Source organism: Schistosoma mansoni, chromosome 1 (assembly GCF_000237925.1).
Source record: "Schistosoma mansoni strain Puerto Rico chromosome 1, complete genome".
In the NCBI taxonomy this organism is placed as follows: Eukaryota; Metazoa; Platyhelminthes; class Trematoda; order Strigeidida; family Schistosomatidae; genus Schistosoma; species Schistosoma mansoni.
In genome coordinates, this window is record NC_031495.1 from 1,827,074 (window position 1) to 1,899,162 (window position 72,089).

Consider the following 72,089-nt stretch of genomic DNA (forward strand, 5'->3'; position numbering starts at 1 on the left):
TTTAAGCATAAGGAAAAACATCTTTTGACATGGCGACCCCCGAATTCGTCCCAACGTTGGACCCAATTAGATCACATCGCTATCAGCCACCGATGGAGGGGCTCGATAGAAGACTGTCGCTCATTCTGGAGCACATGTTTAGATTCAGATCATGCTCTAATGCGAGCACGCATCTGTCTGCGTCTTACTGGACGTAGGAAAGACACTGAAGGGTAGCCTCTAAGGGTTCTACTTAATGATAAGCAAGCTAAGAATATATTTCAGGAACAACTGGAAAAACAGTTAGACAGACATGTAAGTTGTGCCCACCCCGAAGCAGCGTGGAATGACATCCGTAAAGCTGTGGAAACAGCAGTGATATCCGCTAGTAAGGTAAACCATAAGGTCAGGGAGAAACAATGGATCTCGGCAGCATCTACCACACTGATAGATGCTCGAAAACCCACCCCACCTGGTTCTGAACATAACGAAGAGCGGAGTCAGCTTAAGCGCAGGCTAATAAGAAGCCTACGCAATGATCGTGAACAGTGGTGGGTAGCGAAAGCGAGAGAGATGAAAAAGGCAGTGGCAATAGGTAACAGCAGACAGCTATTCAGACTTATTAAAGAAACCGGTATTAGGAACCCAACTATTAGCGAAACTATCTCAGACAAAGATGGGCATATCATTCATTCTCAATCCAGGAGATTGGATCGATGGGCAGAACACTTTAGGGATCAGTTCAACTGGCCTTCAGCCACACTTCAGTTACCCATGATCCTCAGTCGTCCTGAATGGCGAATTGAGGTAAGTCCTCCAACTCTGTACGAGGTTGAAAAAGCTATAGGAAATCTGAAGCGAGGGAGAGCAGCAGGCCCTGACAGGTTTACTTCTGAGATTTTTAAGGATGGCGGTCCAGTACTGGCAGCGAGATTGACTGAGGTCTTAGGTAGAATCTGGGAACTGGACGTCAGTCCATCTGATTGGTCCCAATCACTGATTCTGCCAGTCTGTAAGAAAGGACAGAAGTCCTCCTGTGACAATCACAGAGGAATCAGTTTGACTAATATAGTGTCTAAAATATTAGCTTCAATAATACTTGGACGCCTAACCAAAGCTCGTGAAGAGCAGACTAGAGAAAACCAGGCTGGTTTTCGACCTGGACGTGGTTGTATAGACCAGATATTTACTCTACGTCAGGTCCTAGAACATAGACATACATTTAGACGTCCCACAATAGTAGTATTTCTTGACCTTAAGGCGGCATTTGACTCTGTTGATCGTGAGGTTCTATGGCAGTGTTTGTCACTGAAAGGAGTACCAAAGAAGTACATTAACCTCATAAAGGCTCTCTACTCGAACACAACTGGTCGAGTTAGAGCCTATGGCGAACTGTCATCAGAATTGGTTACCTCAAGTGGTGTTCGTCAGGGCTGTCCACTATCCCCATTCTTGTTTAACTTTGTCGTTGACATGCTTTTAGAGATATCACTTTCATCATCTCAATCTCTTGGAAATGAACTTTTACCGGGAGATTCACTTGTTGACTTAGAATACGCCGACGACATAGTTTTATTCGGTGAAGACGCTGACAAAATGCAGAGTCTTCTGACCACTATAAGCAACAATGCAAGCATGTTCGGAATGCGATTCTCCCCCTCGAAATGCAAAATGTTACTTCAGGATTGGGTTGCATCGACACCTGAACTAATGATAGGGAGTGAAGTAGTTGAGCGTGTTGACAGCTTCACATATCTTGGGAGTCTCATCAACCCTTGTGGTCTGGTGTGTGACGAAATCTCAGCACAGATACAGAAGGCTCGTCTAGCTTTCACCAACTTGCGCCATTTATGGCGTAGGCGTGATATCCGTCTAGCAACCAAAGGACGGGTTTACTGTGCAGCAGTTCGTTCCGTCCTACTTTATGGCAGTGAAACATGGCCGATAAGAGTAGAGGATATTCGTAGGCTACTAGTATTCGATCATAGGTGTCTTCGACGCATTGCTCGTATATCCTGGGACCACCGGGTAAGTAATGCCGATGTTAGGAAACGGGTACTAGGTAAGGATGGCGAATCGATTGATGAAGTAGTGAAACTTCATCAGTTGAGATGGCTGAGACATGTGTTATGTATGCCCAACCACCGACTGCCCCGACGTGCAATGCTTTATGGTGTAGGAGTAGGTTGGAAGAAAGCTAGGGGCGGCCAGACCAAAACATGGCACAAATCCATGAAGTCGCTGACAAGTGGACTGAGCCATGTTGTTAGGTGTAGACTACCTGGTTGGGATCCGCGAAATGATAGCAACCGATGGTTAGAGACTGTAGGGTAACTGAATATCGAACAGATCATTGATCCCTGTCAAGGTCAAGGATAGTCAACGCGCATCAATCAATTATATTCCATGGACTGGCCCACGCGGCAGTGGTTGTTCTTTCACTTCTGTACTTCCGTGGTTGTACCTTAACTAATATATTCTTGTAATAACGTCCTTTGTGTTGTACAGTCTCCATAGCGTCCATGATCCTTTGATGCGTCGATGGTTCAAACTACGTAAGGGCCGGTCGCGAGGTGTGACTTCAGCGTTAGTTGGTTCGTCACCATTCTCGTCTAACTATAGTAGGCCCCCAATCATTTCGACATAGACCACCAACGTAGATGGTCTACACTGGTGAGCAAGACTTCGAATAACGCAACCTATCATTATGATCTTTTTTATTGCATTCTATACTTATTATTTTTCATTTTTAATTTCAGCTATCTTTATCAGTTTCTGTGAACATTCGTTGCTTCATATCAATGTTGATTAGTATTTCAACTGAAATAATTAGTTCAATCGATAGAACTAATCAATCAACTACGACTATAATCGACCATCGTGGTTCTTTAACAAGCATCAGCAGCATGTAAATGCTCCTGTGTAATGTCTGTTAAAATATCAACCACTCGTAAGTATAGCCTCAAGGCAACACGAACGCATATGTTTGCAACTTATCCACTTTTATAACCAATACAGGACTAACTGTCGATTATAAATTCATCTTTCTGCTTAATCACTATCAACTAACTATTATCAGAAACTATCTACTAGAATATTTTACTTTCTTGACCACTGCCTGCCTAATTTTCAATTGCTGAGTTCCATGGCGAATCAGAGGATACAAATGCTAGAAATTTACGGTGAGTTTGAACTATAAATTTCCTGCAATGTTAGATCTTGTTTAGACTGTTTCGCCAGGCAATGCTACGTGTTTGGCTCAAATTAAACTTGGACGTATATCAATTCAGTCTACAACGCTTCGTTAATCTACGAATTCGATCAACAAATTTCAATTACTTGGGAGCAAGCGTAACCCAGGCGAGTTTCATAACTGTGTTAAATAATTTCGAATAATGTTTATGATGTCTAATAACATTTCACGACTATTTTCACGTAATGTAGTCATATATTCTGTCACTGCCGTCAAATTTTATTCAAAACTATGTACATTTATGACTCGTAAGTCAACATATTCAGAAAAAACGTATTTCATGTACACGGACAATCTAAGTCCATGTCTTAATGAGACACTTCGTCGTACTTGATGTCACTTAGCGCTAGATAATATGCTTTTTTACGAAATGATCACGTTATCTAAACCTAAACTTTAGTTACATTGGTGGTTACCATTTAAATTAATGTCTACTGTGCTCTTTGTATTTGCTGTTATCTCACACGGTAAATCATGGCTCGATTTCCTTATTGCACGAAAGTCACTTTAATTCTGTCTTCGGCTCATTCACATGCAATACGGGTTTGGAAAATATCTAAACGACCTCTGAAATTCTCCACGAACCCCACGATAGTCTTCGTACATGTTTGCTATTACACATCCAATTGCTATATTAACGATGCCCAAACGAATGTTCACTACAATTGTCAGTATACGAAATGATGTTACTTCGATGTGACGTTACAACACATCCGAACTATTGTAGTTATTCAAATTCGACGTCGTATTTTTTTTCATCTTATGAAGTATTGTTTCCGCGTGGCTGTTACCTAATAGATGTTTCGGTACATCAATCGGCTGTTCAACTACTCGACGATCTAAAGCCTGTCCAGTTCAATTGGTGGTTTGACGACACTCATTCACGCGAATCGTCGGTTTACGCAGTCGAGCGCATCTCCTGCAAACTGACAACGATATTGTCGTCTCGACCCCAACACTGACAGCATTTTTCACCGATATCATTGACATGAGTCCAGAGTGACACTCTTGGTTTCTTATGTTCTTTTCGACATTTTTCGGTTCACTCATCAAACACATGTGTAGCACCCACCGTTTATCATCTTTTAGAGATTTCATCGTGCCACCTTTCGCTCTCGATCTGTATTCTTCGACCCTTATTGATTTCCACAGCAGTTATCAGTTTTTCCAAACTGACTGCAAGTTGATCAGAAGCTTCGCACAAGGAAACCACGACTTATCTTCACGGTTATACTTCTGTACTTACAGTTAGTCTGTTAAATATAGATATGACTAAAAAATGACGCTTACGAACAGTTGTCAACGACACTTACTGACTTTCTACTCTGTACCGAGGGCAGTACAAACATCGGCATCAATTGATAATACACTTATCGTACTATCACTGTGACATCACTACTCTTGCGGCAAACTTAACGTTTCTCATCTGAGGAACTCAACCACTTGTCATAGCTATATTTTTCAACGCAACTTGATAAAACTCCAAAATGTTTCTTTTTCTATTATTTATATGGTTGATCGCTTAACATTCAACCAACGTCCTTGTTACGTGTTATTACTCGTTGTTTCCCGATCAGTTTTTGCAGCCTCCTTTCCATTTCTCTTACAGCTCGGCAATACCCGGAGGATTCATATTAATCGTCTGGCAACCTCCGGCGCGCTACTACTCCCAACATGTTTGGTATCGATTCAAACGGCCGTTGAATCTGGTGGGGGAGTATTGTAGGGTCACTGAATATCGAACAGATCATTGATCCCTGTCAAGGTCAAGGATAGTCAACGCGCATCAATCAATTATATTCCATGGACTGGCCCACGCGGCAGTGGTTGTTCTTTCACTTCTGTACTTCCGTGGTTGTACCTTAACTAATATATTCTTGTAATAACGTCCTTTGTGTTGTACAGTCTCCATAGCGTCCATGATCCTTTGATGCGTCGATGGTTCAAACTACGTAAGGGCCGGTCGCGAGGTGTGACTTCAGCGTTAGTTGGTTCGTCACCATTCTCGTCTAACTATCGTAGGCCCCCAATCATTTCGACATAGAACATCAATTTTGATGTTCTACAAGACCTTGAATGACATGGCTCAAAATCGTTTGCAATGGCGAAGGTGCATACACTCTTTGTGTTCTACCAAATTCTAATCTTCTGAATTCTTCATGTCCGTATCCTTCTTCTCTTTCCAAATTTATTTCACCGTATTATACTCCTTCAATAACATCTTCAAACCCTTATCTTCCACATAATACTTATACTCCTACTACTTCTACCACTATAGGATTTGAATCGAAAACTGCATCTCTGTGCTAATGTGGTATGGCAACTCGAACTGATGTACGTACGTACGAAGTTTTACGTTGTGACTGACTGACTGCTTATCTTGATGACATTTTAATTGTGGCCGTCTAATAAGTTCCATGGTGATATGAAACAGCTGTATCAGCAGCAGCATTCACTGTGTATTATAAACGACTGCGTGATGTTTGATGAAAGTGTGGTTGTGCCAGAATCCCTTCGCGCAAAAGTGCTGAGACAGTTCCACCTTGGTCATCCGGGGGTCTAGACGAATGAAATCCATTACCAGGAGTTATGCATACTGGCCTCTAATGGATCAAGATATCCCTGAGTTAGTTGGAAAATGCATGCGGTGTCAGCAAATGACAAAGGTGAATGCCAAAGTCCCGCCAGTTTCATGGCCACAACCTGATCATTCTTGGTCCAGGATACACGTCGACTTCGCGGGCACAATTAATGGAACTATATATTTAGTTGCGGTCAATGCCCTTTCAAGATAGCCAGAAATCAGCCTTGTAATGCCGTCCACGACAACTAAAACAATTCAGCTGTTCACTGAAATGTTCTCCCGAAACGGCATACCAAATGTGATTGTATCTGATAACACGTGCTAAGTGGGATATCCTATGTTTGCCCGTGACTACAGAGTAACCTATGGTTCATGGACAGAAGCGCGAGTGGTCAGAAGAGTAAGCCGTGTCATGTATGTAGTAGAGGTAAGAGGCGATAGATGGTCATGCCATCGGAATCAGATACGCAAATAGCTAGTGCCAGGAGTAAATCTTCCCCTTGACATCCTGCTTGATACCTTCAAGTTACCGGCAGCCCCATCACAAGAAAAAGCTTAACAGCAAGCTGATCTCCGTTTCAGAAGGTGGTCTTTCCAACAGCGGCGAACAACAGTCAAGGTGCAAGTCAACCTCAGGGAAATGCGCTATTAAAAAGGGGAGGTGTGTTGAGGACGTGAGATACCCAGAGCTCACTTAGAAAAGGTTCTAATTTTGTAATTTTATTCTGAAAATTTGAAATTTATGTTTTCGAGCGAAGAGACGCTTAGTTGACCTACAGCTTACATATCCAACTCGGATAGTCAGTCAGTTACAACGTAGAACTTCGTACGTACGTACATCAGTTCGAGTTTCTATACCACATTAGCACAGAGATGCAGTTTTCGATTCAAATCCTATAGTGGTAGAAGTAGTAGGAGTATAAGTATTATGTGGAAGATAAGGGTTTGAAGATGTTATTGAAGGAGTATAATACGGTGAAATAAATTTGGAAAGAGAAGAAGGATACGGACATGAAGAATTCAGAAGATTAGAATTTGGTAGAACACAAAGAGTGTATGCACCTTCGCCATTGCAAACGATTTTGAGCCATATCATTCAAGGTCTCTAACCATCGGTTGCTATCATTTCGCGGATCCCAACCAGGTAGTCTACACCTAACAACATGGCTCAGTCCACTTGTCAGCGACTTCATGGATTTGTGCCATGTTTTGGTCTGGCCGCCCCTAGCTTTCTTCCAACCTACTCCTACACCATAAAGCATTGCACGTCGGGGCAGTCGGTGGTTGGGCATACATAACACATGTCTCAGCCATCTCAACTGATGAAGTTTCACTACTTCATCAATCGATTCGCCATCCTTACCTAGTACCCCTTTAAGATAAGCAGCAATCCCCGAAATACCTGATAGGATGGTATCCATTATTCACTAGAAGATAGATTGAGCAGTCTTGACACCGAAAGGCTGACGGTTATACTGAAATAACCCACGATGAGTATTGATATTAAGCAGCTCTCTTGATGCTTCATCTACTTCCACTTGCAAGTAAGCATCGGCAAGATCCAGCAAAAAATTTCCCTCCATTCAGCATAGTAAACAAATCTTCAGGAACTGGCAGAGGATAATGATGCTGTTCCAGTGCTGCAATAAGACCTGTGGAAAAGTCAGCAGATATGCCTATCGTGCCGTTGGCGTTGTTGGTAACAACTATAGGTGCTACCCAAGCAGAGTAAGAAACGGGCGTCATAACTCGTTGTTGTTCAAGGCGATTCAATTCTTGATCTACTGTTGGTAACGTTGCATAAGGCACAGGTCTCTTTGGACGGACAACAGGCATAGCCCCAGGTTTCAACCGAAGCGTTGCTTTTATGGCAGGACACTGACCCAATCCAGGTTGGAAAATAGATGAAAACTGTGTCATTAGCTTCCTCGTATATGCTTCAGGGTCATATAGTATTTAACGAGACATCAGCTAATTTTAGCTGGTCTAATCAATCTAAACCAAGTAAATTTAGGTCAGCTGGCGTTGTGTAACATACCTCAGTAAAAGGAAAATTCTAAAGAGCGAAGGTAATTACCACATGAAGTATGAGGCTTTTGTGTTGTCCGCTGCAGGCTTGAGCTACCCATTTTGGTCCAGTTTTTACGTGAGAGGATGGTGACATCTGATGCCGTATCTATCTGCAATCTAAATTAATGTCCTTTAATATTAAAGGTAATGAATTTCTTATCACCTGAGGATGAGCTTTGACAAGAAGATACTAGGCTCAATGAAGTGGTACAGGATTTAAGAACATTCTTTTTGGTACTTCTGGATCGGTTTGCTTCTTCTTAAGGCAAAACCCATCTTTATGACCAACGACCTTACACTTCCTGCGTCGATGTTGTTTAAATGGGCAGTTTCGTACATGGTGCGATGCACCACAGTGCTAGCAAGGAGCAAGGGGATTCGTTTAAGTCTGTTGGGCTGAGCTGCAGTGGGATGGACTGGATGTAGCAGAGGCACATTTATTCTGGTTAAGTGTCTGTTAAACTACTTGCACTTCAGATCGACTAGACCCACCACTCTGAATCATAATCGTGTCTCGTTGCAGATTAATGAGGCGTTGGTATTCATTGACTATGTCACTAAGGGTGAGTCTAAGATCTTGATCCAATCGACACAGTAGCCGTGTCCTTATGTCACTGAAATTTTGGGACTGGGAGTTGCAAATGAGGATGAGGGCTTTAAACTAATCTTCAGACAAAGACTTCAACCAGCAGCGTTCTCATTCACTGTTGACGACGCTTACATGCGTAAGAAAATTATCGTCTTCGTTCATAATTACCACAAAACATCGGTAACAGGTATTAAACAATGATAAGTTTTCGCCGAAATGTTGGCTTATAACTGGACAGTGACTTCAAAAGCAGGATCAAATAACAGTACCTGTCCAGCTCACTCGAAAGCGAAGTAGCAGCCGAACCTTCCAAGCATCATCTTCACCAGCAAAATCAAATTTAAATAGGTCTTCATAACGCCGTTGGCATCACGAACATAATGAATCTCAGCAATGCTATTTGCGATGCCATCTACTAATGGTGCTTTGGTTGCATTAGACGTGCCAGGCTGTATGAGAGGCGAAATCTTGATATCTGTCAACATCTGAATTAGTTTCAGCAGCTGCTAAAGTAATGATTCAAGTTTAGAAGACTTCATGTTTCCGAAACCACCGTCGCCAAATGATATGCTTAATGCTATCAAGAGTTCACCTTACTCGTAACGAAGGTCAAAGACACAGTGATAGAATAAGAACCTACGATGGAGGACAACTAGAATGATGGTAGATTACAATTGGATTAGTAGTATTATTTTATTGTTATATATTATATACGTATATATACTAATGTGGAGTCGTGATAAACAACTAATTGAAAAGAAATTTCTTCAGTCTATTTTATTATCCATTGATTTCCATGTTATTTGTCCTACATCTGACATGGTTAAAATACAATGACCGTAGCTACTTGTTAAAACTTCTAGAATCTCTTTAAGTTAGTTACTAATAACTACATGATTTCTATTAGCATAAAAAGGGTCGTGAAGTCCAACAGTGAGGCAAAAGATCTGGTCAGAGTTAGCTAAATTTTCCTTAATGCAAACTGTAGATGATAATTTTCACACAAAATAACAGTTTACAATAGATTTACATACATATATGCGTTCACAACATAACTGAGAGCTTGTTAGGAAAGCGAATAACAATGAAAAATATTTTCAAAGCATATAAATAACGTTTACTTCGGGTAAATAATCAATTAAAATGTGATTGAGATCATGAACCGATCAATGTTAGACCACCACTGGAAACCTGGGAGCACTGAAAAGCCGATTTGTCCCAGTGTGGGACTCCTCAGCAGTACGCATGCACGATTCCGCACTCGGGATTCCAATCCAGGATCTTATGTCTCGCACGCGAATGCCTATCCTCTAGATTACTAAACCAGCATCCAACGGTTTTTTTAATGTCTAACTTCAACCAATTCACGATATTGCAACCATCTTCCATTGTCTTCAGCGGGTAGCTGCCTCACCCCCGACACGTTTGAACTCCACTGGTCATGGCTTCTCACTAAAACTCTGAGAGTTATCTCTCGAAGCTAGTCAATGGTGAGCACATAAAACGAAACTTCAGTCCACTGATTCCAGGTTTTCAATGGTGGTCCAACATTCTACAGTTCATGATCTTAATTGAAACTCAAGAATCTTCAGAACCCTTTACTGATAATCGAATAATTAATGAGTTAATAGTTATTTTGTGACACCTGAGTATAGACTGTAATTATTAGTAAGGTTTGATCGAATCCATTTAAAGAGCCATATCATGCACCAATAAGACGTACAGATAAAATATGACTTGATGTTTTTAACATATTTGCATTGATTACGTTCACCAAATAGAATGAAAATCAGCTTCCATTAGATCAATAAAAGAATATTGTAGAAAAGTCTGTGTAAATACAGCTGCTTATAAGTAGCATCAAAAGTATCAGGCCAATCACCTTTCAATAATCAGAAATCAATCGCGTGTTGCAACTACCTAGTCCTGATCGAATTACGCCAAATTACCGTAATGCTAAGAAGTATCTGTTACTTTTGTATATGATTACATTAAAATTGTTCATTTCATCTACTTTATTGTGTGTGCGTTTTAAATTAACTGTTCTTATAGTGTCATGCATGTACGTGCATATAAGTGTATTTCTAAGTGGTATTTAAGCAGTTTTACTGCATATCTTATACCACTTTAACGTGAGAAATAATTGTGACAAAACGAAAATGTTAATTCATTTCAAGATTTGATTATGAGCTAAAACCTATTGAACGATTATTGAAATTAATAAGTTAATCAATTATTAGAGTCAGTTAAAAGAGAGTACCACAGAATTATGGCTAGCAGTGGGATCCAAGACGCGCGTTTCGTCCCAATCGGGACTCGTCAGCTGGATGTACCTGCACTTCAGAGTTGATGTTCACTCAGGGACTCGAACCCAGTACCGTTCGCTTCAAACGCCATCGCATTATCCAATCAGCTACTGAGTCCTGTAGCTCTTCCAGAGTTACTGCCTGTCCCAAGCCCGGTTAAAGGAGGAGGGTTGGACATGGGGTCGACAACCGCATCCCGTAGAAAAAAATCTTGCTAAAAAGTCACCAAGTAGATTAAACAAATTAAACCACTTAAATTCTGCCTTGAGAGTTGAAGGGAGAATTATGACGCCTCGGGATGAAAGCCGAAATCCTTCGGATGTCACGAGGCCGATGCCTCTTCTAACAACCACAGCAACAATAATATAGGCAAATGGAATGTCCGGACAATATAGGAGATCGGGAAGACCAGTCAAATAACAACGGAAATGAGGAAGTACAAATTGGTAGTACTTGGGATCAGCGAAACCCATTGGACCCAAGCTGGACAACAAAGGCTAGATACAGGGAAGATGCTGCTGTACCCCGGTCACGAAAAAGGAAATGCTCCACACACTCATATAGTTGCTCTAATGCTGTCCAGAGAAGCACGAAATGCACTTGTAAAGTCAGAAACTTACGGATCAAGAATCATCAGAGCATCCTTCAAAACAAAAAATGAAGGAATCACAATGAGTGTTATCCAATGTTAGGCACTCACCAATGATGACAACAATGACGATAAAGGTCAGTTTTACAAGAGGCTCCAGTTAATCTTAGATAAGTGCACAGGAAAGGACTTGAAAATCCTGTTGGGAGGGGATCATAATGAATGCTGTCCAATGTTATGCACCTACTAATGATAGCAACGACGACACTAAAGCTCAGTTCTATAAGAGGCTGCAATCAATCATAGCAAAGTGCCCAAGAAAGGACCTCACCATCCTGATAGGAGATCTAAACGCCAAAGTCGGAATGGACAACACCGGATATGAAGATATCAATGGAAGACATGGACTGACTGGGAGAAAGGAACAAGAATAGTGACAGATTTGCAAGCCTTACGAGATCTACTCAAAGAATAAGAACCTACGATAGAGGACAACTGGAAAGGGATGAAAAAAGCATTAACTCCAACGTGTCAGGAGGTTTGGTTCTGGGTCGCAAGAAGCATCATCATAAGGAATGGATCTCTATTGGAACCCTGGACAAGATTCAAGAAAGGAAGAACAAGAAGACAGCAATTAACAACAGTCGAACACGAGCAAAGAAAGTCGAGGCACAAGCTGAGTACACAAAAGCAAACAAGCAAGTGAAGAAGAGCATTAAAGATGACGAACAGAAATACATGGAAGGACTAGCAACGATTATGGAAAATGCTGCAAGGGAAGGGAATAGGAAACAACTACAACTGCAACGAAGAAACTAGTAGTGAGATATAGTAAACCAGAGAAACCGGTCAAGGACAAAGAAGGGAAGACAATCACGGAGATTCAAGAACAGAGAAAAAGATGGGCAGATTACTTCGAGGGACTGCTGAATAGACCAGCTCCATTGAATCCATCGGACATCGAGGCAGCACACACAGACCTTCCTACACATGTCACTCCACCAACGATCAATGAAATCAAGATGGTCAGCAGACAAAACAAAAGTGGGATAGCAGAAGGACCTGACAATATACCAGCCGAAGTACTGAAGTCAGACATTGAAGTAACTGTAAACATGCTTCACCTTCTATTCAAGATTTGGGAGGAAGAACTCATCAAGATACAAATGAAAGGAGATCTGAGCAAATGTGAGAATTACAGAGGCGTCACACTGTTGTCAGTACCAAGAAAAGTCTTCAACAGAGTTTTGCTGAGCCGGATGAAAGACGCAGTAGACGCTCAACTTCGAGATCAACAGACTGGATTCCGTAATGATCGGTCGTGCACAGTCCGAATTGCGACGCTACGGATCATCGTTGAACAATCAGTTGAGTGGAACTCATCACTATACGTCAACTTCATTGATTTTGAGAAGGCGTTTGACAGCGTGGACAGGAGAACATTATGGAAACTTCTTCGACACTATGGAGTTCCTCAGAAGATCGTCAACATTATCCAAAACTCATACGATGGACTACAGTGCAAAGTCGTGCATGGAGGACAGCTGACAGATGCATTTCCAGTAAGAACCGGAGTCAGACAAGGCTGTCTACTCTCCCCATTCCTCTTCCTTCTAGTGATTGACTGGATTATGAAGAATTCGGCATCTGACGGGAAATACGGAATACAATGGACAGCTCAGAATCAATTAGATGATTTGAACTTCGCAGATGACCTAGCCCTCCTCTCTCATACACACGAACAAATGCACATGAAGACCGCAAATGTAGCAGCAGCCTCCGCATCGATAGGCCTCCACATTCACAAAGGAAGCGAATAAGATATGTATTGAGGAAATCACTAAAATACATCACGAGGCAAGCCCTAATTTGGAATCCTGAAGGGAAGAGAAAAAGAGGAAGGTCAAAGAACACATTACGTCGGCAAATAGAAGTAGATGTAGAAAGGATGGGCAGCAACTAGAAAGAACTGCAAATGATTGCGCAGGACAGGATTGGATGGAGAATGCTGGTGGGCGGTACATGTTCCTCCACGAGGAGTAGCAGTCCTAAATAAGTAGTGCGTTCAGGCATTTTGTTTTTAGTTTCTGCCAATCAATAGGTCGGTGACGATTGTAGTATGTTTACTCAATTTATAACTATATTATAAGAAGCTTCTTGCCGATTTATAACGACTGCTAATTCTATTTACTATCATACTGGTATAATGTAAGTAGCAAAGAGAGTACACACGCGTACACACAGTGTAAGAGAGTCCAGTTATAAAGTCGGTACATCGCACAAGAATATAATCGCACAAACTTGTTTTAAATAACTAAAAGACGATATATATATATATATATATATATGGTTTGAAAATATATTTGGTCCAATATAAATCGCATTGTTAAACAAGTAGCTTATTAGTGTGGCTGAGATTAATATTAATAATAATAGTAACAGTAATAATAATAACAATATTACTATTATTCATCATCAATGTACAATATATTTTAAACGTGATGATTACGTCGAGATGCGGAGCGGGACGGTAATCAAATAAAAAGAGAGTGTGCATGAATGTGTGGGACAAAATGTATTATATATACGACAAGAAAGAGAACTCAACAACTGTATACAATTTTGTGTTTGTTTATTAAGGAGCACAGAATTGATAACAAAGAGTTTTAATAAGAGAAGAGCACAAGATATAGGTGTAATAAGAAATAGTGTAAATAAGTAAAGAGAGAGTGAATCAGAGAGGATATGATAGGTAAGAAACAGTTAAGTACATACATGCGTCTACACACAAGCATAAAAACTGAGAAACAAACATACATACAAACCATTAAAGGAAATGAGATAATCACTGTTTTAACTTAAGCTTTTTACAAGAATTCGAAAATAATTTAGTTGGAGGAAGTGAACGTTTACGGGAGGATGAAATTAAAGTAGAATGATCACATATAGTAGTTATTGCAGAAGAAGATATGGATGATGATTGTTGTTGTCGGGACGTGGAAGATGAGGAAAAATTCGAAGTGGAAGATGGGGTAAATTTTGTTGAACGATTATCAGACGTTGAAAATGATTTATTCATAATGACATTTGACAAATGGGATAAAGAATTTTGTTTAGATAAAGGTTTAATATTATTAGGGAATGATGCTAAGCTTGATGATTTGTCACGATTCACAAATTCAGCACTAAATATTTCTTCTTGTGATAGTAATAAACGTTCCCAAGGTAAAAATTCAACATTATTATCATCTTTAATTATTGTTGCTTGTGAACAATTGTCTGAAGACATATTCTGAACAAAAGATGGGCGGTTTTCTTTTAAGATATTCTTCATTGCATTGAGATCATCAGAAGGATAGGTAGAAAGTAAATTATTTTCAGAATATGGCCAGTTAATATAAGAAGTAGGTTTACGCTGTAAGAAATAATTTAAGCTATCATTGTCTATCATACTCGACGAATCATTATTACACATATCAATGTGCGAGTGAACATTTCGAAATTGCACATGATAATGTATACCATGTCGTTGAATTTTCAAATTTTCTGATGCTGCTTGATATTCCGACAGTAATTCATAAAGTTGATCAGCTTGATCAGATCGATGTAGTTCACTATTTTTAAGAAGAGAACAACATACTTCATGAACCCATGGTATATCTGTAATAAAATCCCACTCAAAACCTGGAGGGAAAGGTAGAAAAAGTTAAACAAAATGAAGAGTGAACAAAACACAAAAAGCAATAAAACAATTCGAAAAAACAGTCACAGGCTACTAAGGTAAATAGTGACTAGCTGTAACACTGGGTGATGAGGATTCGAAACTCACAGGGACTACTGGTTATCGCATCTATGTCATGTTGACGAATGCTAACCAGCACAAAATCCTGTCACAGAAAATCGTACCGATTGCTTCCAACCACCTCCCACAACAAGGAAAACTGAAATTTGTTAATATGAAGGTTAATGAATGCATCTTATTTATGGGGTAAATGTTTGTGTTTTGCCTGGTTTACCGTGATAATATTCAGTTGCTTACACCGAGGTGGATACAGCAGGGTCTGAACATTTGACCTGCTGACTTAATGTCAAATGTTTTAGCTAATAAGTCACCTACCTCTCTACAAATACAAAGTATAGAATTATATAATCCATACACGTTCTTTAACGATTGAATAGGAGTGAAATAATCGAAAAATACATAAGACCTCTCCATTGTGTAGCGGCTTACTAGCTAGAATATTTCACAACTGTATTACAGGTGGAAACTCCGTTCAGCCTATTTCAGGGTTTGAACGACCAGAAATGGCTATTACTCTGTAGTGAACAGAACACGACTGGGGACAATCGAATGTATTTAAGCAAAGATTACAGACTATCTCAGTAAATTCTGATAACCAAACAATGAACAGTCAATTTGCAAATTAACAACCAATTGTTTCAATCTTCTCTGTTTCTTCTCTAATTTCATTGCTCATGCATTTTCCAAACGATTGCGCTTCATTTCAGTTCTTTCCTCATCGGTCTTCTGGCAAAATACATTCTATGTCTGACCAACACCATATACTACTTATATAGATATAAGTAGACCACACCACACTCTTAACAGGAAAAAGTATTGCTCAAAGCACAGAATTATATCTAGCTACCGATTCGATGAATAAGTTGTTGATGTGAGCAAAGTAGAGCGTTAGTGTTGTCTTTCTTCACTAAATAAGTAAGCCGATGATGAAAAAACACATCGAGAGAACTAATCATAAAGATTTGTGAATACATTTTTTCAAGATTCTGAGTTTGATAAACAGAAAACTAACAAGGAATCAGTGAAGATTTACAGATAAGAGGAATATTTGTTAAGAGCTGTTTTCGAACCCACTATATGCACCCAATCATGGGTACTTTTCGCGATTTCAATTTAACAACCAAACATCGGAAATAGTCTATGGAACTTTGAACGCTCGAAAAATGATGAACCGACAGAGGAGTATGTTATTGCGATCCTGAGTATTGAATCAATTTAGACAAACACTAAAACTAGAGAAGGCCGAATAGCTGTTTTTGTTTCAGAACGAGACTTCTTAGCAGAGTACATCCACGACCTCAGTAGGGACCGAACCCAAGATCTTCAGGTTTCGCGCCGAAAGCCAAAAATTTAAATAATTGGACCGGAAATCAATGGCACATATGTCAAACTACGTATGTATCCATGTTTGGCTTAATTATACATTTCACAGAAAATGTGATAGAATCACTAGGATTCGATATCAAGACCATAACAATTTGACAAAATAAAAGTAAACAGCAATTCAACAACAACGAAGTAGTGTTGCTTACCAAGTTCACAGCGTTTATAAAATGAATTTTGTATGTATTCCATGGGATGAGGATACACAGGTAGGAGGTCTCGACGAATAACCATACTACATGACAGTGTAAAATAAAAAAAATGCATTATATACTAAACTTTGAAGTTACAACACACAAACAGATGCCTCGGTTCAGTAATTAATAGATTTACATATATTATTCTCTTCTGTTAGATGAGGAAAAATTATTAAAAATATTAATAATAGAAGTAAGGTCCTAGAATGCATTGTTATAGTCGAAAGTGAGTCAACTTATCCTCTCAAAACGTTTCCACAAAGTCATAAGTTTAGAGCTTCAGAATCAAGAGAGGGGAAGCGGAAGGACCTGACGATATACCAGCCGAAGTACTGAAGTCAGACAGATACCAAAGAATGGAGAATGCTGGTGGGCGGTACATGTTCCTCCACGAAGAGTAACAGGCCAAAGTAAGTAAGTATACTATTTTTGGTTCCCAGTTGTACAAGACGTTTTATGAATTACATAAATAAAATGAAAGACAATTTAGTGATAGTTAATACAACTGAAAATTTAAGTAAATAATTTGTATGCGAACTCTAGATTACCAACCACATATAGATTCAGACAATGAAACCAGGATTATCGCTAAACTAATTAAAGATGAATTGCATATCTAACTTTTTCCAACTTCTGTCTATTGATAATCAAAAGTTATAAACTAATATTAAATAAGAATGCTAGATTTTAAATGCATCACGTCTATTTAAAAGTAAATGCATAACTGTTAAGCATTGAAGCATGTGAGATCAGATGCAACACATAATCCTACTGGATGATGAACAGTTTTTCTAAGCATCAAAACATCTAACTTCATTTTCATTCAAGAAATCTTCCAGACTAGCCGGACTGAAGAACCAAAAAGAATATGGAAAAATTAAAATCGATGTCTGACAAGTCTTAAATACCTTGTGGGATCATACCATAAAACAGAATTGAGTGGATTACATCACTAGAAAAGTGAGGCTATTCAGAACGATAATTCAAACATAATTGGAGGAAGGTCGGATAAGTACCCAAGGACAAAAATTTCAACAAATGAGCTTTGAGTTAATTGACGATAGTGTTATAGGTTATTTACTTAATGTCTAGAAAATTGTAGTATCCACAAGCCCACTAGTTATACTTGGAAACGAGAACCACCGCAGTTCTCAGAAAACGAATTTAAAAAAAGCAAAGATCGGTGCACTGAAGACTCGAAAAAACGTCCCCAATCGATTCATCCATGAACGCCATCATGAAATCAAACACATTTATTTACATACTGTTCTATTACACAATCCACGATCAATTACTACCATATAAGTTATTGTAAAAGCACGTGTGGTTTCACAAAATCCACCTTGAGTTGAAAAACCATGATTTCAAACCAATGATCTACATAGGCTTCAGGATTCTGAGGGGACAAAGAGAGTATGAACTTATTCTTGATCAACAGCTATCATAGGATCGCATTTCCTAACACTGTTCCACTGCCATGTGGATTATATCTCTATGTCAAAGGCCCAAGGATTCGCTTCCTAAAAAAGCCACCTGCTTCGCTTCGGTCTGGGCATCCGGGCAGTATCCCAGCCCATACACAAACGAAATGATGAATACAAATAGGAAAACTATTTGCGCTTTAATTCCTATTCTCTCAAGTCATAATCGAAACTACTTGTTAATACTCGGTTTCGTTTTACATTAAGCAACTTGTTTATTTCTTCACTCCCATATTGTACATTCTATAATTCTTCAACTCGTACAGCAGCTGGTCTACTACGGAAATCCTGTTCCATCTAAACGATCTCGAGTCACAGATTAGTCGGAAGTTGAATGCTATATATACTCGATCTATTGCTTACTGTTATAGGATTTACCATTCTTAACTTATTCCCAATCTATCAGTTACAGTAACCCACGCTCATAACCACTTTTGGCTTGATCTTGTATAACTTTTTTTGTTATATGGTGTGATGCAGTCTGGTCTGCTTGTATATAAAATACGTATGTATAAAATATACGATGCATGTAGCGGAGGCTGATATTTGTATTCTGGACCGAACCGGGGTGGGGTTAGGCGAAAAGCTACTATACAGAGGACCAATAAGGACACAGAGCTGACTCGTTGGGCTGGTTGCTAACATTCAATGGTAGCACCATGTTATTACAGCAGAGGCTCGTCAACGTGTGTTCAGGCACAGCGATGATAATTCAATTTATATTAATATCTTGAAACACCGACTTCGGTGACTTGGACATGTACTAAGATTGTCATCCCAGTGAATCCCATATTGTGCATTATTAGTAGACGCTGGGACTAATTGAAAAAAGCGGAGAAGTGATCAGTCTGTGAAATGGTTTTGCGGTCTGCAACAAAGCTGCACAGGAATGCTATCTGTCGGCCCTTCATGACTAACTGGTTAGGGTCCCATAGAAAGTCATAAAATATGACACAGAGATACGAAAAAACGTCAACTCGCCTTCTTATCTCGACTTATCAGATATATATATTTTTAAAATTTAAAAGTAGGATTTAAGATTATCGTTTCAATGAAGGTTTTCCAAACAGTTAGAGTCATCTACAGTAGATCATTTCAGCAAACATTTTCACTGGATTGCACACACGCTAAATATAAACTTACTCTGAGAAATTGATCACTTCTCTAAACAACTGATCAAACGTAGAATGAAAATCTTCCATGGCACGTTCACTTTCCCAAACTTTGTAGTCATGTGAAATAAGTATGTGAGCATGCTGACAATAATCCCATAATGCTCGCTCTACCTGAGTATTATATTGTCCAAATGGTCTATAAAAAAGATTAATTTTTAACCAAAAAAAGAACAAGGTTAAAATAAAACAGGACTTTTTATCAAAACACAACCGATTAACACAAAAATTGACTATTTGAAGGTGTTTATAAACGTTGACAGTAGTTACTGTTTTGTTTTATATCACAAATTGACTAATGGTGATGGAGTAGTATAGAAAGCCGTATTAATTTATCATGCTTCTAAGTGATTTATTCTAGCTTCAGGCCACGTAAACTATCATTAACGCTACTCCAGTTATACCAATTACTAACCCTTAACCTCGACCATTTTTTATGCAAATGTATGCATAAATGATACATATGTATCCAGCCACTCCTTGGATTCCCTTATAAAAACTGAGTCACTACCTCATTACTCTTTTAAATAGGTTTTCCCCCCAAAATTGAGTGTTTTGAATATTCGCAGCATCCATTGTTGTCGATCTGACGTTTAATACTAGCATGCCTGGGATATATAGGCATCCGAAATGCCATTTATACTCGACTTTTATGCTCAACTTCGTAGCAACACGATTTGTTGATAAAATATGTACACGAAGTAAATACTAACTACATTTCATCATACCACATTGGTATCAAATGGAACACAACAATTGACATCAAAGTGCTGCAATCATATTGTCAACATTGGAGTGCTAAGCCTATTAAGTCATCTATTTTTAAAACTATGCATTTATTGAAATGAAATTTCTGGTTTTAAATTTATTTTGACGAAGCTTGGTATCATTTCGTTGATACTAAGGAAAGCAATTGATCAGTCACTTTTTAGAATATGTACATCCCATGCGAACTACCTTCGACTATTGCCAGATATTCACAAATTTTCAGTAAAGTTGTAATCCAGGAGGCAGAAAACGCGTTGAGCGTTTGAAGCAAATGGTATTGGCTTCGACTGCAGGTGCAAACACTAACACAGTGATCCACGTAGACCCAGTCTAGTGAGTTCCGAGACGACCAAAACGCTCATCCTGGAGTGAACTGCTAGACGGTGTTTACCTTTACTGAAAATTATGCATATATATTGTATGATATGGTTGTGAGGTTTTGTAAAAGGTCTACAACTTATTGTGAATGTAAATAGCATGAAATAATAAAGAGGAAATGATGTAGTTGGTTGGTATATTTACACTCTGTTTATTTTACTAGAAAAATGAGAGAGTATTTCGGAATTCACACACCAGACATAATATGAAATATGAGAATTGTCGAAAACCGTTATTGCTGAACGGTAATGGGAAATAAACACCATTGTAATACATTTGAGTCTATATTTTTGAACAGATGCATATAAGACATACGTTAGTGTGGTCGACAGCATAATTAGTGAGAGAATTTATTACTGTGATCAGATTTGTAATAATAAGTTAAGTTATAACGATGATCAATAAGTTCGGAAATATGAATAATTGAGTTTCAAACTTAATTAATTAAAATTGGTATCATGTTCACTGTGAGATCGGAAGCCTCTGGAGTTCGATCATGTAGATACATATAAGTTTTGGACAGTAAAATTTATTCTATCAATAATACGGGTTTACATATTTTACCCAAACAACCAGTGATAACATCTTATACGGAAAAATTGACGACTGTAATGAAATTGAAAAGAAGAGGAACCAAAGTATATAGATATTCACTGTGTGAAGAAGGAAAATATAGATGTTTATTTATGGATTTGATTGAAAAGATGGACAACTGAGTACAATATGTGGTAAACATATGGTTTAAGAGGGATTTATTTGAATCATTGTTGAAAAATTGATGAAATCATCAGTCGAACAATAGTGGAATGAATTCAAATGAAAATCACCTAAACATTTATCAAATACACTGATTTCATTAAAATGTGCAGGTGAATATTTGTGTGTAGACCACTTAATAATGATAGATGTGTTATTTCGAACACAAGAATAATGAAATCAGCTAAGCACATAAAAAACAGAAGGAACAAGACAGGGAAGTCATAAATTTTAAACTAGTAAAAGTGCTATCACGGCATAAACTTCAGTTTACATCCTACACTTTCATTTATCATAAACATTTGCTCCTATAATATTATCTGTCTTCATGAATATTTTTTACATTATTACTATAGGAGGTTCGTGCAGATTATTTAAGTTCCATAGTTTATGTCATATCTAGAGCTTTTGGTTCTTACTATGCCGCGTACTACTAGACTACTTGAACGATAGAACCCGCAACGTCGCAAAGAGAGAAGACAAAGACTAGTAAGTAGGAAGTTTATTCCCCAAATCAGTGTCAAAATATAGTACAGAAATCTCGTGTATTTATAGTTTTTTGGCTGAATGTAAATCATCATTTCGGTCAACCAATAGGCACATAGGGGGTCATTCTAATCCATCCGATGGGGAAGCTACACGTCGACATTCTAGAACATTCCCCTAGCAGTGATTGGATGGGATGTCTGTGGCTCTTCCTGGGCTTCTTAAGGCTTCCTAGAGTCTACCGACGAGCCGTCCTTACAGTTTACATCACAGATTGGTCTTAGGCAACCACTGAAAATCAAGAAGTATCAAACAACCATTTCGTCCTAGAATGAGACTCCTAAGCAGTTGAAATCTAAGATCCTTCCAGGCATGAGACCCAAGACGTTCAGGCCACAAGGAAAGCGCCTAAACTTGAAACTGATGAGTCAGCATGCAAAACGCTCCTAGAAGTGTCTATTTTTGGATGTAACAATGATTTTGTTTTATATAAAGCAAATGCTTATATATTATACTATGAATAATTTGATGGGAAAAAATACTTGCCTGTATGTTATAGATATATTTTCATTGTGTGTAGGGTAAAGTTTACCAACACTGGATAAGAAATTATAGATCGCAAACTTTGGACAATCAATAATTCGAATACGCCGAAGTGCTGGAAATCGATCGATAACTTTGCAGTTGACATTATTCTGATGATTAGAACAATCAACTAGTGAAGAATGATTGTCGAATATGATAGCTTTTAGTTCAGTACAATTTTCTAAAGTGATATTTTTCAAGTGTGGAGATTCGCACAAATTTATATGAGAAATCCCAACCTATAAACAACGAAAATAAAAATAAAAAGTAACGTACGTGGCAAAACGGGGAAGAAGTTAGATAGGAACAGAGTCAAAACATTGTGCACGGTTTGAATACCCTAGTTATTTTTATTATTTATTATTAAAACACATAAATATTGGTACAAGGAAGCACCAGATAAATATGCGCCTCACAAATCTCATTTGATTTGTATGAGGACTATAATACTGCCCAGGTGCCCAGACTGAAGCAGGTGGTTTTCTTAGGGGGCTACACCCGGAGCCTTTGAACTGAAGGTCTAGTCTACAAGGCAGTGGAGCATCGTAAGGAGATGCAGTCCCATGGTAGCCGGTGACCAACACTAGGTTCATACGCCATTTTTTCCCTCAGGATGCTGGAGCCCATGTGCACCATTGGTTTGGAATCAGGGTTTTCCAACTCCCCTAGGTGGACCAGCCGTGTCCACCAACCCGGTTAAAGCGCCGGACATTCGCTTTTTGTCCTCTCAATTTCGTAAACAACACCCCCGCCACGAGAAGGCAGTGAGTAGGACTATATATTCGCGTGGCCATGTGAGAGCATTTGGAGAGGGAGAGCGGACTCTCCCCACTCTCGGCCGTACCAGGGCATTTGGGGGCACCTTAGTTATACCCCGGTCTCAACTTGAGAAGATAATTTATTCGAGTTCGAATATTTCGGACTATGTTAGGAAAGCTTTACTGTTGAGTACTGTGAGTAGTATCAACATATATCAAGGGTTTCTTGGAAAACTGCTACTAAACACCAAAGGTAGGTTAAAAATATTTAAGCATGATTTCCTTAGAAGTGTCACTTTTAAATAGAAAAATTACTATGAGAACAGTAGTGGTGTAAAGTGGTTGTGAACCTTAGTTGATTAATGTGGTTGAAAAATATGCTTATATATATATATATATATATACTGTAAAGGCACTGACTATTTGTTCAAATAATGTAGACAGATGTAGACTGTCTAGATGAATTTCACAAGGCAAATGTCATCTAAGAATGGAATTTAAATGTTACATCTGATGAGTCTGAAACTAGTACGAAAAAATTATCTGTTTGTCGAATTTTCTTTTTAAATGATCCCTTAACTGATGTCAAAGTTTTTGATGGGGGAAAAAGCGTCTTAAAACCGTACAGATCCTCCCACGAATTGTCTTAGTAAATAGAAATGTATAGAAATTTAACTTTCCTATTATATAAAAAAGCACAACTAACCTTTAATTCAAATATTATATATATATATATATATATATATATATATAAAGGAAATAATTACTAAATCAATAACAATCAGATGTAGTAAATAAGAGTCTGATCTACTTGCATCCGTACGTGTGAAAAGCATAGTGAATGATTTAAGCATAAATATACCTACAACGGGTCGTTTCGTGTTAGGCGTGTATAACAGAATTGACGATACGAAATATATAAATAAATGGACTTTATTGTTTACACACACATATATACACAATATGTCTATATCTATTTACTATGTACTAAAGCAAAATAGATTTAGATACGAACACGAAGAATGCATGTTTTCAAAACACAATGGAAGAGATAAAAACACGAGGAAAAGAAATCTTGTTTCAAATATTGTATAAACAACTCAACTATAATATATGTAAAGCTGTCGAACGTGTCGGCCATCTCTTTCATCTTGAAACCCCAAGTAAATCGGCAGTGGACCCAGTTTTGGGACAGATTTTGTTAGACTTATGGCAACTCTTCCCATCTGTGGAACGTGTGACATGTTTATACATATGTCAAAGAGCAAATATTCTGCATGACACCTTTTAGAATTATTTTATGTCTATGAAATATGGCCCATCAGAGTAAGACATATGTAGGTGGCTAATATTTGATCACAAAGATCTTCAATAAGTTAATTGTGCATAGTACAGTTACCAAGTGAATAACCCTGAGGTCAGTTATATGAATTTCGACATAAACAATAAACAAATCGATGGGACGGTGATCAAACGTGTAATTACGTGGTTTGATACCCGAGAACTAACTAAATGGTAGTTATATAATATGTATTGAATGATTTCAAATCATTGGTGTTTTTGTCTGAGCCAAAGCAATTTTATTTTCTAGCCAATTTGTTCGAGGGGTAAAACAAACAGTTCGATCTCCCATGCAATCGTCACTTTGACACAATTTGCATCGACCAAGCCAATCGGTTGCACAGTATTTTGCATCTATGACGAGTTGTCATAGACCGAAATAGCCCATATCCATGGTGTTAGTTAAAAGATGAATGGATTTTAAAATGGCTGGAGGTGGTCAAACCAAAATATGAGATTAGTCTACAAGGTCATCAACCATTGAAATGAGCCAAACCAGAAGGTGTAGACCATCTTGTTACAATTTATGAGATAGTCGTACTCCATTATTAATCCTGTACTTGGTTTGGTGATAAATGGCTACCGAAATCGAAGTGGAAGGAGAGGGATTCGAATCGGTAACTTAGTGATTGAAAGTAAAATGACTCACAACCAATAAACCACCTCATCATAACTCTATGATTGGGAACCATAGATGAAAAGGTCCGAAATCGACAGTATATATTCTTAATTTTTGTCGAGAATTTGAGCCTAGTAGGATTAAATGGCTCAGAATCTGTCACAGTGGTACAGAGATATTTAGTCTTTCTCTCCTTTGAGATCCAAAGCTTCATTACTATTGTTTGTTATTTCACTAATATATATTCTCTCGTTTAGTCTTTGTTACAAACATAGCTACTACTATTACTCCAACTTTTTTTCCTGATACAAATCTAGTCAATTTTATCTCAATGTTCCATTGATTTGACAAGGAAACTAGGGAGGATCAATAGTTATTCCAGGTTCTACGTTGATGATAGTTATGACTAACTTGATGTGTGGGCAAGAATGATAATGATTGGTTGTTTGCTTAGCCAGAATTGTAGATAGTGTGACAGGCGTTAAATGAGTTATATATTCCCCTATCTTTATATTATTATTGATTGTTGTTAAATTGTGTCGGTTTTTGGTGCGCAAATATATTTACGTTTCAGTCAGGCTAATCACGTATTCTGGATCTGAGTTGTGTTGAAGCCCTGTAGAATAGACACTGGAAGGGAATCTAGTGTAGATATTCGTCTAAGGCAAATTAGCGTCCCATTCGTGTAGACGAAGAAAAGCCGAGCGTTATAACACAATACTATTCCATACTTTATATTATCTGACCAAACTTATTTTTGTAACAAAATAACATTGATGAAAACAACATTTGATGCATTGAAACAACATAATTTATGCTATACACACACACTGATTGTGATTTGACTTACTTTTTCAAAGTGTAATGAAGTTAAACAACTATGAATAGCATTCAATGGTTGTAAAACATTGAGGATTTGTGGTTTTGGCAATGTAAAACATCTTAATTCACTGGTATCTATGCATGCATCACGAGCTAACCATTTTGTAGCAGTGTGACTAGACTGTTTAACTAATTTACAAGGAGCAGATATCTAAATATAAAGAAAGAATAACAAATAATTTAGGTTTGAGAAATAAGATAATACTTTGATAACCGTAAATAGATATAGTAATTATTCCTTAGTTGTAGAATAAAACAATGAATGAATGGAGATGAATAGTACTCGTTAACAAGACAGTCTGATTTAAGGAAAACGGCCAAAGTAGGTTTTACCCACTTGAAAGGTGAATTTTACTTTTGTGAAGAATGTACAAGGAGAACTACCACAAGATTCTCGCTGGCTTTTATTCTGACCAATATATGCGATAACGTTCCAAGTTATATAATCTTTATGACTACATACCCAGGAATTCGTTTTGGACTTTGATGTAGTCTTATTATTAACTCATTGACCAGATACAGATTTGTGGATTTATCTTTGAGTCACACCCTGAGTTTGAGGGGTCAGTCAGTCAGCTACAACGTAGGAGCAGGCACACATATGCTTCGGTCCAAGTTGTCATACCTCATCAGCACAATAAGATGAACAGCGAATTCATAGAAGTAGTTAATTTAGTGGTGGTAATATATGAAAGAAAGGTTGTATATAAGGATATAGTACAGAAAGAAAGATATGAAGTAATTTTAATCTCAAGGTTTAAGGGAAGATAAAAAGTGTATACACCTACGCCATTGTGATCGATTCTGAACAATGTCACCTAGAGTCTCCAACCACTGGATACGATGGTCACGTGGACCCCGGCCAAGTAGTCTGCATCTACCAACATGGCTCAGACCAGCAATTACTAACTTCAAACACTGATGCCGTTTTAGTTTGGCCGCCCCTAACTCTCTTTCGACCATCGCCAATACTAGTCAGCGTAGCGCGTCGTGGTTTAGGCATACGTAACACGTGGCCCAACCATCTCAGTCGATGAAGATTTATGACCTTATTAACTGATTTACCATCGTTCCTTAATGCCCTGCGTCTAACCTCACTATTACTTACCCGGTGATCCAAGCAGATGCGAGCAATATTTCTAAGGCATCTGTGGTCAAATACTAGTAACTTATGAGTATCTTCTACTCTTAATGACCATGTTTCACAGCCGTAAAGTAGAACAGAGCGAACTGCTGCATAGTATACTCGTCCCCTAATTGATAGACAGACATCTCGTCTTCGCCATAGGTGACGTATGTTGTCAAAAGCCAAACGAGTTTTTTGAATCCTAAGCAGAAGCATAAACGTCCTCGACACGTGGTGAAGTCAGCCGAATCTAAATCACTCTTTCTGGTAGCAGCCTTCCAAACAGACTATGACATTCGGAGAAAGTATGTTACTATCCAGATTAATGGCATAGCAGCTCGTCTCCACATCGACACAGCATTCGATATTACCCTAGTGTCTAGAGAAACGTATAACCTGCTTGGAAAACCACCAATAAAGCCATCAAAGAAAACTGCTAAAAATGCATCAGGAGGAGTTCTGAAACTAATTGGCGAATTACAGTGTAAATTTTCCTCCAATGGAAATAGCTGTAAAGGGGTATGCTATCTAACAGAACGACCAAACCTTGATCTTCTTGGTCTATATATATTAGAAAAACTTGGAATAATGGATATACCCATCAACATGCAAAAAAGATAGATGAAAAGGTACTAGAAAAACTGAAGAGAAAATTCGCTTCTGCTTTCCAGAATAGCCTTGGTCACCGCACTAAAGTGAAAGCTCATTTATCCCTGAAACCAGATGCCAAACCCATTTTTCGTCCGAGACATCCTGGGCTATATGCTGCTCTTGAACTAGTCGATCAGGAACTTAATCTTTTGTAGCACGCTGGTGTAATCCAACCGGTTAATTACTCTGCATGGGCCGCGCCGATTGTAGTGATTAGAAAGTTCAATGGAACTATCCGCATATGTGCTGATTTCTCAACGGGTTTAAATGCTGCATCGGATAAATATCAATATCCGTTATCAGTTCCTGAAGACCTGTTTGCTAAACTAAATGGTGGTATGTTTCGCGAAAATAGACTTTCCGGATGCCTATCTGCAAGTGGACGTAGATGACGATAGTAGAGGGCTTCTGACTATCAACATTCATCGAGGGTTATTTCAATACACCCTCCTACCATTCAGTATCAAGACTGCACCTGCCATCTTTCATCAAATAATGGATACAATGCTAACTGGCATACTGTTAGGGATGTCAAATCCCCAGAACTTACTTGGTAAATGGCTTAGTTTTGTAATTTTATTTTGAAAATTTGAATTTAGCTGTTTTTGCGCCAAACGCGCTCGTTTTACCTTCACGTCATATTTCCCACTTGTAAACTATCTTAGACGCTATTGTTTTTTTGTGTGTGCTATTTACTAATGATGCTCAAGGACAAATTGTTGCTGTATAAATGCGCTTGACTTTTTCCCTTATTCGATTGCTTGTACTCGGCTGCTTACGGAATACATATATATTCCCCTACTTGCCTTGGACTTCTTCATCTAGTTAGCGGGGCCTGGGACAACAGATTAGAATAGCTTATCGTGTCATTGTGTCATTGGCTTTCGTTCGTTACCGTGGAATCGATTTAGCTTCAAGCATATCAATTGGCGACGGTGGTTTGGAAACATGGATACTTCTAAACTCGAATCATTACTTGAACAGCAGCTGAAGCTCATACAAATGCTGACAGATATGAAAGTTTCGCCCCCCACACAGCCTAGCACATCTAATGCAACCACAGCACCATCAGTAGACGGCATCGCAAATAGTATTGCTGAGTTTCATTATGATCCTGATGCCAACGTTACTTTTGACATGTGGTTCCGGCGTTATGAAGACCTATTTAAATTTGATTTTGCTAATCAAGATGATGCTTGGAAGGTGCGACTGCTACTTCGGAAGTTGGGCGCAAGTGAGCTGGACAGGTACTGCAACTTGATCCTGCCTTTGAATCCACGTGATCGCTCTTTCGCAGACACAGTCCAGACACTAAGCCAACATTTTGGGGACAATTCATCATTGTTTAACACCTGTTATCGATGTTTGAAGCTAGTTATGAACGAGGACGATGACTTACTTACGCATGTGGGCATCGTTAACCTTGAATGCGAACGGTTCCGGTTGAAGTCTTTATCTGAAGACCAGTTCAAAGCCCTCATCCTCATTTGCAGCCTCCAGTCCCAGAAGTTCAGTGACATAAGAACGAGACTACTATGTCGATTGGATCAAGATCCAAAACTCACACTAAATGACATGGCTAATGAATACCAACACCTAGTAAATCTGCAACGAGACACGACGATGGTTGAGAGTGGTGGGTCTAGTCGATCGGAAGTACGAGTAGTCCAAAAGACAACTAACCAGAATAAGTGCGCTCCCGCTACATTCAGTCCAACTCATTTCAGCCCAATTCGACAGACCAGAATAAATCCCTCCACTCCTTGCTGGCACTGTGGTGCATGGCACTACGTACGAAATTGCCCATTTAGGCAACATCGATGCAGGAAGTGCAAGGTCGTTGGTCACAAGGACGGGTTTTGCCTTAAGAGCACACCAAATCGATCCAGTAATACCAAAAAGACTGTTCCGAAGCCCTGTACCTCTTCTTTGAGCTTAGTATCTTCTTGTCAGAGCTCATCACCAGGTGAGAGGAAATTCATTAACATTAATATTAATGGACATTTTTTTAGATTGCAAATAGATACAGCATCAGACGTCACCATCCTCTCACACAAAAATTGGATCAAAATGGGTAGCCCAAGCCTGCAGCGAACAACTCAAAAGCCTCGTACTGCATGTGGTAATTTCCTACACTTATCAGGACAATTGGAATGTAGAGTGACCTCCCGGGATTCGTCGTTTACCGGGGTATGTCATATAACTCCAGCTGATCTAAATTTACTTGGTTTAGACTGGTTTGATCAACTGAAATTGGCTGATGTCCCACTAAATACCATATGCCACATGGTATCACAACCTCATGATACTGAATCGTATACCAGGAAGCTAATGGCGCAGTTTTCATCGATTTTCCAGCCTGGTTTGGGACAGTGTTCTGCCATAAAAGCAACGCTTCGTTTGAAACCTGGAGCTAAGCCTGTCTTTCGTCCCAAAAGACCCGTGCCTTATGCGACGTTGCCAACAGTAGATGAAGAATTAAACCGCCTCCAACAATAAGGAGTAATTACTCCCGTTTCTTACTCCGCCTGGGCAGCACCGATAGTGGTCATCAAGAAGGCAAACGGCACCATACGAATATGTGCTGATTTTTCTACAGGTCTAAATGCAGCCCTTGAACAACATCACTACCCCTTACCAGTTCCTGCAGATTTGTTTACGATGCTGAATGGGGGAAAATTCTTCGCAAAACTGGATCTTGCTGATGCTTATTTGCAAGTTGAAGTAGATGAAGCATCGAGGGAGCTGCTTACTATCAACACACCGTGGGTTATTTCAGTAAAACCGTTTACCATTCGGTGTCAAGACTGCACCATCTATTTTCCAACAATTAATGGATACTATCTTATCGGGCATCCCGGGAGTCGCGGCTTACCTTGACGACATTCTTATTGTTGCGGCAACGTTAGAACAGCTACAGGAACGAACGACATCGGTACTGAAACGCATCAGTGAAAACGGGTTCCGGTTACGACCTGAGAAATGCCAGTTTTTATTACGGTCCGTAAAGTATTTGGGGTTTATTTTTGATGCTGACGGCTGCAGACCGGATCCTGAAAACGTCCAAGCGATAAGACAAATGCCCACGCCCACGAACATCTCCGCACTGCGTTCCTTCATGGGACTGGTCTCTTACTATGCTGCGTTCGTCCCTTCAATGTATGACATTCGTGCCCCACTGAATGGTCTACTGAGCAAGAACAACACGTGGAACTGGACTAAAGAGTGTGACACAGCATTTTGTAAACTGAAGTCCATCATCAGCTCGAAATTGCTATTAACGCACTACGATCCATGCATGCCGATCATTGTAGCTGCAGATGCCTCAGCGTATGGCTTAGGAGCCGTTATTTCTCATCAGTTTCCAGACGCATCAGAGAAGGCTGTCATGCACGCATCCCGAACGCTGACCCCGGCAGAAAGAAAGTATGGCCAGGTAGAGAAGGAGGCTCTTGCCCTAGTCTTCGCAGTGCGTCGTTTTCACAAGTTTCTTTGTGGTCGGAGATTTACTCTCCTAACTGATCACAAGCCTCTCCTTGCGATTTTTGGTTCGAAGTCTGACGTCCCGGCCCACTCTGCAAACCGTCTCCAACGATGGGCCTTGATCCTCTTGGGTTACGATTTTGACATTCAGTATCGACGCACCCAACATTTTGGTCGGGCAGACGCATTGTCACGACTTATCAGCGAACATCCTACGACTGACGAAGATGCCGTTATTGCTTCTCTTTCGACAGAAGACCACGCGCAATGCTACCTGACAACTGCTGTTCGTGCTTTGCCAGTCTCAGAATCTGAGATACAAACTGCTTCCAGAAACGACTGCATCATTAAGAAAACGATGAACTACGTCACCAATGGCTGGCCATCAACTAAACTTGACGGTGACATGAAGCAGTTTTACCATCGTCGTGACTCATTGTGTCGTAAATGAATGCTTGATGTTTGGGGATAGAGTGGTGGTGCCAGAATCCCTATGACCGAGGGTGCTGAAGCAATTTCACATTGGTCATCCCGGGATAAAGCGTATGAAATCTATCGCCAGAAGCTATGCTTACTGGCCCCTCATGGACCAGCACATCACGGATCTAGTAAACAAATGCGTTCAGTGTCAGCAAGCAGCGAAGTGCAATGCGAAGGTGCCGCCGGTTCCATGGCCACAGCCTGAGTATCCCTGGTCTAGGATACATGTCGACTTGCCGGTCCAGTCAACGGAACCACTTATCTTGTCGTGGTCGACGCTTTCTCAAAATGGCCGGAGATTGTACCCGTCACGCCACCAACGACCACCCAGACGCTGAAACATCTGACTGAGTTGTTCGCACGAAACGGATTACCGGAAGTGATTGTATCCGACAATGGGTCGCAGTTCACCTCAGCGCAGTTCCAAGAGTTCTGCAAACACTTATCCATCAGGCATATTCGCGCCCCACCTTATCACCCACAATCGAATGGGCAAGCGGAAAGGTTCGTGGATACGTTCAAGAGGGCTCTGATTAAGTCAAAAGGGGAGGGGACGCTAGCGGAAACACTGCAAAATTTTTTATTCGCCTACAGAACGACGCCTAACGAAACGCTGCCGGAGCAGAAGTCCCCCGCAGAGATCCTCATGGGGAGAAGGTCGAGGACTATCCACAACTTGATGCTACCGAGAACCACACCACCACTAGCGCAAACCACGTCCCGGAAGCTACCCACATACAACGTTGGATGCCCAGTATTCGCTCGAGACTACAGAGCAAATCGTGATCCTTGGATCGAAGCACGTGGGGTTAGAAGAATAGGTGGAGTCATGTACGAGGTCGAGGTAGGAGCAGATAGGTGGACGAGGCATCGAAACCAACTACGCAAGCGTTCAGCCCCAGCGCGCCCAACAACCGAAGGAAAGATCCCGTTGAACATATTGTTAGATACGTTCAATCTGCCGGTCGCCCTTACACAAGAAGAAACACCAAAGGTCGATCTACGGTCCCGAAGATGGTCACTGCGCCAACGGCGACAGACAGTTAGAATGCAGGTGGACCCAAAGAATGTCCGTTACTAAGAAGGGGAGGTGTTGGGGATGTCAAATCCCCAGAACTTACTTGGTAAATGGCTTAGTTTTGTAATTTTATTTTGAAAATTTGAATTTAGCTGTTTTTGCGCCAAACGCGCTCGTTTTACCTTCACGTCATATTTCCCACTTGTAAACTATCTTAGACGCTATTGTTTTTTTGTGTGTGCTATTTACTAATGATGCTCAAGGACAAATTGTTGCTGTATAAATGCGCTTGACTTTTTCCCTTATTCGATTGCTTGTACTCGGCTGCTTACGGAATACATATATATTCCCCTACTTGCCTTGGACTTCTTCATCTAGTTAGCGGGGCCTGGGACAACAGATTAGAATAGCTTATCGTGTCATTGTGTCATTGGCTTTCGTTCGTTACCGTGGAATCGATTTAGCTTCAAACATATCACATACCGGGTACAGCAGCTTATCTAGATGATATCATAGTTATGGGTTCCACTAACAGTGAACTTTCTGATCGTCTACATCAAGTGCTTAACCGAGTGTTGGAGTATGGTTTCCAACTACGTGAAGAAGTGTTTTCTTCATGCATTCGATCAAATACCTTGGTTTCATTCTAGATAAGAACGGCCGACGACCAGACCCTGCCAATATAGAAGCCATTCATAAAATGCCCGTACCAACTGACGTCCGTTTATTAAGGTCATTCTTGGAATTAGTTAGTCACTACAGCACATTCTTGCCTGAAATGCATCGAGTGAGAAGCCCTCTGAATGAATTACTATCGAAAGATAAATCTTGGCAGTGGGCAGCATCTTTCGACAAAGTCAAGTCAATGCTCAGCTCAAAGCTTCTCTTGACACACTTCGATCCCAGCTTGGGGACTGTTGTTGCATCTGATGCATCTAGTCAAGGAGTTGGAGCAGTTATATCACACGTGTTTCCAGACAAAACAGAAAAGACAATTGCCCATGCTGCCAGATCACTTGCCCCAGCCGAACGCAACTACAATCAAATCGAAAAGGAAGCCCTGGCAATCATTTTTGCTGTCAAAAGACTTCATAAAATGCTTTACAGCCGTAATTTCACTCTGTTGACAGAACACAAACCACTGATTGTGATATTCGGTTCCAAGAAAGGGATTCTTGTTTACACAGCTAACAGACTACAGCGCTGGGCAACAATGCTTCTGAGCTACGACTTTAACATAAAGTATCAGTCAACCAATACTATCGGTCAAGCCGATGCCTTCTCACAACTTATTGGAGTTCAACATCCTGGACCGGAGGACATGATCATTGCCTCCATATCAGTTGGTCCAGAAATACGGGATGTAGTAGCAGCGGCAATTCGAAACACTCCACTGTCGTTAGAAAAGAGACTCTTCGAGACCCTGTTCTACAAGAAGTCAAAAAGTTCCACCTAGAAGGGTGGCCCTCAAAGATCAGTTCAACAGAGCTTCAGCAGTTTCATCAGCGCAGACTATCTCTTTCAATCATCGACAATTGTCTCATGTTTGCTGAACGTGTCATAATCCCAAAGAATTTGCAACCGGCAGTCCAAGCAGCTGCGTGAAGGACATCCTGGAATAAACCGCATGAAAGCGCTAGCACGAAGTTATTTTTACTGGCCACAATTAGATACTCAACTCGAGCAGCTATCCCGTTCGTGTACAAAATGTGCATTGGCAGCAAAAGCACCACGAAAAGCAGAGCTGCAATCATGGCCGATACCACAGTCACCGTGGCAGCGTACATATTTAGACTTCGCTGCTTCATTCCATGGACAAACTTACCTTCTGGTAGTTGATGCATACAACAAGTGGTCGGAAATTTTCATCATGGAACATCCAACAGCAAGCTACAGAGTTAGAAAACTGCGGCAATTATTCTTAAGCCGCAACGAAACGTGATGATGGAGAAACAGTACAATAGTCATCATGGAGCACAAAAACGATTGTTCAGTGTGGGTCAAAAGGTACTTGCTATGGACTACCGAGGAAAACATCCTACATGGATAGCTGGCCGGATCGTGCAAAAGAAAGAAAATGTGGCTTACTAGGTGTCCGTCGGTTCAGAAGTCTGGGTACGTCATGCTAACCAACTGAAACCAACCTCGATCGCCAACAACGAAACGCAGCATAGATTACTTCTTAATGTTTTGCTAGACACATTTAAGATCAAAACACCTGAAACAGACAGGACAGTCACTGTGCAAACGAAGGATGGTACAACATCCTTATTACCTAGAAGGTGGACGAATCGAGAGCACAAACCAGTAAAGCGGAACATACTTTTCGCTTTCTCATCCTCCAGTTCAATCCTAATGGGTCTTCTTAGTGTAGTTTTTCTGCGTCCAGTGAGGCGCAAAAAGATGCGTGCTCGTATTAAAAAGTTATCAGAGTCTGAACATGTATTCCAGTACGAGCGGCAATCTTCTATTGAGCCTCCCCAACGATGACCGATGGCAATGTGATCTATTTGAGTCCATCGTTGGTTTGTAGCAGGTGGTCGCCATGGTAGACAATGTCTCTCCTTATGTTTAAAGTTAGTGTTTGCTAAAAATAAACGATTATCTGAGCATAGTTGCAACAGACGATCACCGTTATATGTTCGCTGAGCCGGAATACTAAAACACCCACCTAAATGTCTTTCTGTTTGATTTAAGCTACCTACTTGATCATTAAAGTCAGCCACTACGAGTACTATATCTGAGCCCTTAGCTTTCTGAAAAAGTTCAGAGCTTTCTGTAAAAGTCATCTTTCACTTCATTCGGACTGCAGTCAGTGGGAGCGTAAGCAGAAACGACGGAAAGGCAACGACGTGTGTCCCTATCCTTCCGAGTTCTTACGGAGTCATTTAGCCGGACAGCACACAGGCGACTGTTAACGGGGATCCATTCTAGTAGTGCCTGTTCTGCCCTTGTACTTAGTGCCATGCCTACACCTGCAAGTCAGCGAGAACTAGCCAACGGGTCGCCAGATACACGGAGGGTGTATTTCGTTGGCTGTCCATTTTGGCGAAGTGAGGTCAAGTGAATGACCACACTGGGATCCTGTATGCGTGTTTCGGAGACAGCATACATCGATGGTATGAGATTCTAGGGTCTTAGCCAAGAAGGCCTGTTGACCGATTTGTCTTAGGGTACGTACGTTGAAGGTTACAATGTGAAGTTTGGAGAGAGGTTTTAGTAGATGTGGGACAGTGTTTCGCACACTAGAATCGTTGGCCATGGTGACACTTGAGGAGGAAACCGAAAGAGGAAGTTTAGTGTTGAAAGTCAAGGTAGAAGGAATAGTAGGAATTGAAGAAGGAGATTGATTATGAATACAGTGGTTTTGAGTGCTGTTAGAGGTATGAGGGCAGTTATCACTTCCCTGTTGCCCACACCGTGGAAGGGTTCTTCTAGAGGTACCTGAAAAAGAAATTGGGTTAGAAGTGGTCTTATTGACCTGAGAGCGTGACCGCAGTGTTCAAGGGACAACTGCTTGAGGTCGGTCACACACGACCTTTTCGTGGGTAGTTTTTGTGTTAGCTCCGTTCTTCAAAGGACCTTACCGCCGGAGATGGATATCCGTGGGATAAGGTGAGGTGTGCATTTTTAGGGTCGACCTTTTCTAACCCCACCCCTCCTTGTGGGAAGACAGAATCGCTGTTACGCTGGTTGTCTGAAGGAAACACCTTACTGCCGTCACACCTCTGTACAGTCAGCAGTATGGCTTCGCCTTCGGACCTTGGGTTTGCTGCTTTTAGTCTCACCGCTCTTCAACCGACCTGTCCGGCATGGTCGGACCTCGAGGAACGATTGTTCCAGCCAGCATAGCTCGATTGGTTCATCACGATAGGTAAGCCCGACCACCACGTAAAGGTAGCAGCAACGGTCGAGAGTTTGAGTGGTGTCTAAACCGAGTTACATGGACTATTGTTCAAACCTTCAACTTAGTGACCGGAATTCGAGAGTCTTAACAATAAACCCACTACTCGAATAGCTCTTACGTAACTCTTATTTCACACGTCGATGGTCACGGGATAGCTAACAAACAATGTAAACAATAAGCTAAACGCAACTGACTTTATCAATACATGTTGTTCGATAGAATAACACCAAGTAAACACATTATCCTATGTTTCGTATAAAACATTAGTGATAAAACAGAATATTTGTAAATGTTTGTATATGAGTAGTCACTACGACACCTGTTTGAAAAGCTTGATTACAAATGTATAACTGATTCTTTCAACTCTTGTGTTTATGAAGCCAATTCCCTCTTGAAATCTCAAATCTTTAATTACGTAATACGAAAACAAATCACACTGTGACTGACTGACGACCACTACTGCTACACCACCCATAATAGGGCTAAATGATTAGGAAAGATTATTGACAATAACGATTACAGTGGTGAGTAAACAATGTAATTAAACATTAAAACAGGTATAAACGGTGGTGCCTCAGTGGTGGTCATCATAGCACTTGACTTTCAAACAACAAGTTGTAGATTCAAACATCATTCAATCCACCTTTGATTTAAGACAAATAAAAAAGCCTAACTTTCTGATAGACAGCATTAGCAAGTGACAAAATAAAGATATAAGCATAAATCTCGTTACAAATCTTACTTGATAGTCTGAAATACCCTGAGAAAAAAGCAGTGAATCAGAAGCACACCCTGAGCACTCATTTGAACCAGTCACAGGGTAAATAATCTGACAACACGGAAGACCAAATGGTGTAGACATTTTGAAAATCAATTGATTCCATTCTGACATAGTAATCATCCTATAGAAATTTTTATGCTGAATCGAAGGAGGAAAAGGATGAAATGATAAAGAACCACCAAGTTGCAACTGAGACGTTATTGGAGTAGAAGCATTATTTTGATTTACTGGTGAACGTAACAGTAATGTCTTTCCGGATTGTGAACTGGTACTTGGAACAGTATTTCGATTAGTTTCGGTGTCAATACGTACATGGAGGCAATTTTGATTGTTTTTTGAGTTGTCAGGAGAAATAAGTTTACTTCTCACAATTTTTTGATCAGTAGCCAATTGTGACTGCGACATCCTTAGAGTAACATCCCATTCTAATACACCGCAAATGCATGTTTGCGTAGAACGAGACATAAAATCATTATCGTCATCCGGTTTACTGGGATATCGTTCGGGACCATCTGACACTGGGATATGCACATTGTGTGAAAACAGCGTTTTAAACACTCTGGTTGGTGCTGACATTGACCGACCGCAGGAACCGTCTAATTCCAACAGAGTATTTAAGTAGGTATGAGCTCGAAGTGAACACTGTGACAAATTTGAAAAAAACAACTATTATGGTCAAAACTATGATTTCTACGAAAAAAGTGCAAAATATTCAATCAGAATCAACTTTATCACACATAACATATTAAAACTGGCATTAGTCACTCTTTTAACGCCAATATGAATACGTCAACTATTTCTTCGATGTGATTCAGAATACAGAAGTATCATTAGCAAGGTTCAACTTGATAATTTCAAGTAAATTGGACATTGAGAAGATTGCTAGTAGTAGTAATAATGATACATCTATAGTATTCCAATGAGTTAAAAATTGAATTTCTTGGTTAGTGTAAGCTCCTCCTCAAAGAATAAGCAAACAAATAACCGAAATAAATAAACACAGGCAATTAAAATCAGTACAAAGCTAGAAAACGCCCCATATTTCACCTAAGTACGCAATTTTTTAATTGTAGAAGTTTTATGTGTCCGAGTTTTCCTATAAAAAAAAAACTTGAATTGTTAATTTTTTTTTAATTTACACTTTTGTGTGTCAATTAACACAGAGACATTAATCGTAAACATAATATGTAGTCAGATTTATTTATACTATTTGTTGCTCGTATTTGTCTCTTTTAATGATGTCGATTCAGATTTCTAAACAGTGGTGTTTACTCATTACATTTGTCTTTTTGAAAAGTCAGAACTTTTACAAATTCCAATTTTTGCATTCTTTACTTGTGTGTCGTTATATATTAGTCGCTTGATCGCATTAATCATATTAGATCTACTATAATATTAGTGATATCTTCTCAGTAAAAAAAACAACACGATAACAGATTATAAAAAAAGTCCGAAACTCGGAAAGTGAAAGAAATGGACTAAAAATTCATAAACAATAATTGAAAATCAAGTTAAATGAACTTTACCATAAGTTGGTGGTGTACGTAATTCTTTTTAAACAGTCCGTTATTTTTTTTCACTTATACTAACCGGAAATAGGGAAAATAATCCGGAAAATTAAACTAAATTGAAATACATACAAACCTAGTAGACAGTGATTCTATACACGGAAGTAACAAGTTCATTAAAATCAACCAGTCAGTCATTGAAGTGAATAACATAAGAATGAATGAATATGTACACTAATTAAAGTTGACAGAACAAAAAATGTAAACCTAATCAAATGTGAAATTATGACTGATATAGGAACAGGTTGGCAAAAGTCTTGAGATTATAACGTAGATTGATAAAGGGATTTAATGGTAATATTGAGCACTGTCGAATTCCTTGTCGGAATTGTCGATATGTTGAAAACTAGTGGTTCCAGATTTAAATGCAATCACAATAGCCTTTCAAAAGACGAATGATATGTTTGGAGAGATTACGAGATCATCTAAAATCGGAGAACGGAACGAAGGATCAGAGACACAACAACAAGTTAAACTACTCCGATGCGTCCCAGCCCTAACTAGAGGGAGAAGACCAGGTCCAGATGAGGGAAAGGTATATTCCACAGGCAGCCAGAAGCATGAACAATCAAGCACACAACTTAAGCATACGTATACAGAACAAAAAGTCCTTGGAAAACGTCACGAAATCGAGTATTAAGAGGCAACGAACCAATGGCATCTAGGGTCCTTCCAAGTAGGAAATACAATATGAGGGTAAAAAAGGGCGCTTGTGCTGAGAAAACAAAAAATTCAAATTTCCAAAATAAAATTACAAAAAATAAGACGTTTACGGAGTGACTTCTTGGTATCTGCATCTCCAACAATGACTATCTTATCTGAATATCATACGTTTAGTACCAGTCTTAATATCTATTTTGATGGATTTTCTGTTCTTAATTGCTAACTTAAGCAGAAAAGATAAATGGAGTCAATGTATTTTTATACGTAAAATGTGAAGTCAGCTATTCGATCTGTTTACTTCCTCGAATAGTAATATTCAGCCAGATGTATGATCTAAAACATTTAAATAAAATACAATGAAATATAACAAAGCTATAAAATACAAATACTATCACTTACAAATAAATCATGTGGTTTTGTTCGTAAAGAATCTGGTAGAAAACCACGTGGTGGATTCATATGAATTACTTCTCTAGCGGATGCACCTAAGCCAATACAGTCTTCAGGTGATAAAGGAGAATAGCCCAGTCGACAAGTACTTAGTAAATCTGATAAACATAAAAGGTGAACAAGTTTACGCCAATCTATACATTGTTCAGTAACACATTGATCATGTTGATCAACAAAAAGATGCGGTGTACTCATGAAGCCTTTGTTCTCACCGTATTGAGGTGTAAACATATTTCTTAAGACGACAGTTTCTAAACATGGGAAAGGATGTCCACTAATCAAAACACGTTCAAGATTCTACAAAAGAATAATAAGCAGTATCTTAATATAATGAGGGGAATTATTGTGTGAAAGAGTAATCAATAAAAAATCAAATTTGAAAACACTAAACAGATAATAACAAAAATCTCGACAAACTATTCAAATCTCGAAAGAAAATATGTATGTATAAATGCATGTTTACGAGATTTTTCTAACTGTATCAACTGACAAAAATGCAAGTGTATTCTAGTAATCGTTAGTAGGATTTTTATGGAATGATACCACTTAATTTGACCAAACTAATATAGCCAATGTTTCATTTAAGCATAATTAAACAAAACAAAGGGAAAAGTAAAGGACTCTGTAGTTGTTATGCCAAAATTCATTTATTTGGATCAATCACCAATAAGCCTAGAGAGAAACAAATATTTTCAACCTAAATGAGGCAGAGATCAGATGAAAAATTCTGACTTATATAAGCCTATTGTAAACTAGCGATCACAGGAAAGAGGTTAACCATCCTTCGTGCACAGTTACAATAGAAGAGAAAAGCTGGTCTATCGTAAGAGAACTTTTGCAGTCATTAAAAATCCCTATTTCTTCTGTACAATTTATCAGTACATATAGTCTATTAATCAGACGATTGTAGAAAACGCAGAACCTGACTGTTTGTGCGAAGGCTAGTGATATTACCATGCAGTCTATTTCGAAGTCGGTAAAGAGGCTTGCGAACATGCAACATATTGATTGAGTCCCAATAGTTCCAGCCACCCAGCATGTAAGGGGAAATAAAGTCAAAAGTCAGAATAATAATAAATAAGACATAACGTATACTGATAATATCAGGTATCAAGGACTAATGTGTGCACTTAAATTTAATAGGCTAGCAAAGGAGAGATAACTGACCCATATTTGCAAAATGGAGATCTTGATTGAGATGAAATTTCCGATTATTAAAATCAATGAACAGAGTGCTAATCGATAAGTAGACACAACGACATGATGTGGCTGAGTGACGGTTACTGACTAGACTGCATTATTGACTTAACCCCCCGAATGATTTGAAATTAAACACACAAGATTAACACGCCAAGAGAATAGGCTTTTATGTTGTAAAGCATGTCCTTATATAGAATATGAGCCAAAAATAAGCATAATAAACTCTCATAAGCGATTAGAGGAAATTCGCTAGTAGGTCACTTTATTCTCCAATTAAGACCTGGTTACCAGGCCTAATTTCCGGTATTGTACCATGTCCCCAACGAAACTTGGAGTCCTTCTGCACCAACATTAATAAAGTAGTGATACATTTGACTTGTTCTTTAAGTTCTTCGGTTTTTATGGAAATCACATTTTTGCCACTCCTCTCAACTGAAAGTGTTTTATTGGAACTAAATTTTAGGCACTCCTTTTCAGTTGTCAATAGTGGGACGGAGCAAAAATAGAGGATGTAGTCAAGCTAGATAAAATGTCATTTACAGAAGGCTCTACGAAACTGAAATGCAGAATCGTGAACAAACTATGAGGTAAACTGCATTAGTATGTCTATAAAATTCTTTTGCCTGTCAACATCAGATTTTCGGTGGTAATTATCGAGTTCTTGAGACTTACTTCAATTGATATTCCAGAACAGTTTTCCAACGTTAGTGATCGTAGAGGTAAGAAATAGGTTTTTGAAATTTTGTCTGTTACACAAGTTTGTGTGGAATTTTCTTGACAGTCGGCAGTTGGTTGAGTAGAATCCTCGCTAGCTGATGAAGGTATAATTGTCGGTCGAATGTGGAGTGATTCTTCATCACAAAATCCAGCAGAAAACCATCGTGTTATATCATTTAAATATGGTGCATTTCGAATGATAATATTTACAAGTCGAGGACAGATGAAAAATGCAAGCGCCATACCCCAATCGGTTATCATACAAATAGGTGACAAATGATCAGATGATTCCCCAATACCTAAACTCATCAATTCAGAAACTGTTAAACGTGACTGGTAAGGATCTAAATAACCTAGAAATTTAAAACATTGAACGTAGACGTCATCTTTATTACAGTGATGCAAATGATTACAGAGGGTATGTCAAAAAATATAGGATATGGAAAAAGACATGATTCACAAATTATTTTGGCTGAGGATTTGCAACATTGTTAATGATGTAAAGCATAAAATGCATGAAACATATATCATTATTATTGACGGAATAAACACTATAACATCCAGTTGTGAACATTGTAAGACAAACACAATTAATATGCAAATTCAAAAAAAATGATACGCTAAGAAGGTGGTATTACTATAATGTCATGTACATTTTAGAAAATGGAAGATGTCATACTTATCCCTTGAAAGGTAAACGTTAAACAGTTTAATTTAAACAAATACAATTTAGTGAAGTATTAAGGAATAACATACAAACCACATTTGATCAAGTTTGCTTGATAATGTCAAACCACCGTAAAAAGAGAATACTAAATAATGGATATATTGCAGGATGATGGAAACTACATTTGCCTCACCACTTCAGATAAAATAGACAATCAGTCAGTCAGTCATATGCAACGAAGAACCTGCTACATGTGTATCGGTTTAAGTCCCTACACTACTAATATAACAGGATAAGACGTCATTTAGATAAACAGTACAGGGAGATGAAATTATCAATACAAATGCCAGAGTAATAAAAGTAATAGCAGTATTAGTAGAAGTAAAAATTGGGCATAGAGGGAAAAAAGACAGTGGGAGGTTTCAGGACAAAAATTAAATTCATTTGCGTTATTGTGAACAATTCTGAGACATGATAATGTCTCACAGAAAGTCCACCTAGGGGAGTTGGAAAACCCTGATTCCAAACCAATGGTGCACATGGGCTCCAGTATCCGGAATGAACGAAAGGTGTATGAACCTAGTGTTGGTCACCGGCTACCATGGGACTGCATCTCCTCATGATGCTCCACTGCCTTGTGGACTAGACCATTGGGTCAAAGGCTGTGGGTGTGACCCCCTAAGAAAACCACTTGCTTCAGTTTGGGCACCCGGGCAGTATCATAGTCCTCATACAAATCAAATGAGATTTGTGTGGCGCATATATATCTGGTACCCCGTTGTACCAATATTTATGTGTTCAAATAAATAAATAAAATACTCATAAGAATATTTCGAAACACATAATGTCTCAAATAAGTCTCTACAAGACACGTGTGTATACTGGGAAAGCACGATAATAATCTACTTACCAAGAGTAAGACTCTCAAGACGTGGAAATTCAGCACCAGCATGATAAAGACCTTCAAATAATGAATTTCGTGTATGAAGCATTTGGAGAGCTACTTGATTCAAAGACTGTTGACCAGCCAGCAGAAGCAATCCAATATCTACTTCAGATGCATCTTTGTTGCTAGAAAGCACCAAACGCTGAAGATTACGAAATCCGCGCCCATGTGACATACTATCATCAATTATGTGTCCAATTAGACCATCTAGAAAAGCAGTAGAGTTATGATAAAATTATTAACAGATGTATATATATAATAACTAATAAGCCAATGGTTAAATTGATTTAACACCTCATAAACTAATCTAAGAAAAGATGGTGTTACAAATCAACCAGTTACAACTTTTAAGGAACATAGATGTAATCTATTAGTTAAACATTAGTATCTAACTAACGGCTTGCACGAATTCTCCCGAAAATGAGCACTATGCTAATGAAAGCCATGTGAATTACTCACTAAAATCATAGGTTAGAAAGCAATCGGTAAAGTATTTCATATATGGGGAGGAAAATACTTAGACCAAATGTATATAGGCTGGAATGCAATTGAGCTTAGGTAAAGACAAACGAACTCGAACATTTTTTACCCCGATTCGGTAATATAGTGTAGACGAAAAAATAAAAAATATACATACAGATGACATACCAATGAAGCGTGTACCAACTAACTCAAGCCGTGTAAGCTGAGGAGCCCGTGAAAGAGCCGAGAAAATACGAACAAATCGAACAACTCTTGATGGTGTACTACAGTTGTTCATGACAAATGATTGCAATTTCGGTGCCAAAAAACTGAAGAATGGGTCAGCTGAAGCAAATACAACCTAAATTAAATGTAAGGAATATTACGTCAAATTCGCAGATATTAACACATGAAATAGCTATGTTAGGAATTGATCAATATATTGTAGTTGAAAAGAAACAAGATTATTTTTAAGATCTAACTACACCCCAAATTGAAATTTACATGAGTAAAATAATAGGAAGTGAATTCCAAAATTTCAAATTGAAATGTGTAGTATTTTGCAAACTGAATACTTTGACAATTTATTGTAAGAGGAAATGTCCATTGAAACGCGTTGTATAAAAAAGATGCTTATATCTTTAAAAATGTGTTTGCACTAGCTATCCTAATTCTTGCCTATAAGTTAGCAAACTATGCTAAATGTTTATGTGATCTAAACAACCATTAGTCAATAAACATTTATTTAGAGATTAAAACTAAAGTTATATTCAGATGTATTCAATAATTTATTAATCAATGTATTGAAGTAATCTAAATTGATAGCATTTTAAGGTGATTAATGTTCCTTTGCAATCAGTAGTAAGTGAACGCGCATAATGAAGACAGTTTATTACTAAAGTCAGAAAACCAACCAATTAAGTAACAGAGAAGCGCGTGACATTCAAAAATATCCAGGTGGTATCAAGTGTATCAGCTAAGGAATCTTTAGAATCAGTCAGGCTAGAAATTGTTCGTGTTTAGTAAAATACTGTAGTAATAGATATCTGCACATTACGTCATATTCAAAATTATTTTACTGGGATCATCATTGGATAATAAGTTATTTATTGAGATTTGTGATTTAACAAATAGTTGCTTCTTAACATATATATATATATATATATATATATATATATATATATATATACAACTTGGCAGTTAACCATAATCAGTGTTTGAGAGCTACCAGAGATACTACACAGTTATCTGAACCTTTTTAAGGATCAATAAAGTTCTAGATGAGTTTTAAATCGTTTAGATTTGATAAATGATAAAATGATGAATTTTAGAATTACTTGGTACTCAAATAATTAGACTACTTCAAAATTTACATCGAAAATTACTAACACATTAAAGTGTGACATAGCGATTGGATCCCATGTAATAATTTCTTCCAATTTTCGAAAGTGGACTTTGTATACGCTGAAATTCCATTTCGACTATTTAAACTTGATAAATCTGAAACTAAGCCAGTTTGTAAATCTGTGTCCCTGATATCTTTACCTCATAATCTAACATATAGGATCTACGGGTTTATCGATATAAGAATTTAATTTTTAGCCAATGAGTTAAAGGTTAAAACTATACTCAAAATACTAACCGCATGAACGTGTAGATGTTCTTTGAGTTTCAGTGTAGGTGGTGCCCAGGAGTTTGAAAACATTAGGTTAAAATATTGGCCAGAAATGCTTGGAACTTTAGCAAAGTGAAAGACATCTGATATGTAACTAATAGTAGTCACATGATTGTAATGTTATTAATTCTCCAAATGATAGAGATAAGTAAATTGTAGAAAGTATTTTTTAAGACTAATTATCACATTTAAAACGATATATTTCCAAAAAAATAAATTTATGCTTACCCATTTAAGATGTAGATATTTAATATTGTCTAGTCGTGGAATAGCGCTAATTGCGACAGAAACTAGATCTAGTTTGGTTAGATTTGTAATAGCGTGGGGTAAAATAATCCATTGCAGTTGACTGGGAAATGGGGAGACCAACCATGGTCCAGAGGCATTCAAGCTTGTTATGCTTGTACGTGGTCGACGAAAACGTTGAGGGTGTTGTCTCTGTTGGTTTCGCCCTCCTACTTGATCGTGCAGCTGGACTTGACGTGGAGCATTATTTTGATTAACATTTTGCGGGAAGTTTAATATACGCTCAAAGGCAAGATGAGGTCCTTGTGCTCCGCGCAGTAAGTTAGCTCCCAATATGACGGCATTATACTGTCTTGCATCGATAAAGCGGCAGTTTGACGCGTTATTGGATGGCAAAATGAACGGCGAAACTGCTTGTGGTGGGACGAATATAGCCCCGAAGGCAAATGCTAAGACTGGACCATGAGCATTACGAATGCTGTTTCGACCAGATCCTACACCATGTAAAGAACATCGAGAATAGCCAAAGGGAGCCACAGCAATTAGCTCGGCTTCAATGGGTGGTAAACCAGGCTGCAGGAAATGTGAAACAGCTATATTGCGTAAAGATTCTATGGCATTGGAGTAACAGTCCTGCTCCATAGGTGGGACAGAATTATTCGGGATATTCTCGTGGGCGGGAGGGAAACTAGGACCACCATTAAATGCAGTGAACAGCCGAGATGGAAGAAAGTGAGGCACTGTGGAAGGTGAACCTTGGCCAAGAGGCAACTCACCGATAGGTTCAAACCAATTTGCGAAATTTGTATGACGCAAAGCAACATTATGGACTGATTGTGCGGCCATCTGTGTAAGTGACTGACTGTTTTCATTCTTCCATAACGGTAATGAAAATGCCGCATTTAGAGATTGGAGTGATTGCACGGAACATGCACATCCTGTTTGGTTTTTAGATTTTAAACGAGTTAAGTTTCTTCGCTTACCACGACTACTTCCCACCGCTAAAGCAGCAGTTGCGGAACAAAATAACGTGCTAATAAAACTGCCAAAAAGAGGTTTGGATTTTGAATCGACATGGAACTCGTCACGTGAATTTGGAACGCTTGTCATAGAGTCATGGTCACTATCCATTGAAATACTTTCAGCATTCGGTTCGGGTGGCAGAGGAACTGCGTATTCACAATCCCAAGAATCTGGACGGTTTCGAAACATGCCGTGAAATTTGATGCGCGGGAGATGTCGAACCAATTCACTCATCAACTCGACATCCATCAATTCAACTGAACGGAGTTTCGGACAAAGTCGAAAGGCTGTGATGATTCCACCGTAGGTTAATGCATTATGACCAGAACCTATGTTCGAGTATTGTCCGTCGGATGGATAAGATTCTGCTATTTTACGAGGATAGAAGCCAAGAATATGTGTGACTTCTGGCGTACGGTTTAGCATGCGTTTCAGAGCTACGTCAGTGATTGAATCTGGCAAGAATGCGAACGGGAGGCCATTACTAAAATTAATGCGTTTAACTAGTAGAAGATACTGCTCAATAATAGATTTGAACCGATGGTTAACACGCTGAAGGCGAAATACATCTTGTACGCTCAAATACTGGATAATGCGAAACACAACTTCTGTAGGTAACTGTCCAAATGACTTTGGAGCTACTTGCATGGCTTGCCACTGCAATCGCAAAGATGCCTGTCGTAGGCGGGATCGAAGTGGATAGCTGTGACCGACTTCTGGACTCGGGATATTATTTACATTATGAGACGTGGGAGTATCGAAGCCACTTCCAGAATCTCTGCGTTTCTTAACAAAAGTAGGTGATACCTCGGAAGAATTTGGAATAGTGATGATAAAAATATGGTCTGAAAAAAAATCATAAAGCCATTATTTAGTGAAGTATTGATTTTCCAGATGGTTCCATATAAAATAACAAAAATGAGTCAGCTAAATATACAAAACAGGGTTTTGAGTGGAATAAAATGATGATCTACAATCACTATGTATGGATGGATATGACTTAGAAATAACATGTAGCTAGCCACCTCTGTACAGGGATGCTGAACAGATCTAAATGGAAAAACATTCTACTTCGTTGCCCAAATCGATTCAAGTGAATATTTCAACAAACTGATTTAAGTATGATAAGCGAGTGTCTACAGTACTGAAAAAGTTCCGTGTATTTATTGGCTAATGTGTAGTCTGTGTTAGAGGCATAGATTGGATTAAAGCACTCTCGTGCATCTTTGTGTTGGTGAACTTTGATTGGCTATTTCTTATTCAATCAGCGCCAGACGATACTAGAATAAGACTTGAAAATCTTCTCATGTAAAAACTATAAATATACTAACATTATTCTTATTGTGTTTCTTACTTCAATCTATCCTTCTTATTTGGAATATGATTTCGTTCCTATTCAACCATGATCTGATTTATGGACTTGTCAAGTGAATCGGTGTCCAAGAATACTAAGCAATAGGAATAGTTGGGTCGTAATAAGAGGAATTGTAACAGTTTGATGTGACAAGAAAACAGTATCATTTTAAGGTCAAACCAAAAGTTACAAATTAACTCACAAACATGGAGATTCGTATTCTGAGAAAAGGAAATAGCTTTTCAGGCAACTGTTTGACTAACCGGAAACAAAAGAATACATGTTATCTCAATCCATGAAGCGTATTTTTTGCTCAAGGTTCTGATCTAAGCTACCTTAGGTCACAAAACGGGTGAACCTAAGTTAAGCACATGAATCCATCTTATTTGTTCGGACACAAACGTTGGTACAAAGAGGTAACAAAAAATGTATGCGCCACACAAACCACTGAATTTGTGTAGTGGCTGGGATACTGCCCGGGTGCATAAATCGAGAAAAGTGGCTTTCTTAGGAACCCAATCCCAGAGCCTCTAACACAAAGATCTAGCCCACAAGGCAATGGAGCAACGTTGAGAGACACGGTCCCATGATAGCCGTTGACCAAGAATAGGTTCATACTTTCTTTGTTCTCTCAGGATCTAGGAGCTCATGTGCACATCGGTTCGGAATTAAGGTTTTTCAACTTCCCAGGGTGGGTCCGCTGTAGTCACTAACCCGGTTTAAGCGCTGGGCATTCGCTTTTTGTCCTCTTAACTTCATAAACACTCCTGCCACACGACAGTGGGTAGGGCTTCCCTGGTAGTGGCTAAATACGTGTGGCCCAAAGAGCGAACTCTCTTCACACAGTCGTACCAGGGCGTTTGGGGACTATATTCGTAACTGATTCAGCAACTTAAAATTAATGGTTAGTTGAATAATGAAACTATTATATATATATATATATATATGTATATATATATATATATATCAAGGCAATTGAGGAATAGATCCACAATATTATGCAAAACTAAAACCGGTGACTAGATGCCTTGAAGCGTTCTACATAGCAACTACTTAAAACAAAAGTGGTGACGTTCAACTTACCAGGAGGAAATGAAGAGATATCATCAGACTTTTGTGTCAGCTGAAATTTATCATGGAGAAAATTGTTATTACTGAGTGAAACTGAAGATGACAGTGACTCTGACCTCAGTAGAACCTTATGTTGAGCTTCTCTTGAAAAGTCGTTCACGTTTATTGTTGGATGAAAGTCATGAGGTTGATTCTCGAAATTACAGGGATTTTGTTTTATTGATTCAGCTTCCTTTTTATAGGTGCTTCCATCTGTGCTCCTGTGAGAGCAATGAGAACCACACGTTACAATCATCCCATTACTACCCGAAGAATCATGATACTCAATATTCTCCATATTTGGTAAAACTGAAGATTCGGAAAAACAAGTAGTAGTTCGATGACAACTAACAGTTTTATGCATTTTCTGACTGGAGAGAATTTGAAGTGGAGGACTACAATTCACCAGTGCAACGAAACAATTCGGCGTTGATGACTCCACAAATCCACTGGGTTTGGTTAAAGTAGAGTTTAGTGCTGACAAGCTCCCAGACCTAGTAGAACTGCACTCTGTAGACTGAGATATTGTATCGAAAACGGAAACCTTAACTGGGTCGGAATATATACTTCCCTGTGACTCAGATTCGACAAGTTCCAAAGTTCGGTTAGACGGAACATTAGCCAAACCGGACTGATTGGTCATATTCCTTGTGGTGGTATGACGAACTGAAGGATTAATTTGATGCAAAGTTGATTCTCGACTTTCATTTTCATACTCCCCCTCAGAACTGCCTGGATCGTCTGTTGCCACTGGAGTTGGCGTTAAAACCATTCTTTCACTCCGAATCAACATTCTGTCTAGGTTGATATCGGATTCAGCATCCAGTATAGTACTCGGACGGGAATTTAATAAACTTTTGTTAGGAACAGAGGAATTTTTGTGGCTTACGGAATCATGTTCGTTTGTTGATGACGGTTCAGGAACCAGATTTAGTCCGGGTTGTACAAGCTTTTCAGAAAACATGCTTGAGGAAAATGAGTTCTCATCTTCAACTGGATCAGAACGATCGACAGGAATATCCTTCCGACTAACATAAGTGCCCAAGCCGATATCAGAATTATGGAATAGCATATTTGCGGAGTCCAGAAAAGGAGAATTTGGTGAAGACGGTAAAGAGGTATGCTGCTCATTACATTGGGATTTGGAATGATGTACGGTACTTATAAGCATTTTCTTTGCACGACAGGAAGAGGTCTCATCTAAAGTGCTCCCACTGATAAAACGCTTGCGCCTTTGACGCGATCGGCTAGACATATCACAGACTTTATGTAACTCGGGAAAATTATAGCATATATAGAATCCCCATACTAGTTGGGTGCATGGGCCCCGGAAAGCGTTATCACGAGACAACTACAAAGCAAATAAAAAGGGACGAAATATGAGTAAAATGTGCGAAACTTGTTCTGAAAAAGACACTGATATATTAATTGATGTGACACATTTACGAAGTGTAGATTCGTGAAAGCAGTATTACGATAAAATTTATAGTTAGTCATATTATCCACCCGTTTAAACGGAAATAGATGAGGTAGGATTCGGACCTAACACCTAATGACCAGAAACAAACCACTTTGAACGGTGGATAGGAGAAAAAAAGAACAAATTAAGGCATTCGACCATATACGGTTTGAAATTAACTCGAAGAATAGGTTAGATTGGTGTCGAAGGTTTTGAACACGACTACTTACACTGTTATTTAACATATCTTTATCCCATAAATAAGTTAAATTAATGTTTTTGTGACAGGTAACTGGATACCTGTATACACCATCAGTTTACTGAACTTGAAATAATGTTATTTACATATTGATTGAACTTGAAATGCTGGTAAAAACGGTGAGACTATAATTTATGGACGACCTTTGAGAGACACTAAAGTAACCATGAGAATACTCACCTACTCACTTGGGATAAATGAGGATTATGAACCAGTGTGATAAATTGAGTTTATGATTTACAGTTGATGAATAGGGTTAGGAGTTAGAATTTTCATCACAAACTGACATCAGTTGAAATGCCAAAACGTTATTTAGCCAGGTGGGTGAATGAATTTCGCGCCAAAATACAAGACCTATTACATTTTATTGGTTCATCCATAAGTTAAAGTCTCGCTGTAAATACAATTGAGGTAGATTGGTTAGCGGGCATCATCTAAAGATAACTTATCTCTATAGAATAGAGCTAATTGACTTTAACAGAGCTCTGATAAGAGGATTTATTAGGGACTGTTCAGGAAAATTACTAACTTCAAAAGTGACGATAGAACACACGTATGTTAAAAGAAATTTTGATTGGATGAGACACAACCTGACAGAGATGCTGAGTGAAAGCGTGCAAACAGTATCTCCTGACGTACGATTTGAGATTCTCCGTATTTAATCTACATCACGGTTTCCCAAACTGTTCTGGTATTGCGTTCTCGTTTCTGGTTTAGTGACACCCAAAGGTATGACATTTAATCTGAGCTGTCGTGTCTGAAATTCTGGTTAGAGTTGGTGCTTATCCGAAGAGTTGGTTGAAGAACTTAGGTAGAGTGACTAAGAACCTAACAAGATAACGCAAGTCCATTTTTCATCTTTATTCGTATATCAGGAAACATACTGTTCATTTCTCTTACAATTTATTGTTATTTTCACTCTGGCGATGTGATGTGTAGGAATTTGAAGTGACCAAATCTAAATGCGACTGTCTTTGTAAGATGAGAAAACCAAAAACATCAGACTTTTCTTAGAGAAAACTGCAAAATATTTGGTGTACATTTTGTGTCGGCCTCATAAAAGGTGGTTAGAAGCTACGTTACTAAACAAATCACTTACGGATTATCACTAAATTGTAGTGTCTACTCCCACATAGAAGGCGAGGCTACTATAAACAGGTCTACAGAACGTTTATTAGAGCCATCTTGAAAGAAGATATACTTATTTGCTGAGACATACTAGACAGAAATAAATCATGACTAAGCACACGAACCAGTACAGAGGTTTGCAGACTAGAGTGGTGAACGCAACATCAAATTTGGTAGTAGGAATATATATCATTGAGCGAAGACCAAACAATTTGCAGAATTATATTCAGTGATCGATGTAAAACCTTGGTATATATATATACATATAACCCCCAATTTACATTGGGACAGAGGAAATCAAAGCGAGTGAAGTAAAATAATAGAAGTTGTGGGGGCCTAAGCATGAATCATATTTCATGAAGATGAGACTGAGAAATGAAAAGTAAGGGATAGTGTTTAATTCATGATTTAGAAGATAGATCTATTTATGCAGTTGTGACTGACCTAACAAAAGATCACCCGAATTCTCCAATGACTATATGTGTTGCGTAGGACTCAGTGCGTCGGTTTGCTTGTGCCTGGTTCTTTTTCAAAACTATGTTGTACAATATTGCACGAAGCGTGTTGTGATTAGTCATGGACACATGTCCTAACCACCAGTCGATGAGCTTTTGGCTTTACCAACTAACGAGTGCATGTTACTTAGCCTTAGTTCGAGCATTACCGAGTAGTGCCTCAAAAACAATGGAATACACACATTATAATGAAACATATATCACTAATTAGGATACGTAAGATGAACGGACGTCTTGAGTGGCCGTCAGAATGACGTTTAAGAGAACAATTAGTTCGCTGACTTGACCCAACAAAGTTAGGAGTTCATTTCGTATCACGGAAAGGAGGACACTTCTAACTGCAAATGAGATTTTATCGTGTAACTTGTATTTTTCCATCAAAATACAAAAATGGAAACATGAAAAAATCTCTGACATGAACAACCGAGCTGTTCGCAGCTGTAATACAAAAATAAATAGTGTACAGAACATATTATTTAGTGCAAAAGTATGTACATGATATCATTGTCTATACAGTCTTAAAGATATTCCGTTTCTACCTCAAGCTTTTAATTTCTGAAATAAACCAACATTCTTGCCACTAGATTACTTTTACCTTGTCTTAGCTTAACTACATAATCTCCACAAATTAATCGAAACATTAGGTGTTTTAGGGAGAAAATATCGGTCAAGAACATCAATGTATGTGTTAAAAATCTAGCTTAAATGATGATGAGACCAAACAGATAAGACCCCAATTGCAACGCGCTGGTTTTTTACTCACCAATTACCGTTGCTAAGTCTATCTTTCATAGACAATATGAAGTATAACCTAGCCCAAAGCCATTGGACTTATGCTAGTCAGACAATGGCAATTATTTGAAAAGCGGGTCGTGCTGGTATGTTAACTAAAACAACCCACATAATTAGTCATTGTTGCAATATGATCATGTTTCTGAATTAGAAAAATGGTACGGCTGAAAGAATTGATCCACAGGGCGTCGTCCTATAAAGTACCTTTGGTGGAGATTTGTGAATGGATTAACTGACCGACAATCTACTGACGCTAGAACATTAATCTCCATACTATTGGTTCCTGTTTAATCAGTTTGTTTGATGAGAAGTAAATTGCTCAACACTCTAAAACAGTTCAATATCTGTAGGTCTTGCCGAATGATATCAGCAAATCAGACCGAGATACTATTCTGTGTCATCAAGAATATTAAAATAACCCATTATGTTATTGAGTGAAAATTAAGAGAATTCAGCTAAGAGAATTTTCTTTTCGACAAACCATTTACGCAGACTGTACCTTCGTATTTTAGCGGTAAAAAAATTTCAAAATCAATAGCTCTGTAGGTGTTCGACATTAGATGCTCACCATATTAGTTTCAGTGGACTCACCCAGCTGAAGGCGCTCAGTCGTGCATCCGCACCAGATCACGAGTTTGAATGCCGTGCTCAACATCCCCTGCGATCACTAGCCAGTTTACATCAGTCAATTCTCGATACATTAATGATCCACCAAATATATCTTCGAACCTCCTTGCTTTTGACTTTTGATTTCACTGGGTGGGCACTATTCAATTAAAGGAGGTGTTGCTGGTTAAAATGCTGTGAAACTACAATGCTTGTGACGTTCTCTGTATCTTCACCTTAATATTCCTTTCTTACCCCCTTGATTATTTTGTATCTTCATTTGAACTTATGAAAATGCCAAGCTTTTTCTCACAGGACTCCTAGGAGGTATCTTAAACCACTTTAAACGGCAGTAAATTTCCAGGATTTTACCACCCTTAGAGGGTAGGTGTACCGCTAGTCCGTTTTGCTATGTCGTGACTGTAACTTCCAGGTATCGCTCCCTCAGTTTGTGTCGAGACTGAGCTGAAGAAAATATTTGATGGGGTGCTCAGAATGTTACAACTCATCAAAAGGTCATCTCTGAGACGTATATACTCCGATGGGTAAATATAAAGCGATTTGAGAACCTCTCCATACGGTTTGAATTTGAGCCCCCAAACTGAGTACAGGCGAGATACTCTCGTCTCTGGATACATTCCATTGCATTGTTATCCTTTTGGAGTGAGTAGAGAAACACTATTATTCCATACACTAGGTGGGGTCGGACAAAGCTGTTGAAGATCAAGTGAAAAGTTCTATCGTCGAACTGGCCCTTAGTGTGCTTCAACGTTACTAGAGCTTGGTTTGCTCGAATGGTATTTTTGTAGCAGTTGGCGTAACACTCCAGATCATAAGGTTCAATGTTGTGCGGATAAGAACGGGCCTACTTTCAACACTCCAAATTGTAAAGTAATCTATCAGAGATCCACTTGAAGTGCCAATTTATAATATTGGTTACGAACTTCTCTCAAGAGTTTACCTCGTCAGTGGAAGGTGACAAATCGGACGATACTTATTGAGAAAGGCTATTTTTATGAATTAAGGAGAAGAAGAGGTTCTAGTACTGAATCCTGAGGGCCCCGTTTATGACATTCCGTAGCCTGAGATGAGGCGAATTCTATCCTGACTCTAAAATGTCTGTTGTTCGGATATGAAGTGAGCCATTTAGTAAACGGTGACTTGATATCTAACCATTCGTGCTTATTGGTGAGACATGTACAATTGACACAACCAAAAGCTTTTCAGAGATCAAGGTATATAACATCCAGGACTGAAAAGTTATCAAATAGGGATTCTTTATGATAATGTAGTCTGAGCGTGACAGCGTCAGAGTACTTCTTCACAAAGTTGATAATTTTATACTTTCAAAAAACTGCAAACCGTCGCTGGAGTTGAGGAACTGAATTTTAGTAGAGTTATTATCTTCATTGTACGTGTGCTTAGCTACCTTGGCTCCAGAAATAGTGGATAGTCCCTTCTGCTTATGATTGTCATACTTGTTGTCAGCAGTGGGTTTTCTATAGATGACTGCAACTGGACATCTCGACGGGTTAGACAATCTTACTGACCATCATGTTGATCCATAGAGATTGGTAAAATTGTAGTGGTTTTGGTCCTAATCATACAATCCTCATGGTTGAACATGAGATAACCGGGAAAACAGATACTCATTTAACACGGAGAGAAGACCAAAAATGGTGAACGCAACAATACTCAATTCAATCGGATGGCATGGGTCAGCCTCTCAGACGTAATCATTCTGTATATCCTGTCTTTATTCACCCTTAATATATCATTCTGTTTCCAGCTTAAATGTGTTCTTCAGAAGTACTAAGTATCATGTTGCTGTCACGATAGGATAAGTAAGTGTAGACAGTGGTTCGACTTCCACGTATGACCTTGTAGATTATATAGTCACATCATAACAAATCTGTTATTTTAGGGTTAGGTCTTTTAATAAAGTAGTACTAATAACGAACTAGACCATAGTTCTACAAACTCTTGATTTTACACTTGATGTACTATCGTATAAGATCGTAGGCTTAGGGCTGCCTCGCCTAACATTCCAGTCTTTATGTTGTGCCGAAACAAATACACCTCGATTATTGCTAGCTCATGGTCCGTAATTTGAAAACTTGCCAACTTTCCAGATATTCCTAACGGACAAATGTTATTAGCGTCACATGGTTAATGCAACTCATCCATTTGTTCGCCAATCTCCGGGCGTTCATATATACGTGATCGATGCTTTTGATTCAAATCTCATGAGCTTCCTTGTTCTCTTTAGTTGAGCGAGCCTCATGTGAGTGAAGTGTGGGTCTACTTACACTGGGTTTTCTGAGTTCTTGACAGTCCACAAGTGGAACAGTCAGTTCCAATTTTCTTTGTTGCTCAAGACTTGCGTCTTGTGACACTCTTCAACAAGTTCTGGAACGGAGGTATTTTTAAGTGCTGATATTAAAAAAGGCTTCTCAGTAGAATGCAGTGGATGCGTAGGTGTTTGTTAAGTTACGGTCATTTCCCATAGCCTTGTGATTCTGTGAGAACACTTTTGGGATTTTACGCCCCATACGATATAAAATACTTGACTCAAGGAGCCAGTATATATTCAAGACAGAGATACTCTTGAGTATCTCCTTGATGAAATTGCCTACAAAATGTCCAGAATAGTTGTTGAAACAATTGCACCAATGTCCTATATTTTGGATTACAGAACCATTAGGGATTCAGAGTCGACTCAGGGCTGATAGTGCTGGTTGACGTGTCATTGGTTTAGTACAGGGACAAGACCATATAAGTCAATATTCTAATCGGGGATTCTGTCACTTGGTATTTGATGGGACGATAAGATATTACAACTAGGAACACAATTTATTGCCTATATCAATTGTTTAATTGACTGCAAATAATGATTAGATGAAGCTCATTCAGCGTAAATAGTTCCAATTGAATGTCGAAACTCAAATTCTTTATTTGTATTTTATTTGAACACGAAATGCTTTCAGACGGCCCAGTTGTTTAGTAGTACAAATTTTTGCCTTAGAACTAAACAGCACCACTGCCAATAAAGATAAAAAAAGAGAAGTGGTATCAATTTTCTTACTGATCACTATTAGAATCAAAGCTTAATGTTTGTGTAGATCGACTTTTTAATCGTCCTAACGAGAATGGACTAGAAAATAATATATGCAGAAAATTTTCTGTACAACATGAGAAGATAGAACAAGCTGATTATTGAGTCTAGTACAAGTGAAAATTCCCTGTGTAGGATTCTGACCATAGGTCTCACTTGGCGTTGAGAAACAGATACAATGCCAAAGTTCGAAGAGATGAGAAATATTTGTAGGCCAAGCTAGTCGATAAAATACAAGCTAACTCGAAATATCTCTACGGGTTTATGGTTAAACGAAAGCCTACAGACCAGAGGTTTTGTGCTAAAAGTGAAGATCTTACCGATCTATAGGTGTTAGAAATCTTTAATGGCAGCTTTTCCGTCTAATTAAACCAGGGACCTACAGATGCGGGCGCTCTTTGGCTTTATAGCCAGTTGATGGTTTGAGATATATCCATCTAACTACCTATTTAGTACCAAGTAGGCCAAAGTCCATGTGCCGAACATAGTCACCAAGGTGTGGCAACATCTGCTCCACGACCTTGAAACAATACTCAGAAGCCATCAGTACATTGGTGTGTGACCTATTCAAGGATCACCTAGAGTCACCGAACCTTCCGAAGGAATGGAAACACGGTGGATCATCCAATCTTCAAAGGAGGAGATAAGAAAGACACAAACTGCTACAAACTAGTCACACCACATAGATAAAAAATATTCTTCATGACGTCCGACACAGGTTTGGAAAAAGGGATCCTGTACGTTACATGTCTTTATACTATAGGAAAGTTTGTTAAACCTCCGGGATCGAAACATACCGGTCGATGTATTGTCCCTTGATCTTACTAGGGCCTCCGACGCAGCACCGCAAGTACTCACAATAGCGAAGGTCTTATAGATAGATTTTACCTATCCACTTCTATCCTGGCTTCGAAATTTACTGGGGAATTGGACATTTCTCATCAAGATACACAGAAATCTGACGAGTTGAAGAGTTGCGACATCGGGATTCTTACAAAAAACCATTACAAGTTTACTCTCCCCACTGGTTTCTATCAGCAACCTCTAGACAAATTAGTTTCCCGACTCCTTATATACGCTGACGATGACACTACATGGAGGTTCATGTGAAACTTTAAGGATCCACTTGGGCTTTAAAAAGACCTCACAGCATTAAAGAAATAAGCAATCGATATTGGGTTAAAATTCAACTGGTAAAAATGTGACGTTACGAATACTTACTTGGCATACAAACAATCTGTATCCTCTATAAAGATGTATTCTTAGTAGTTTCCTCAGAGTACTACTTAAGACGAATAACCACAGGGACTATGGACACCAGCTCAAATTAATGGGAGATCCCAAAAAACCAAATACGACTATCCACTCTGTGCGGATATGAGTTGGCGTGGTCTTTATAGGACTGTTGCCTAGTAAACAGCTACAAGAGGAGACTTGGAAAACACGTACACCTATGGATTATCATCTCCCTCCTGAACTAATTAATGCATGCCTTGTAAATACTAGACAACTATTATTACCACCACATACTGTTGACTTTTTACTATCCTGCTTATTAACGCCTTTTTAATATTACATCAGTCTGCTCGAACATTCTGAATAACTAACTAACTGGTTGATTTATTCACTTATTGAGACAATAGTCTTCTGTTAACATACGAATCCTTTACTCATTATTTTTCACACTGCAATCAATCAAACGGCCCCGTGTCTGGTAATGCTATAGCTGCTGCCCTTTGAAAAACACATTTGAATCATGAGATATACAAATCCACAAATAGCCACCATCAAACGGACTAGAACTAGTACAGTTGGAAGAGTGAGCTACAGTTCATTTGATATTGCCAGAGACCTGAGGCCGTACCGTAACTACAAGAAGCGATAGCAGAAAAATCAGTTGGTTTATGCAAGCTCGCCACGAAGATATTGGATATTGGATGATTGACTTCGGATGTGGCATTCAGGTGGTCGCGTTACGACTGACGCGTAAGTGTTGTCTGTGGTACTTTTTAGGCATGCTAAGTGCTCCTAACCTGATAATAAGACTGTTGACTCTGCGACCAGCGGTAAGTTCTTACAAGTCTGTTGAGTGAAAATATTTTGCGATTATCTTGAACTTTCTCGTATCTTCAAATAAGATCTTTGTCTAGACATGGAGCGTTTTAAGGCTCCTAACTTTGAGTGTTGCATACATTAGACCTTTACCAAGAACTGTTATTCACTTAATATTATCCACAGAGGCCTCCGAGTTTACTCTTGACTTGTATTAACCTTACACTGCTTTCATTATTAGGCAGCCGTTCGGCCCAATCTCCCTATTTTTGGGAAATTCTGGCGAAAAACCTTAGAATGTTACAAGGTTTCAGGTGAACATTAAAAAAAAACCCGACATTTCTCCAAACGTTTTGGGGATTTTTTTGATCTGGGGAAATTCTGGGGTTTTTGTTCCTTTTTCCCGAAGTTTATTATAACGGCTTCCCCGAGATTTCCCCCTTAAACGGACAATATTCTCCCTAAAATAGAGAGATTAAGAGGGGGTAGAATTTTCACGATTTTAATGGCTCTAAGCCAGAATGTTAACAAAACTTTGATTATTCGTTGATTTTGCCGGACGCTTGTCGTTGGTCAAGATGCTAGACCACTCGTAAACATATATTTAGTCGACAAGCGTTTACTTATTGGTCGTTAAATGTATAGTAAGGCCGGAGCTTTTGCACAAAGGTTATGTTTTATGCAATCCAACTACTTGTTGTATTACCAACAATAAGCTTCTAACCTGAACTTAGGTCATATAACCCATTGGTTTTTGTGCTAAGTTATTTAAACGAGCTGTCCAGGACCTTCGTTACCCTTTCATTATAAGCCTTAAGTAGTAAGCGTCTAATCTTTGATTCTTAATTAATATATTCTTAATATCTTTGACTACTTTTACCACAATAATAATTGGATATAGACCACACTACGTAAGAAGTTTAACGGTAGATGAAGTCTTCTTTCCCGTTACTCGAAGTTCTTTAGTTGACTTTTTAATTGGTGTTGTTTCTGCTTTCCTTCAGTTTTTGGAACATAATGAACTATATCATAGTATAGAGTTCCTCCTCATAAACCCTCTAATCTTTATTCCAGTTTAATCTTGAAATCTGACATTCGTTTATCAAAAATGGATCATAACCTAGCATACCAATGGATTTGGCTGTCAAGTTGTTTCTATTTGTTTTTCGCACAAGCAAGCAACATATTACGCCATACAAATTCTCGCCACGATTTAAACGGACAGCTGGACGAAATTGGAGATCACGTACCTAAAAGACATTAGATAAGGAAAATGTTTGTGTATAACTCCATTGACTAAGTCATTTATACGCAATGTAGGAATCGGCACATATGTACACCGGTTTAAACTGCCACGCCACATATGCACAGTGAGACAAAGTTGTCACGGTAAATCCCAGAGTGGTAGAGATAGCACCAGTATTAGTGATAGTAGAGATTTGACATTATACGTATGATTCCGGAAAATCCGAATTAATGGGGTTAAAAGTTTTTACAAGTCAATTTAGAAAACTCGAATCTAAGAGAGGAGAAAGAGTCAGTGGATATGGGTTACTCCGAAAGATTTTGAGCCATATCATCCAAAGTCTGCAACCATTGAAAATAAATAATATATTTGTAATGTCCAAGTTTAAATGATACAACGGAACAACACGAAGATTACGTGATCAATCAAGAAACAGGTCTGAATAAATCACTGTCATATAATTTCAGTTAAGGTGATTCATAAACGACATGTATGTAAATTTGTGTGTGTATGTGTGCACTGTTAAGGATGAAAAATATATGACCTCTATAGTGATAAAGGATAGAGTTTAATTTGTAAGATAGTAATGTGAATTGTGAATAATATCAGACTAGGTGGCTAGGATAGATAGTCCAAGTAGGATGTGTGGTAAGGCCTTCTTTTCTATTGAGAGCAGTAGGATTAAGCATTTTATGGAACGCTTCAGCTACTTTCCCTTCTTTGTAATTGGAAAAGCCTTTTTGTAGTATTTTAATATTTTTAAAATCGATTTGATGGTCGTTGAATATGGCGTGAACTGCTATTGCCGATTTAATTTGAAGTCTACCCAGTTCTACAGGATTTATGAATCCTAGGTAAACCATAGAACCGTGAAGTATTACGTGATTTAGGATACAGAGCAAACCAAAGCGAGACCCTAATGACTGGTTTTAGCTCTTTCAAAAGTTGACTTGTTTCTGGATTTGACTTCATTTTTAATCGTTATAGAATTTTTTGCATTTATGTTTTCATATGGTCCTGTTGATAGATGTTCAAGAGCTTTACTAATATAGTCTGTTTTATTCATGACCATTGTTGTGTTGCCTTTGTCGGCTTTTGTGATTATAATTGTTTTGTCTTTTTGAAGTGAATGCAGAGCCTTGAATTCTTCTTTTAAGATATTTGGTTTAGGGTGTTTTTTAGTCAAAATATGGGATGCCTTTCGACGTAATAAATGCGATTCTTTTTCCGGTAGTTGTGCGATTATTAGTTCTATAATTGAATCAACTTCAAAAGTACTAAGTGGTTTTCTATGTAAATTGAAATTTAATCCTTTCCCCATTAGAGTGATTTAATGATTGGCTAAGTTTCTGTCTGACAGATCATGAACGATTCTTAGATCATTCGAATTAGATTTTATTACTGACGTTTTCTTATCTTTCTTTCTTTGATCTTTTCAAATTTTTTAATTTGCCGGCCTTTTGATGAATCTAAATAATGGCATTCTCTTTCTATAAACAGTCTAAAAATCGTGGTTTGTAATTCTGTAGGAATTAAAAGCTTCAGTAGATCATCTAGCTTTTTGATTCGTTCACGATATTTTTCTAGTAAATATGTTCATTTGTGAATGTGTTCTCGTAAAAGTATTCGAGATGAGCGTTGAGAAGTCTGGATAGATCTCCAGGACCGTTCTGGAGGTGTTACAAAAAGAGATTTCGGAATAATATCGTCTTGTAGACATCGTTTACTGAATATTCTGTGATTGTACCAATTGCATTTACACTTAGATAATTTAATCCGGTTATTAATGAGTTTGTAGGTATCATTACCAAGTTTTGATTTGATAATTTCGAATAAATTGAGCATTGGGTATATTGTTATAAATAAATAATATATTTGTAATATGATATAACTTGTGGCCGAGTGGATGCCTTGTTAACGTATGACGTGATAAGACCGCCAATCAGAGAGCAGCGAGTTATCGATTGGAACATTGACACATAAAAACCGTACGAGCAGTCTAGAGTGCTTGTCGGTCCTGCTTCTGCCTAGCCCAGCCAGTTAAGTCCAGAACAGCCTTTGCTGTATGAGTCATTGTATTTCAAACATACTGAGTTTATATACCAAACAGACAGACCGCATCTTACCAATAAAGTAGAAAATAACATTTGTACAAGATTTAGCCAAATGTGACTGAATGTGGGAGGCAGTAATTAATAAACTAGGGATAACTCAAGAATGGTAAATCTTATAACAATAGTTTATGGTTCAAAATAAAGGAGAACATAAATATGATTAGTTTAGTTATTTAGCAATTATACGATAAAAAAAATATACACATAATATCGGTTCATAAATAGATCCCAAAGTTACCATTCATTATCCTTAACGAGGCATAACATAATATTCCAATGAGTAGAAAAACTAGATTTTCTGACGTTTCGTGACTCAGTGTAAGCCACTTCTTCAGAGAATACGTTAACAACAGATATTTTCAAGATAAATTTATCCAATGTCATCGGTTCGGTGGTACATATACTAAAATTGAAACGGTACAGAGAATAACGTGTCCCCTGTGCAAGGATGATACGCAAAATCGTAAAGCGTCCCACATTTTTACCCCCGACTGCCCTGGTACGGCCAATGGTGGTGAGATTCCTCTCGGAATGCTCTCGCATGGCAGCACCGTAGCTGACCTTCAGTTCCTCTAAAACTGCCCATCACTCCCAAACAGCCTGAATGGAACATTGGAGTAGGTCCTCCGACTCTAATTGGAGCTCAAAAAGATACATCTAATCTGAAACGAGGAAGGTCAACTGGTCTAGATGGATTGGCTCCAGAGGTCTTTAAGTATGCTAGTTCAGTTTTAGCGGCTAAGTTGACTAATATTCTAGCCATAATCTGGGAACCGAATGTAATCCAATCTGATTGGTTACAATCACTGATTGTCCCGATATATAAGAAGGGGTCGAAATCATCCTGTGATAACCACGGAAGGATTAGTTTGACCAGCACAGCATCCAAAATACTAGCCTCAATAATTATCGGACGCCTAACAAAAACTCGTGAACTGCAAACACGAGAAAATCAGGCTGGCTTGAGACCTGGTCGTGGCTGTATCAACCACATATTCACTATTCGTCAGATCTTGGAACACAGGCGTGCTTATCGGTGTCCGATAATGTTGGTCCTTCTTGACTCAAAAGCTGCATTTGACTTTGTAGACCGAGAGGTTCTGTGGCAGTGTTTTTCATTGAAAGGTTTACCTCAGAAGTACATAAACCTTGTGAAGGCTCTTTACTCGAACTCTACCAGTCGAGTCAGAACTTATGGTGAACTATCATCTGATCCTGAAACCTCATGTGGTGTCCGACAAACCTGTCCACTATTTCCATTTCTGTTTAATTTCATCATAGACCTACTTTTGGAAGTAACGTTCTCGTTGACTGGATCTTCAGGAATCGATCTACCAGGAGGTCCACTTATCGAATTAGAATACGCAGATGACATAGCCCTGTTTGGTGCAGACACTGATGAAATGCAGTCTTTTAGTAGCACTGAGCAACAATGTCAGGATGTTTGGGATGGGTTTCTCCCCCTCTAAATGCAAGTTGTTGCTTCAGGACTGACCTGCGTCAACACCCAAACTAAGAATAGGGAGTGAAGTCGTCGAACGCGTCGACAAACTTTACTTATCTTGGAAGTCTGATGAGCCCCAATGGGTTGGCGTCTGACGGAATTTCTGCACGGATTCAGAAAGTTAGTTTTGCTTTTTTCGACTTACGTCATCTATGGCGAAGTCGAAATATCCGTCTATCAATTAAGGGACGAGTAAACTGTGTGGCAGTTCGTTCTGTCCTACTTTGCAGCTGCGAAACGAGACCATGAAGAGTAGAAGAAACTCGTAAGTTACTAGTACTTGATGATAGATATCTTAGAAATATTGCTTACATCTGCTGCGACCACTGTGTAAGTAATAGTGAATTTAAACGCAAGGTATTAGGTTACTTACTTACGCCTGCTACTCCCAATAGAGCATAGGCCGCCGACCAGCATTCTCCAATCCACTCTCTCCTGGTCCTTCCTTTCTAGTTCTATCCAATTTTTGTTCATTCTTCTCATGTCTGTCTCCATTTCTCGGCGCAATGTGTTCTTTGGTCTTCCTCTTTTCCTTCGACCTTCAGGATTCCATGTGGTGGCTTGTCTCGTGACGCAGTTGGGTGATTTCCTCAACGTGTGTCCTGTCCACTTCCAGCGCTTCTTCCTGATTTTTCCCTCAGTAGAATGTTGCTGATAGGGTCTGGCCACCGGATCCGAAGTATTTTGCGTAGACACCTGTTAATAAACACCTGTATCTTCTGGATGATGGCTTTCGTAGTTCTGCAGGTTTCCGCCCCGTACATTAGAACTGTCTTAACATTTGTATTGAAAATTCTGATCTTGGTGTTGGTCGACAATTGTTTGGACTTTCAAGTGTTCTTTGTTTGTAAATATGCTGCTCTTGCTTTGCCGATCCGCGTCTTCACATCTGTATCAGATCCACTATGTTTATCGATGATGCTGCCCAGATATGTAAAGGTTTCCGCATCCTCCAAAGCTTCTCCATCAAGTGTAACTCGATTGGTGCATGTTGTATTGTATAGGAGAGTCTTGCTTTTCCCCTTGTTTATATTGAAACCTAGTGCTGCTGAGGCCGCTGCTACACTGGTCGTCTTCTGCATTTGTTGTTGTGTGTGTGATAAAAGAGCCAGATCATCTGCGAAGTCTAAATCGTCCAGCTGCATCCTATTTGTCCACTGTATCCTGTGCTTCCCTCCAGATGTTGACGTCTTCATGATCCAGTCGGTCACCAGAAGAAAGAGAAAGGGTGAGAGTTAGCAACCTTGTCTGACACCGGTCTTCACCTCGAATGAGTCAATGAGCTGTCCTCCATGCAGGATTTTGTAGTTTAATCCACCATAGGAATTCTGTATGATATTGACTATCTTCTCAGGTACGCCGTAGTTTCGAAGAAGCCTCCATAGTGTTATCCTGTCCACGCTACCAAATGCTTTTTCGTAGTCAATGAAGTTGATGTAGAGTGATGTATTCCATTCGATTGATTGTTCCACAGTGATCCGTAGAGTTGCACTTTGGTCTGTTCACGATCGATTCTTACGGAATCCAGCCTGTTGATCTCGAAGTTGGGTGTCTACGGAGTCCTGGTATTAAGAGGAGAGTGATGTCCCTGTAATTCTCACAATTGTTGAAATCACCTTTCTTTGGTATCTTGATCAGAAGTCCTTCTTTCCAGTCAGTTAGTACTTATTCGTCATCCCAAATCTTACTGAAGAGAATCTGGAGTGTCTTTGCAGTTGCCGCTACATCCGCTTTCAGTGCCTCTGCTGGAATGTTGTCTGGTCCTGCTGCTTTCCCACTCTTGATTTGCCTGATGGTCATGCTGATCTCTTCAATTGTTGGTGGGCCAACAACGATTGGGAGGTCCGTCGGTGTTGCCTCGATGTTGGGCGGATTCAGTGGAGCTGGTCGAATCAAGAGTTCTTTGAAGTGTTCTACCCACCTGTTCCGTTGTTCTTCAATGTTGGTGATTACCTTGCCTTCCTTACTTTTCACTGGTCGTTCTGGTTTACGGTACTTTCTAGCGAGTTTCTTTGTTGTGTCATACAACTGTCTCATGTTTCCTTCTCTTGCAGCCTTTGCCCCCGTCATCGCTCAATCTTCCACATATTTATGTTTGTCCGTTCTGATGCTCCTCTTCACTTGCTTGTTTACTTCTGTGTATTCGGCTTGTGCCTTGACTTTTTCTGCTCTTGTTCGGCTGGTATTGATTGCTGACTTTTTGTTCCTCCTTTCCTCAATCTTATCCAGTGTACCAACAGTGATCCATTCCTTGTGATGGTGCTTCTTGTGGCCCAGAACCTCATGATATGTTGAAGTGATTGCCTCTTTTATCTCTTTCCAGTTGCTCTCCATAGTAGTTCCCTCTCCATTGAGTAGATCATGAAAGACCTGGAACTTATTGTTGAGGGCTGTCTTGAATTTTCTGAGTTTATCAGTATCCCGAAGAAACGCTGTGTTAAACTTTTGTGATGTTGTCCGTCCCGTTGTCCAATGCTTCTTAAGTTTTAAGTTAATCTTAGCGACCAGCATATGATGATCTGATGCTATATCAACTCCTCTCCTGGTTCTCGCATCCTCCATCGTTCTCCTGAACTTTTTGTTGATGCAGATATGGTCGATTTGGTTTTGTGTAGTGTGATTCGGTGAAGTCCATGTGGTTTTGTGAATGCGTTTGTGTGTGAATATGATATCGCCTATGACCAGTTTATTGAAGGCACATGGGTTTGCAAATTTCTCACCATTTTGGTTCCTTTCTCCCAGTCCATGTCGTCCCATGACGTCTTCGTATCCAGTGTTGTCCATTCCAACCTTGGCATTTAAATATCCCATCAGAATGGTCAGGTCCTTTGTTGGGCACTTCTCGGCGATCGACTGCAGCCTATCGTAGAATTGGTCTTTAACGTCTTCATCATAGTCGTTGGTAGGCACATAGCATTGGATGACATTCATTGTAATGCTCTCTTTTCTTGTTTTGAAGTAGGCTTTGATGATCCTTGGTCCATGAGATTCCCATCCTATAAGTGCATTTTGTGCTTGTTTGGACATCATCAATGCAACTCCTTGTGTATATGGAGCATTTTCTTCTTCATGGCCGGAATATAGCAGCAGCTCTCCTGAAGCTAGTCGTTGTTGTCCAACCTGCGTCCAATATGTTTCACTGATACAAAGCACCCCCAGGTTGTATTTCCTCATTTCGGCAGCAATTTGGAAGACTCTCCCGGTCTTCCACATTATCCGGACGCTCCATGTACCCATAAAAATTGTTGCTCTGGTTGTTAGAAGAGGTATCAGCCTCGTGACTTCCGAAGAATCTCAGCTTTCATCATGAGGCATCATAATTCTTTCAACTCCCAGGGCCCCCAAATGCTCTGGTATGGCCGAAAGTTCGCTCTCCCTCTCGAAATGCTCTCACATGGCCACGCGTATATATAGCCTCTGCCAGGGAAGTCCTACTCACTGCCTTCTCGCACCAGGGTGTTGTTTACGAAATTGAGAGGACGAAAAGCGAATGTTCGGCGCTTTAACCGGGTTGGTGCACACGGAAAGTTCACCTAGAGGAGTTGGAAAACCCTGATTCCAAACCAATGGTGCACATGGGCTCCAGTATCCGGAATGAACGAAAGGTGTATGAACCTAGTGTTGGTCACCGGCTACCATGGGACTGCATCTCCTCACGATGCTCCACTGCCTTGTGGACTAGACCATTAGGTCAAAGGCTGTGGGTGTGGCATCCTAAGAAAACCACTTGCTTCGGTCTGGGCATCCGGGCAGTATCACAGCCCTCACACAAATCAAATGAGATTTGTGTGGCTCATATATATCTGGTGCTTCCTTGTACCAATATTTATGTGTTTAAATAAATAAATAAAACAGGGCAGAGTTTAAATGGTTTGAATAACTTTTTCTGGTTAGCGTTTTTTAGCGAGTTGGTTTTCTACGGGACGGGGTCGCTAATCCCATGCCCAACCCTCTTCCTTTATCCGGGCTTGGGACCAGGAGTAGCCCGCGGATGAGCTACAGGCGGAGTTCAAGGTATTAGGAAATGATGGTAAATCAGTTGATGAGGTTATGAGTGTTCACCGACTGAGATGTTTGGGCCACGTGTTACGTATGCCTAAACACCGATTACCACGACGCTCAATGCTGACTAGTGTTGGAAATGGTTGAAAGTTAGGGGCGACCAGACCAAAACGTGGCATCAGTCCCTGAAGTCACTAACTTGTGGTCTGAGCTATGTTGGTAGATACAGACCACTTGTTTGGGGTCCGCGCGACTATCATAAACAATGGTTGGAGACTCTGTGTGATATAACTCAGATTGAATCACAATGACGTGGGTGTATACACTCTTTGTCTTCCCTTAATTCGTGAGATTGGAATTGCTTTATACCTTTCTTTCTAAGAACCGATTCTTTCTTCCTATATTATATCCTTGTATGCAACCTTTCTTTTATATATTATATTATTATATATGATTACCTCTATGAATTTGGTGTTCATCTTCTTGTGCCAATGAGGCGTTGCAATTTGGACCGATGCATATATGTGCCTCATCCTACGTTGTAGCTGACTAACCTCATATGGCTAAATGTACACAGCCACTGCCAGGGAAGTGGTACTCTTTGCCTTCTCTAGGCGGGGGTGTTGTTTACGAAATTGAGAGGACGATAAGCGAATATTCAGCGCTTTAACCGGATTGGTGGACATGGAGGATCCACCTGGAGGAATTGGAAAATCCTGACCTCAAACCAATAGTGCACATGGGCTCCAATATCCCGAAAGAACAAATGGCGTCACTTATCTGTTCGCTTCTATTCTCACTTCGTACATTTTTATTTTTCAACTTATACAGCAGCTCATTTATTGTGGAAACCCTATCCTATCTAAACGATCTCGAGTCACTGATTAGTCGGAAGTTGAATGCTACCACCGAATACGAATACTGAAACAGTCTTTTTGAAACCACGTATACCATTCAAACTGGCTTCCTTCAAGGTTCTCACACTAATGCAGATCGGACAACAGATAGGGTTGGCTATGTCTTTGGAAAGTTTTAATATCAACTTCTGTTGTCCATCCGAGACCCGTATTCAAGACTCTAGTGAAGTACTACAAATCCGCTCTCCATCTGTCGCTTCGAAAAGCTTGTTTCATGTGAGTTCGTCTGGGGACTCTGTGGCATCTTTGTCTGATTTTGCCGGCGTTGACACCACACTGAGCGCTGGAGCTGGGATATCACTGATCGATTGGATCCTCATTAACAGTCAGATATGTGCTATTTGATTAGAAAGTTTCATCAAAGTGAGAAATCGGTGTGTTAAACGATGTTTTTTCGTCAGATCGGTCACATCACGATCAACTACCATTGGCGTGGTTGTGTATAAGACTACCGCTCCTTTTGAAGTACCCATTTAAACTCTGATCATGCCCTTGTTTGTGCTAATCTTGCTTTACTTTTCGGTAGTCAACAAATTATTCGTCATAAACTGATCGATGTCAGTAAATTGGTTGCAGCTTCTGTAGCAACTAATTATCAACCCGAGCTATGTTCAAGTCTAGCTACCATCCCACCAAAAAGTATATATGAGCATTAGTTGCAATTGCATGACGCCATGAAAATGGCGAGTAAAGTCGCTTGCAGCTTCGCGAAACGGTCTGCTTATAAGCACTGAGTTTCTTCAGGCTACTTACAACTAATTGAAGCCCATCGGTCTACTGCAGATGACCGCGAGTTTAACTATAAACGAAGACTTTCGAACAATGAAATTGGGCAAAGTTTGCTTAAAGACGGAGAAGCCTGGTGGTTGGAGCGTGCTAACGAGTTGAAAGCAGCAGTTGCATCTGACGACTGCCGGAAGCTCTTTCAACTCATCGGAGCCACTGGCAGCAAGAAGTCTGGTGTGAGCGAAACGATTTGTGAAGGTGATGAGATACCAATCACTAACATCTACCGACATCTCGGACGATGGGCAGAGTTTTCTTGAGGAGCAGTCCAACAGGCCTGCTGCCACGACAACATCGATCAGACTGTCCTGCCCTTCATGGCCTGTGACGACTGATCCATCAAACGAGGCAGAAGTCCTCAAGAGACTTGAAGCGCTACAAATCACCGGACCCGGATGACTTACCTCCGGCTCTTTTTAAAGATAGTGGTGTCTTTCTGGTTAGGGAACTGTCTGAGTTGTTTACAAAGGTTTGGCAGTTATAGTGTTCCAACATCATGGGATGAGTCGGTAGTTGTCCCTATCTTTAAAAACGGTTTACGTCGTTTCTGTAAGAACTATCGGGGGATAAATCTACTTCCGATTGCGTCCAAACTATTGGCTTCCTTCATACTTCGTAGATTGTTCAAAACCTGAGAAAGATTGACTCTCGAGGAGCAGGCTTGTTTTCATTCTGTCCAAGGATGTATTGATCATATCTTCACCCTCCGTCAAATGTTAGAACACCGTCATCCTTGTCACAGACCAACAATCGTAGTGTTTCTTGACATCAGGGCTGCCTTCGATTGGGTAGACAAGACTGTTCTCTGGGATTGTTTATTTGAAGAAGGGTGTACCTGAGAAGTTTATTAACACCTTGAAAGCCCTATATACAAACACCCCAGGCAGAGTGATGGCATACAACCATTTCTCTCCATTGTTCCATTCAAGCAGTGGGGTTAGATAGGGTTGCCCAATCTCACCATTCCTCTTCAACTTTGCTATCAATAACGTTTTGGAAACAGCTCTGATGGATGCAGGTAATGATGTTGTGGATCTGTTGTCTGGAGAAAGACTTCTCGACGTCGATGTTGTCTTACTGTGCAATGATACTCAGGCCATGCGATCCGCAGGTATGGTATGTGCTTTGCATCCTCGAAGTGTAAAGTACTTTTACTAGACTGGCAGGACCCTGGTTAGTGAACGGATATAAGTAGTCGAGAAATTCGTGTATGTGGGTAGCTGCATAAGTGCTGGTGGTGGCGTGAGTGATGAGATAGATTTACGTATAGTGAAAGCCGGAACGGCTTATGCTAATGTGGGCCACTTTCGGTACCTTTTTGATCTTAGTTTGACTGTAAAAGGTCGGATCTACAACGCGTCGGTGAGAGCAGTTTTGCTCTATGCTTGTGAAACCTGGTCTTTCCGAGTTGAGGATGTTAAACAACTCCTTGTGCTTGATCATCGTTGTCTCCGAAGGGTTTCTGACATCCAGTGACAACAGCATGTTAGTAGTGCAGAGGTTCGGCTTCGTGTGTTCGGTACAGCGACGATAATTCAACTGGTGTCACTATCTTGAGACATCGACTTCGGGGTTTGGACATGTTCTACGAATGTCGTCCCAGAGAATTCCACGTCGTGCATTATTTGCCGATGCTGGGACTGGTTAGGAAAAGCGGAGAAGTGGTTAGTGTATGACATGGTGTCGTGGTATGGAAGTAAGCTACAAAGGGCTAGCTTGTGTTGGTCCTTCACGACTCCCTGGATTGGGTCTGAGAAATGATGCAACACAATGGCTAGAGACGTTATCAGATACGGCTCAGAATAGAAGCTATTGGTGATCCTGCTGTCACTTTCTTCATAAAAAATGGACGTAACTTCTTCAAGTGGAATAATTTTTTCTGGTTGTACCTTTGCTAACTGAGCGGCCTCTCCTATTATTATTATTATTATTACTATTATTATTATTATTGTTATTATTATTGTTATTATTATTATTATTATTGTTGTTGTTATTATTATTATTATTATTATACGCTCATACACTAATTTTTGTTCGTTATTGTTCCTCTTTTTCTTATACGCACCCTACATTCTTCATCTCTTCACAT

At 39.2% G+C, this 72,089-nt stretch overlaps 2 protein-coding genes across 2 annotated transcripts in view; one reads left to right on the forward strand and one right to left on the reverse strand.

The window, feature by feature from the left end:
• Window positions 1-13,713: 13,713 nt before the first annotated feature.
• Window positions 13,714-50,760, reverse strand: Smp_016090 (hypothetical protein; the record flags this gene model as incomplete). Its single annotated transcript, XM_018792951.1, has 12 exons — window positions 13,714-15,054; window positions 16,705-16,790; window positions 19,377-19,544; window positions 22,418-22,617; window positions 25,947-26,129; window positions 37,386-38,066; window positions 40,055-40,402; window positions 41,978-42,375; window positions 43,600-43,842; window positions 44,284-44,458; window positions 46,001-47,886; window positions 49,479-50,760. The coding sequence occupies 12 exons, from the start codon at window positions 50,758-50,760 to the stop codon at window positions 14,216-14,218; spliced, it is 6,489 nt and encodes a 2,162-aa protein (XP_018647512.1). The 3' UTR covers window positions 13,714-14,215.
• Window positions 50,761-59,334: 8,574 nt separating this feature from the next.
• The window catches only part of Smp_130940 (golgi snare bet1-related), a 13,950-nt gene continuing 1,195 nt past the window's right edge, over window positions 59,335-72,089 (forward strand). Inside the window, exon 1 of the mRNA XM_018792952.1 lies at window positions 59,335-59,365. The gene's annotated coding sequence lies outside the window, so the exon portion shown is untranslated. The remainder of the gene's footprint in view (window positions 59,366-72,089) is intronic.